Genomic DNA, 72,089 nt, shown 5'->3' with positions numbered 1-72,089 from the left:
TATATCTGTTGATTACTTGTACATCTTCTTCTGTGAAGTGTCTGTTCATGTCCTTAGACCATTTGTTGATTGGATTATTTGTATTCTTCGTGTAGAGTTTTTTGAGTTCTTTATAGATTCTGGAAATTAGCGCTCTATCTGAGGTATGGTTGGCAAAGATATTCTCCCACTCCGTAGGCTCTCTCTTCACATTTCTGATAGTTTCCTTTGCTGAGAGAAAGCTTTTTAGTTTGAATCTATCCCAGTTGTTGATTCTTGCTTTTATTTCTTGTACTATGGGAGTCCTGTTAAGGAAGTCTGATCCTAAGCCAACAAGTTGAAGATTTGGACCTACTTTTTCTTCTATAAGATGCAGGGTCTCTGGTCTGATTCCGAGGTCCTTGATCCATTTTGAGTTGAGTTTTGTGTAGGGTGAGAGATATGGGTTTAGTTTCATTCTGTTGCATATGGTTTTCCAGTTTTCCCAGCACCATTTGTTGAAGAGGCTATCTTTCCTCCATTGCATATTTTTGGAACCTTTGTCTAGTATGAGGGTTTGTGTCCATGTCCTCTATTTTGTACCATTGATCTACTTGTCTATTTTGGTACCAATACCATGCCGTTTTTGTTACTATTGCTTTGCAGTAGAGTTGAAGATCTGGTATTGCAATACCCCCTGCTTCGCTCTTGCTACTGAGGATTGCTTTAGCTATTCTAGGCTTTTATTCTTCCAGATGAATTTCATAATTGCTTGCTCTATTTCTGCAAGGTACATCATTGGGATTTTAATTGGAATTGCATTGAATCTGTATAGCACTTTAGGTAGTATAGCCATTTTGACAATATTAATACTGCCTATCCAGGAACATGGGACATCTTTCCATTTTCTAAGGTTTTCTTGAATTTCTTTCTTTAGTGTTCTGTAGTTCTCATTGCAGAGGTATTTCACCTCTTTTGTGAGATTGATTCCCAAGTATTTTATTTTTTTTGAGGTTATTGTGAATGGGGTAGTTTTCCTAATTTCTCTTTCTGAAGATTCATCACTTATGTATAAAAATGCATTGGATTTATGAGCATTGATCTTGTAACCTGCTACTTTACTGAATTCACTTATGAGTTATAAAAGTTTTCTGGTGGAATTTCCAGGTTCCTCTAAATATATAATCATGTCATCAGCGAACAGGGATAGTTTGAGTTCTTCTTTTCCTATTCATATCCCTTTAATTTCTTTGGTTTGTCTGATTGCTTTGGCTAGAGTCTCAAGGACGATGTTGAATAGAAGCGGTGAAACAGGGCATACTTGCCTTGTTCCAGTTTTTAGGGGGAACGCTTTCAATTTTTCACCATTTAGAATGATATTAGCCATGGGCTTAGCGTAGATTGCCTTTATAATGTTAAGGAATGTTCCCACTACCCCAATTATTTCTGGTGTTTTGAGCATGAAGGGATGCTGTATTTTATCAAATGCTTTTTCTGCATCTATTGAAATAATCATGTGATTCTTAACTTTAAGTCTGTTGATATGGTGAATGACATTTATTGATTTCCAAATGTTGAACCAACCTTGCATCCCTGGGATAAAACCCACTTGATCGTGGTGCACTATCTTTTTAATATATATTTGTATGCGATTTGCTAAAATTTTGTTGAGAATTTTTGCGTTGATGTTCATTAAAGATATTGGTCTGAAATTTTCTTTCCTCGATGTTTCTCTGTCTGGTTTAGGTATCAGGGTGATATTGACTTCATAGAACGAGTTTGGGAGGGTTCCCTCCTCTTGTATTTCATGGAATAGTTTGAGGAGTATTGGAATGAGCTCTTCTTTAAAGGTTTTGTAGAACTTGGCTGAGAACCCATCTGGTCCTGGACTTTTCTTTGTTGGTAGGCTTTTGATGACCTCTTCTATTTCATTGCTGGAAATTGGTTTATTTAATTTCTCTATGTCCTCCTCGTTCAGTTTAGGTAATTCATATGTCTCTAGAAATTTGTTGATGTCTTCGAGGTTTTCTGTTTTGTTGGAGTATAGATTTTCGAAATAGCTTCTAATTATGTTTTGTATTTCACTCGTGTCTGTTGTGATGTTTCCTTGTTCATTCCGAATTTTAGTAATTTGAGTTTTCTCCCTCTTTCTCTTTGTTAGTGTGGCTAAGGGTTTATCAATTTTATTTATTTTTTCAAAGAAGCAACTATTTATTTTGTTAATTTTTCCAATTGTTTCTTTTGTTTCAATTTCCTTGATTTCGGCTCTGATTTTAACTATTTCCTGGCTTCTACTACTTTTGGTATTGGTCTGCTCTTCTTTTTCTAGCACTTTGAGCTGTAGTGTTAGGTCGTTTATTTGTTGATTTCTACTTCTTTTTTTGAATGCACCCCATGAAATAAATCTTCCTCTAAGTACTGCTTTCATAGTGTCCCAGAGATTTTGATATGATGTGTCTTTATTCTCGTTTACTTCTAAGAATTTTTTTATTTCTCTCCTGATGTCTTCTGTTATCCATTCATCATATAATAGTGTATTATTTAATCTCCAGGTATTGGAGAAGTTTCTGTTTTTTATTCTGTCATTTATTTCTAATTTCAATCCATTATGATCTGATAGAGTACAAGGTAGTATCTCTATCTTCTTGTATTTGCTAACAGTAGCTTTGTGGCATAAAATATGGTCTATTTTAGAGAAGGATCCATGTGCTGCTGAGAAGAAAGTGTATTCGTTCTTTGTTGGATGGTATATTCTATATATGTCCATTAAGTCTAAATTGCTGATTGTGTTGTTGAGATCTATAGTTTCTTTATTCAATTTTTGTTTGGACGATCTATCCAGTGGTGAGAGAGGTGTGTTAAAATCGCCTAGTATTATTGTGTTGTGGTCTATTTGATTTCTGGAATTGAGAAGGATTTGTTTGACGTACGTGGATGAGCCAATGTTCGGGGCATAGATATTTATGATTGTTAAGTCTTGCTGATTTATGCTTCCCTTAAGCAGCATGTAATGTCCTTCTTTATCCCTTCTGACTAGTTTTGGTTTGAAGTCCACATTATCTGAAATGAGGATGGATACTCCAGCTTTTTTGCTGTGTCCGTGTGCATGGCATGTTTTTCCCCATCCTTTCACATTTAGTCTATGGGTGTCTCTTTCTATGAGATGAGTCTCTTGCAGGCAGCATATTGTTGGATTTTTCTTTTTAATCCAATCTGCCAGTCTGTGTCTTTTGATTGATGAATTCAAGCCATTGACATTCAGGGTTATTATTGTGATATAATTTGTATTCCCAGTCAATTGACTCTTATTTGTTTTTGACATGATTTGGTTTCTCCTTTATATGGCTATTCCTTTAGGCTAGCGCCTCCTGTTGTTGATTTGCATTGCTGTTTTTCATCTCTTCCTCATGGAATATTTTGCTGAGAATGTTGTGTAATGCTGGCTTTCTTTTTGTAAATTCCTTTAACTTTTGTTTATCATGGAAGGATCTTATTTCATCGTCAAATTTGAAGGTAAGTTTTGCTGGGTATAAGATTCTTGGTTGGCATCCGTTTTCTTTCAGGGCTTGGTATATGTTGTTCCAGGCCCTTCTAGCTTTTAGGGTCTGGATTGAAAAATCTGCTGATATTCTTATTGGCTTCCCTCTGAATGTAATTTGATTCTTTTCTCTCGCGGCCTTTAAAATTCTGTGTTTATTTTGTATGTTAGGTATTTTCATAATAATGTGCCTTGGTGTGGGTCTGTTGTAATTTTGTGTATTTGGAGTTCTATAAGCCTCTTGTACTTGGTTTTCCATTTCATTCTTCAGATTTGGGAAATTTTCTGTTATTATTTCATTGAATAGATTGTTCATTCCTTTGGTTTGTTTCTCTAAGCCTTCCTCAATCCCAATAATTCTTAAATTTGGCCTTTTCATGATATCCCATAATTCTTGTAGATTCTGTTCATGATTTCTTACCATCTTTTCTGTTTGGCCAACTTTGCTTTCAAGTTTAATAATTTGTCTTCAATGTCTGAGGTTCTGTCTTCCAGGTGTTCTATACTATTGGTTATGCTTTCTATGGAGTTTTTAACTTGGTTTATTTTTTCCTTCATTTCAAGTATTTCAGTTTTTTTTTTTTTTCAGTATCTCTAACTCTTTATTGAAATGATCTCTTGCTTCCCGTATTTGGTCTTTTAACTGTTGATTGGTGCGATCATTTAATGCCTGCATTTGCTCTTTCATCTCTTCCTTCAATGCCTGCATTTGCTCTTTCATCTCCTCATTAGCTTCCCTGATCATTTTAATTACGTACATTCTGAATTCCCTTTCTGACATTTCTTCTGCTGTGCTGTCATTGGGTTTTATTGATGTAGTATCTAGGTTTGTTTGGGACATTTTCTTCCCTTGTTTTCTCATATTGGTCAGCTGTCAGTGGGACCCTGAGATATTGCAGTTTTCCGCTATTGGCTTATAGTGTCCCGGTAGATTTCCAGTGTATCACCTCCCAGCCTTCAGTAGCCTGATGTCTTGGAGGAATCTGATAAACAGCACATCCGAAGAAACCTGCCCCTAGCCCCCTACTGTTTCCATGGTTTGGAACTGGTTCTGTGCGGAAATGCTCTCACTGTGGGCCTGCACCATGCAGCTGACCGTGTGGGAGGAGCCCACTGCTGGAGTGTGGAAGGCTACCTTGGGAAGACTCTAGCTGCCCTGCCTGGCTCCGATAAGCCACCTCTATCTTGGCCTGCCACCTGGGCCGAACTTTACCCAGTGGGCAGACTCACCTGTGGCTCTATTTCAGTCCGAGTCTCTCAATGCCTCCCCTTCTTAACTCCTGGGTTCTGGAGTGACTGGGGGTGCAGTCACCCTCTAGGCCGCCATCTGGGATCGCCCTGTGAAGACAGCCTGTGACTGGAGTGGGCAGAGCTGCCTGAAGAGTTCTCTGGCTGCCCTGCCCTGATCCCAGAGGCTGCTTGCGGATCGAAGCTCTCCGTTGGTTCGGGGACTTGTGGCTGGTTCTATGTAGAAAACCTCTCACTGGGCGGTCTGTTCTGAGAAGCTAGACTTGAAAGGCACCTCCCACCGCAGGGGTCCAGGCTACTTGGGGAGGTCTCTGGCTGCCCTATCCTGGTCCCTGAAGCTGCTTGTGTGCTGGAGTACGTTGCACTGCACTAGCTCCGGGACTCGGAGCTTGTTCTGGTCAGAAAGGCTCTCACTAGCGGGCCCGTTCCGTTCCGAGAACCTGCAGAAGCTGGCTGTGTGGGCGGGGCCCACCGCCGGAGTGCGCAGGGCTGTCTATGGATGACTCTAGCTGCCCTGCCCGGCTCCGATAAGCCACCTCTATCCGGGCCTGCCACCCGGGCCGAGCTTTACCCAGTGGGCAGACTCACCTGTGGCTCTATTTCAGTCCGAGTCTCTCAATGCCTCCCCTTCTTAACTCCTGGGTTCTGGAGTGACTGGAGGTGCAGTCTCCCTCTAGGCCGCCATCTTGGATCACCCCCGGCTTTCCTTGATACATTTTGAGTTGAGTTTCATGCAGGGTGAGAGATAGGGTTTTAGTTTCATTCTGCTGCATATGGATTTCCAGTTTTTCCAGCACCATTTGTTGAAGAGGCCATCTTTTCTCCATTGCATATTTTTGTCACCTTTGACTACTATGAGTAAACTGTATTTATTTGGGTTTGTGTCCATGTCCTCTATTCTGTACCATTGATCTACCTGTCTATTTTGGTACCAAACCATGCCATTTATGTTACTATTGCTTTGTAGTACAGTTTAAGTTCTGGTATAGCAATAACCCCTGCTTCACTCTTCCTGCTAAGAATTGCTTTAGCAATTCTGGGTTTCTTATTCTTCCAGAAGAATTTAATGATTGCTTCCTCTATTTCTGTAAGGTACATCATTGGGATTTTAATTGGAATTGCATTGAATCTGTATAGCACTTTTGGTAGTATTGCCATTTTCGCAATATTAATTCTGTCTATCGAAGAACATGGGAGATCTTTCCATCTTCTGAGGTTTTCTTTAATTCCTTTCTTTAGTGTTCTGTAGTTCTCATTGCAGAGGTATTTCACCTCTTTGGTGAGTTTGATTCTCAAGTATTTTATTTTTTTCGATGCTATAGTGAATGGGGTAGTTTCCTAATTTCTCTTTCTGAAGATTCATCACTTATGTATAAAAATGCAATGGATTTATGAGCATTGATCTTGTAACCTGCTACTTTACTGAATTCACTTATGAGTTATAAAAGTTTTCTGGTGGAATTTCCGGGTTCCTCTAAATATATAATCATGTCATCAGGGAACAGGGATAGTTTGAGTTCTTCTTTTCCTATTCGTATCCCTTTAATTCTTTGGTTTGTCTGATTGCTCTGGCTAGAGTCTCAAGGACGATGTTGAATAGAAGTGGTGAAAGAGGGCATCCCTGCCTTGTTCCAGTTTTTAGGGGAAATGCTTTCAGGTTTTCACCATTTAGAATGATATTGGCCATGGGCTTAGCATAGATGGCCTTTATAATGTTAAGGAATCTTCCCACTACCCCAATTTTTTCTAGTTTTTTGAGCATGAAGGGATGCTGTATTTTATCGAATGCTTTTTCTGCATCTATTGAAATAATCATGTGATTCTGAACTTTAAGTCTGTTGATATGGTGAATTAGATTTATTGATTTCCTGATGTTGAACCAACCGTGCATCCCTGGGATAAAACCCACTTGATCCTGGTGCACCATCTTTTTAATATATATTTGTATGTGATTTGCTAAATTTTTGTTGAGAATTTTTGCATCGATGTTCATTAAGGATATTGGTCTGAAATTTTCTTTCCTCGATGTGTCTCTGTCTGGTTTAGGTATCAGGGTGATATTGGTTTCATAGAACGAGTTTGGGAGAGTTCCCTCCTCTTCTATTTCATGGAATATTTTGAGGAGTATTGGAATGAGCTCTTCTTTAAAGGTTTTGTAGAACTCGGCTGAGAATGCATCTGGTCCCAGACTTTTCTTTGTTGGTAGGCTTTTGATGACCTCTTCTATTTCATTGTTTGAAATTGATTTATTTAAGTTGTGTATGTCCTCCTCGTTCAGTTTAGGGAATTCATATGTCTCTAGAAATTTGTTGATATGTTCAAGGTTTTCTGTTTTGTTGGAGTGTAGATTTTCAAAATAGCTTCTAATTATGTTTTGTGTTTCACTCGTGTCTGTTGTGATGTTTCCTTGTTCATTCCAAATTTTAGTAATTTGAACTTTCTCCCTCTTTCTCTTTGCTAGTGTGGCTAAGGGTTTATCAATTTTGTTTATTTTTTCGAAGAACCAACTATTTATTTTGTTAATTTTTCCAATTGTTTCTTTTGTTTCAATTTTGTTGATTTCAGCTCTGATTTTAACTATTTCCTATCTTCTACTACTTTTGGTTTTGGTCTGCTCTTCTTTTTCTAGGGCTTTGAGCTGTAGTGTTAAGTCGTTTATTTGTTGATTTCTACTTCTTTTATTGAATGCGCCCCATGAAATAAATCTTCCTCTAAGTACTTTTTTCATAGTGTCCCAGAGATTTTGATATGATGTGTCTTTTTTCTTGTTTACTTCTAAGAATTTTTTTATTTCCCTCCTGATGTCTTCTGTTATCCATTCATCATATAGTAGTGTATTACTTAATCTCCAGGTACTGAAGAAGTTTCTGTTTTTTATTCTGTCATTTATTTCTAATTTCAATCCATTATGATCTGATAGAGTACAAGGTAGCATCTCTATCTTCTTGTATTTGCTAACAGTAGCTTTGTGGCATAAAATATGGTCTATTTTAGAGAAGGATCTATGTGCTTCTGAGAAGAAAGTGTATTTTTTCTTTGTTGGATGGTATATTCTACATATGTTGGTTAAGTCTAAATTTTTGATTGTGTTATTGAGATCTATGGCTTCTTTATTCAATTTTTGTTTGGAAGATCTATCCAGTGGTGAGAGAGGTGTGTTAAAATCGCCTAGTATTATTGTGTTGTGGTCTATTTGATTTCTGGAATTGAGAAGGATTTGTTTGACGTACGTGGATGAGCCAATGTTCGGGGCATAGATATTTATGATTGTTATGCCTTCCTGATTCATGCATCCCTTAAGCAGTATGCAATGTCCTTTTTAATCCCTTCTGAATAGTTTTGGCTTGAAGTCCATATTATCTGAAATGAGGATGGATACTCCAGCTTTTTTGCTGTGTCCATGTGCATGGTATGTTTTTCCCCATCCTTTCACCTTTAGTCTATGGGTATCTCTTTCTATAAGTTGAGTCTCTTCCAGGCAGCATATTGTTGGATTTTTCTTTTTAATCCAATCTGCCAGTCTATGTCTTTTGATTGATGAGTTCAGGACATTAACATTCAGGGTTATTATTGTGATATGATTTGTATTCCCAGTCATTTGACTCATATTTGTTTTTTTTTATTTATTTACTTATTTTATTATTGTACACAAATGGGATACATGTTGTTTCTCTATTTGGACATGGAGTAAAGGCATACCATTTGTGTAATCATAAATTTACATAGGGTAATGTTTGATTCATTCTGTTATTTCTTTCCCTTCCCCCCACCCCTCCCACCCCTCTTTTCCCTCTATACAGTCCTTCCTTCCTCCATTCATGCCCCCTCCCTAAACCTAACTCTAACCCTAACACTCTTCCCACCCCCCATTATGTGTCATCATCCACTTATTAGAGAGATCATTCTTCCTTTGGTTTTTTGAGATTGGCTTATCTCACTTAGCATGATATTCTCCAGTTTCATCCATTTGCCTGCAAATGCCATAATTTTATCATTCTTTATGGCAGAGTAATATTCCATTGTATATATATACCACATTTTCTTTATCCATTCATCAATTGAAGGGAATCTAGGTTGGTTACACAATCTGGCTATTGTGAACTGAGCAGCTATGAACATTGATGTGGCTGTATCTCTGTAATATGCTGATTTTAAATCTTTTGGGTATAGGCCAAGGAGTGGGATAGCTGAGTCAAATGGTGTTTCCATTCCAAGTTTTCTAAGGAGTCTACACACTGCTTTCCAGAGTGGCTGCACTAATTTGCAGCCCCACCAGCAATGTATGAGTGTACCTTTCTCCCCACATCCTCGCCAACACCTGTTGTTGCTTGTATTCTTGATAATCGCCATTCTAATTGGGGTGAGATGGAATCTTAGGGTGGTTTTGATTTGCATTTCTCTTGTTACTAGAGATGTTGAACATTTTTCCATATGTTTGTTGATTGCTTGTAGATCTTCTTCTGTGAAGTGTCTATTCATTTCCTTAGCCCATTTGTAGATTGGATTACTTGCATTCTTGGTGTAGAGTTTTTTGAGTTCTTTATGATTCTGGAGATTAGTGCTTTATCTGAAGTAAGATTGGCAAAGATTTTCTCCCACTCTGTAGGCTCTTTCTTCACATTGCTGATAGTTTCCTTTGCTGAGAGAAAGCTTTTTAGTTTGAATCTATCCCAGTTATTAATTCTTGCTTTTATTTCTTATGCTATGGGAGTCCTGTTGAGGAACTCTGGTCCTAAGCCGACATGTTGAAGCTCTGGACCTACTTTTTCTTCTATAAAATGCAAGGTCCCTGGTCTGATTCTGAGATCCTTAATCCATTTTGAGTTTAGTTTCATGCATGGTGAGAGATATGGGTTTAGTTTCATTCTGTTGCATATGGATTTCCAATTCTCCCAGCACCATTTGTTGAAGAGGCTATCTTTTCTCCATTGCATATTTTTGGCCCCTTTGTCTAGTATGAGAAAATTGTATTTATTTGGGTTTGTGTCCATGTCCTCTATTCTGTACCACTGATCCACCTTTCTATTTTGGTACTAACACCATGCCGTTTTTGTTACTACTGCTTTGTAGTAGAGTTGAAGATCTGGTATTGCGATACCCCCTGCTTCAATCTTTCTGCCACGGATTGCTTTAGCTATTCTGGGTTTTTTATTCTTCCAGATGAATTTCATAATTTCTTGCTCTATTTCTGTAAGGTACATCATTGGGATTTTAATTGGAATTGCATTGAATCTGTATAGCACTTTTGGTAGTATGGCCATTTTGACAATATTAACTCTTCCTATCCAAGAACATGGGAGATCTTTCCATCTTCTGAGGTTTTCTTTGATTTCTTTCTTTAGTGTTCTGTAGTTCTCATTGTAGAGGTCTTTCACCTCTTTTGTGAGATTGATTCCCAAGCATTTTATTTTTTTCGAAGCTATTGTGAATGGGGTAGTTTTCCTAATTTCTCTTTCTGAAGATTCATTGCTTATGTATAGAAATGCCTTAGATTTATGTGCAATGATCTTATATCCCGCTACTTTACTGAATTCACTTATGAGATCTAAAAGTTTTCTGGTGGAATTTCCTGGTTCCTCTAAGTATGCAATCATATAATCAGCAAATAGGGATAGTTTGAGTTCTTCTTTTCCTATTCGTATCCCTTTAATTTCTTTGGTCTGTCTAATTGCTCTGGCTAGAGTTTCAAGGACGATATTGAATAGAAGTGGTGAAAGAGGGCATCCCTGCCTTGTTCCAGTTTTTAGAGGGAATGCTTTCAGTTTTTCACCATTTAGAATAATATTAGCCATGGGCTTAGCGTAGATGGCCTTTACAATGTTAAGGAATGTTCCCACTATCCCTATTTTTTCTAGTGTTTTGAGCATGAAGGGATGCTGTATTTTATCAAATGCTTTTTCTGCATCTATCAAAATAATCATGTGATTCTTGACTTTAAGTCTATTGATATGGTGAATTACATTTATTGCTTTCCTGATGTTGAACCAACCTTGCATCCCTGGGATGAAACCCACTTGATCATGGTGCACTATCTTTTTAATATGTTTTTGTATGCGATTTGCTAAAGTTTTGTTGAGAATTTTTGCATTGATGTTCATTAAGGATATTGGTCTGAAATTTTCTTTCCTCGATGTGTCTCTATCAGGTTTAGGTATCAGGGTAATATTGGCTTCATAGAATGAGTTTGGGAGGGTTCCCTCCTCTTCTATTTTATGGAATACTTTGAAAAGTATTGGAATGAGCTCTTCTTTAAAAGTTTTGTAGAACTCGGCTGAGATCCCATCTGGTCCTGGACTTTTCTTTGTTGGTAGGCTTTTGATGACTTCTTGTATTCATTACTTGAAATTGGTCTATTTAAATTGTGTATGTCCTCCTCGTTCAGTTTAGGCAGTTCGTATGTCTCTAGAAACCTCTTGATGTCTTCAAATTTTTCTATTTTTTTGGAGTATAGATTTTCAAAATAGCTTCTAATTATGTTTTGTATTTCAGTTGTGTCTGTTGTGATATTTCCTTGTTCATTCCGAATTTTAGTGATTTGGGTTTTCTCTCATCTTCTCTTTGTTAGTGTGGCTAAAGGTTTATCAATTTTGTTTATTTTTTCGAAGAACCAACTATTTATTTTGTCAATTTTTTGTATTGTTTCTTTTGTTTCAATTTCGTTGATTTCAGCTCTGCTTTTGACTATTTCCTGTCTTCTACTACTTTTGGTGTTGGTCTGTTCTTCTTTTTCTAGGGCTTTGAGCTGTAGTGTCAGGTCGTTTATTTTTTGAGTTTTACTTCTTTTATTAAATGTGCTCCATGAAATAAATCTTCCTCTAAGTACTGTTTTCATAGTGTCCCAGAGATTTTGATATGATGTTTCTTTGTTCTAGTTTACCTCCAAGAATTTTTAAATTTCCTTCCTAATATCTTTTGTTTTCCATTCATCATATAATAGCATATTGTTTAATCTCCAGGTTTGGAGTAGTTTCTGTTTTTTACTCTTTCATTTATTTCTAACTTCAATACATTATGATCTGATAGAATACAAGGTAGTGTCTCTATCTTCTTGTATTTGCTGACATTAGCTTTGTGGCATAATATATGGTCTATTTTAGAGAAGGATCCATGTGCTGCTGAGAAGAAAGTGTATTCGCTCTTGGTTGGATGGTATATTCTATAAATGTCTGTTATGTCTAAATTATTGATTGTGTTATTGAGATCTATGGTTTCTTTGTTCAATTTTTGTTTGGAAGATCTGTCCAGTGGTGAGAGAGGCATGTTAAAGTCACCTAGTATTTTGTGTTATGGTCTATTTGGTTTCTAAAATTGAGAAGGATTTGTTTAACATACATGGATGAGCCACTGTTTGGGGCATAGATGTTTATGATTGTTATACCTTGCTGATTTATGCTTCCCTCAAGCAGTATGAAATGTCCTTCCTTATCCCTTCTGACTAACATTGGCTTGAAGTCCACATTATCTGAAATGAGGATGGATACTCCAGCTTTTTTGATGACTCCATGTGCATGGTATGTTTTTCCCCATCCTTTCACCTTTAGTCTATGGGTATCTCTTTCTATGAGGTGTGTCTCTTGCAGGTAACATATTGTTGGATGTTTCTTTTTAATCCCATCCGCCAGTCTATGTCTTTTGATTGATGAATTCAGGCCATTAACATTCAGGGTTATTATTGAGATATGATTTGTATTTCCAGTCATTTGGTTCATATTTAAAATTTTATTTATTTATTTCTTTTTTGACACATCTTGGTTCCTTCTTTATTTGACAGTTCCTTTAGGATAATTCCTCCCTTTGCTGATTTGCTTCTTTGTTTTTTATTTCTTCCTCATGAAATATTTTGCCGAGAATGTTGTGTAATGCTGGCTTTCTTTTTGTAAATTCTTTTAGCTTTTGTTTATCATTTAAAGATTTTATTTCATCATCAAATTTGAAGGTAAGCTTTGCTGGGTATAAGATTCTTGGTTGGCATCCATTGTCTTTCAGAGCTTGAAAAATGTTGTTCCAGGCCCTTCTAGCTTTTAGGGTCTGGATTGAAAAATCTGCTGATATCCGTATTGGTTTCCCCCTGAATGTAATTTGGTTCTTTTCTCTCACAGCCTTTAAAATTCTGTCCTTATTTTGTATGTTAGGTATTTTCATTATAATATGCCTTGGTGTGGGTCTGTTGTAATTTTGTGTATTTGGAGTACTATAAGCCTCTTGAACTTGATTTTCCATTTCATTCTTCAGATTTGGGAAATTTTCTGGTATTATTTCATTGAATAGATTGTTCATTCCTTTGGTTTGTTTCTCTAAGCCTTCCTCAATCCCAATAATTCTCAAATTTGGCCTTTTCATGATATCCCATAGTTCTTGCAGATTCTGTTCATGATTTCTTACCATCTTCTCTGTTTTTTCAACTTTGTTTTCGAGGTTACATATTTTGTCTTCAATATCTGAAGTTCTGTCTTCCAGGTGTTCTATCTTATGGGTTATGCTTTCTATGGAGTTCTTAATTTGGTTTATTGTTTCCTTCATTTCAAGGATTTCTGTTTGGTTTTTTTTTCAGTATCTCTAACTCTTTATTGAAATGATCTTTTGCTTCCTGAATTTGCTCTGTTAACTGTCGATTGGTGTGATCTTTCAATGCCTGCATTTGCTCTTTCATCTCATTGTTCAATGCCTGCATTTGCTCTTTCATCTCATCATTTGCTTCCCTAATCATTTTAATTATGTACATTCTGAACTCCCTTTCTGTCATTTCTTCTGCCATGCTGTCGTTGGATTCTATTGATGTAACATCTAGATTTGTTTGGGGCATTTTCTTCCCTTGTTTTCTCATATTGTTCAGGAATCAGTGGGTCATTAAGATATTGCAGATTTCCTCTATTGGCTTATAATATCCCTGAAGATTGCTAGTATATCCCCTCTTATCCTTCAATAGCCTGAAGTCTTGGAAGATGTTGATAATGCGGAGCTCCACGAAGAAGCTGCCTCTCTAGGCTGGTGACCCTCAGGTGGTGTATATTCCCTGCTAGTGGTCAGAGGTGTCTCCACTTGTTGACCAATGGTCATCCAATGGGGAACTAGGCTGCGGGCTGAGGCAAGTCCTGTTTGTGCCTGTGTCTCTGGTTTTACCGTCCTTGTGGGAAAACCTCTCCCGGCAGGGAAGACTCACTCGGTGGGAACGTCTCGCTGGTCAGTTCCCCTCCTAGAGGTTCCCCTCAATCTACAACTACCACCTGGGCTGGGCTGTCTTCCTCTGCAACATTCCCAGAGGCCCTGACCTACCTCCTGGGCCTGGGAGCCTCACCCTCTGCAGACGAGTCTCCTTAGGCTGCCTCTCCCAGATAATCTGCCTGCAGTCCTGGAAACTTCACTCCGCCCCTAGGCGTGTCTCTGTGTGGTTCTTCCAGCAAGAAGCCACCTAGCTCCTGGGACTCTACTCTGCACCTAATCACCTGGCTATGCGGCCCCTCCTCTGAGCCACCACATGGAGCCCTGTACAATAGCTCCGATACCCAGAGACCCGCCACACACCTCCTCCACCGCACAGCAGCCCGGTTTCCGACGCAGTCACTAGGAGTCCAAGTAACTCACTTCGCGTCTTCTCCTCCTGCCAACCTCCCATAGCCCTAGGCAGTCACTCCAAGTCCATGTGACCCGCCCTGTTCCTCCTCCAGGCAGGCCACCGGTGTTCAGGAGCGGTCGCTTTGAGTGCAATCAACTCACCACTCGACTCCTCCTCTGGCAACTGCCTGTGGCTCTGATGCAGTCACTCCTAGACCAAGCGGCCCACCATGCTTCTCCTCTTCCTCCGGGCAACCCCCTGGTGTTCAGGAGTGCTCGCTCTGAGTTCAAACATCTCACGATGCAGCTCCTCCTCTGGCAACCGCCTGTGGCTCTGATGCAGTCACTCCTAGGTCAAGCGACCCGCCGTGCTCCTCCTCTTCCTCCGGGCAACCCCCGGTGTTCAGAAGCGGTTGTTCTGGGTCTAAACAGCTCGCCACGCAGCTCCTCCTCAGGCAGCCGCCCGGAGCCCCAGTGGTTGCTCCGAGTCCAAGCGCTGTGCTGAGCTGCCTCCTCTACAATGATCCCAGTTGTCCGTGTTTACCGCTCCAGCGGGGGGAGGGGTGTCTCGCCAAGCAACTCCACTTCACAAATTCCCTGCGTTCCGGGGCTATCGCCCCATCCGGGATGCCTCCCCAATGGGAGAGACTCACCTGGCGGCTTTGAGTTGGTCCCAAGTCTCTCACTATCTCCTCTTTTGAATCCTGCGTCCTGGAGCAACGTGAAATGCAGCCGCCCTCTAGGCCGCCATCTTGAAAACCATCTCATATTAGTTTTTTGACATGATTTGGTTTCTCCTTTATTTGGCTATTCCTTTAGGGTAGCACCTCCTGTTGCTGATTTGCATTGTTGTTTTTCATCTGTTCCTCATGGAATATTTTGCTGAGAATGTTCTGTAATGCTGGCTTTCTTTTTGTAAATTCCTTCAGCTTTTGTTTATCATGGAAGGATCTTATTTCATCGTCAAATTTGAATGTAAGTTTTGCTGAGCATAAGATTCTTGGTTGGCATCCGTTTTCTTTCAGGGCTTGGTAAATGTTGTTCCAGGCCCTTCTAGCTTTTAGAGTCTGGATTGAAAAATCTGCTGATATTCTTATTGGTTTCCCTCTGAATATAATTTGATTCTTTTCTCTCGCATCCTTTAAAATTCTGTCTTTATTTTGTATGTTAGGTATTTTCATAATAATGTGTGGGTCTGTTGTAATTTTGTATATTTGGAGTCCTATAATCCTCTTGTTCTTTGTTTTTCATTTCATTTTTCAGATTTTGGAAATTTTCTGATATTATTTTATTGAATAGATTGCTCATTCTTTGGTTTATTTCTCTAAGCCTTCCTCAATCCCAATAATTCTTAAATTTGACCTTTTCATGATATCCCATAATTCTTGTAGATTCTGTTCATGATTTCTTACCATCTTCTCTGTTTGTTCAATTTTGTTTTCGAGGTTAAATATTTTGTCTTCAATATCTGAAGTTCTGTCTTCCAGGTGTTCTATCCTATTGATTATGCTTTCTATAGAATTTTTAACTTGGTTTATTGTTTCCTTCATTTCAAGGATTTCAGTTGTTTTTTTTTTTTCAGTATCTCTAACTCTTTATTGAAATGATCTCTTTCTTCCCATATTTGGTCTTTTAACTGTTGATTGGTGCGATCATTTAATGCCTGCATTTGCTCTTTCATCTCCTCCTTCAATGCCTGCATTTGCTCTTTCATCTCCTCATTTGCTTCCCTGATTGTTTTAATTATGTACATTCTGAACTCCCTTTCTGACATTTCTTCTGCTGTGCTGTCATTGGGTTTTATTGATGTAGTATCTAGATTTGTTTGGGACATTTTCTTCCCTTGTTTTCTCATATTGGTCAGCTGTCAGTGGGACCCTGAGATATTGCAAATTTCCTCTATTGACTTATAGTGTCCTGGTAGATTTCCAGTGTATCACCTCCCAGCCTTCAGTAGTCAGAAGTCTTGGAGGAACTTGATAATGCAGTGCTTCTGAAGAAAGCTGCTCCTAGCCCCCTACTGTTTCCAGGGAGCTGGCAGTGTACGGAAAGGCTCTCACTGGGGGCCTGCACCATGCAGCTGGCTGTGTGGGAGGAGCCCATCACCAGAGTGCGGAAGGCTACCTAGGGAAGACTCTAGCTGCCCTGCCCTGCTCTGATATGCCACCCCTATCTGTGCCTGTCCCCCAAGCCAAGTTTCGCCCAATGGGAGAGACTCACCCCATGACTCTATTTTTGTCCAATTCTCTCAATACATCCCTTATTGAGTCCTGGGTTCTGGAGTGACTGGAGATGCAGTCACCCTCTAGTACACCATCTTGGATCGACTGGTGGAAAGAACCTGCAGTTGGAGTGGGCAGAGATGCTTGGAGAAGTCTCTGGCTGCCCTGCCCTGATCCCAGAGGCTGCTTGCAGATCGAAGCTGTCCATTGGCTTGGGGACTTGTGGCTGGCTCTGTGTAGAAAGGCTCTCACTGGGTGGTCTGCTCTGAGAAGCTAGCCTTGAAAGGTGCCTCCCACCACAGGGACTGGGCTGCTTGGGGAAGTTTATGGCTACCTTGTCCTGGTCTCTGAAGCTGCTTGTGGGCCATAGCACACTGTGCTGGCTCCAGGACTTGGAGCTTGTTTTGATCAGAAAGGCTCACACTAGGGGGCCTGACCGAGAACCTGGAGAAGCTGACTGTGTGAGAGGGGCCCACCACTGGAGTGTTTGGTGCTGCCTGTGGAAGACTCTAGCTGTCCTGCCCTGCTCCAATAATCCACCTCTATCTGGGCCGGCCACCCGGGCCAAGCTTTAACCAGTGGGCAGACTCACCCGTGGCTCTATTTTAGTCCGAGTCTCTCAATGCCTCCCCTTCTTGACTCCTGGTTTCTGCAGTGACTGTGGATGCAGTCACCCTCTAGTACACCATCTTGGATCGCCCTGTGGAAAGAACCTGCAGCTGGAGGGGGCTGGCTGCCTGGAAAAGTCTCTGGCTGCCCTGCCCTGATCTCAGAGGCTGCTGGCAGATCGAAGCTCTCTGTTGGCTCAGGGGCTTGTGGCTGGCTCTGTGTAGAAAGGCTCTCACTGGGTGGTCTGCTCTGAGAAGCTAGCCTTGAAAGGCACCTCCCACCTCAGGGGTCCGGGCTGCTTGGGGAAGTCTCTGGCTGCCCTGTCCTTGTACAATTCTACATTTAAAAGACCCAAAAACTCCATCAGAAAATTTCTACACCTAATAAAGAAATTCAGAAAAATAGCAGGGTATAAAAACCAATACCATAAATCAAATGCATTTCTATACATCAGTGATGAATCAACTGGAGGAGAAATTATTAAAACTAGTCCATTCATAATAACTTCAAAAAAATGGGGATCAACCTAATGAAAGAGGGGATAGACCTCTACCATGGAAACTACAGAATCCTACATAATAAAATGGAGGACATCCTTAGAAGATGGAAAGATCTCCTATGCTCTTGAGTAGGCAGAATTAATATTTTAAAGGTGATCATACTACCAAGACTGTTACAGATTTAATGTGATTCCTACTAAAATATCAATGGCATTCTTCATAGAACTGAAAAAAGTAATTGTGAAATTTATTCGCAAAACAAGAGACCCAGAATAGCCACAGTGATACATACTAAGAAGAGTAAAGAAGGAGGGATCACAATACAGACCTAGAGAGTAATGTTAACAAAAATGGCATGGAATTGTACCAAAATACACATGTAGTACAATGGTACAAAACACACAGAGACAAAATCAAATAAATAGAGTTTTCTCATACTAAATTAAGGCACCAAAAACATACATTGAAAAAAAAGATAGCCTATTGAACAAATGGTGCTGGAAAAAATGGAAATTTATATGTAGCAAAATGAAATCATAACTCTATCTCAAACCCTGTGGAAAAATCAACAGAAAGGTGATTAAAGATAGGTACTAAAACAGAGATCCTGCTAATAATAGAAGAAAAAGTAGGACCAAATCTCCACCTAGTCAACATAGAAACTGACCTCCTTAACAAGTCTCCAAAAGCACAAGAAGTAGATTCAAGTAATCATAAAAGGCATGGACTCAAAATAAAAATCTTCTCAGCAAAGAAAACAATCTGTAACATGAAGAGAGTGCCTATGGAATGGAAGAAAATCTACCATATACACCTTAGATAAAGTGATAATCTACAGAATATATAAAGAACTCAAAAAACTTAACACCAAAAATAACCAGATCAGGGCTGGGTATGTAGCCCAGATGGTAGAGTGCTTGCCTTGCAAACTCAGGACTCTGGGTTCAATCCCCACCACCACCAAAAAAAAAAAAAACAAAAACAAAAAAAAAAAAAACAACAACAAAAAAAAACCCAATCATTAAATGGAGTAAAGAACTGAACCAACACTTCACAGAAGAAAAACTGCAAATAACCAACTAAGATGAAAAATTACTCATCATCTCTAGCAATTAGAGATATGCAGGTCAAAACCACTTTATGATTTTATCCCACTCCTATTACAATGATAATTTTTTAAAAATAAAACATAAAATTATGTTTTGCTGAGGATATATGGAAAAAGGTACACTCATACATTGTGCTTGGTCTACAAATTGATTTAACCTTTCTGGAAATTTTATTGAGATTTCAGAGAAAACACAGGATGAAACTACCATTTGACTCAGTCATCCCACTCCTTGATATAAACACACAAAGGATTTAAAACCAGCATACTACAGTGACTTAGCCACATCATTTTTTATAGCAGCTCAGTTCACAATAACTAAATGAGGGAACCAACCTAGAAGGCCTTCAACATATGTATGGATAAAGAAAATGTAGTATATGCAGACAATGGAATGCTATTCTCAATTAAAGAAAAAGAAAGTTATGGCATTTTCTAGTAAATTCATGGATCTACAGATTACCACAATAAGTGAAATGAGTGAAACCCAAAAAACTAAAGGCCACATATTTTCTCTGACAGGCAAATGGTGATTCATAATGGGGGGGTTGATGGAATGAAGAGTCTGGATTGTGTAGAAAGTAGTGAGGGGAAAGGAATCAAAGTAAGGAGGGGACTGACAGTAAAATGATCTGGACAACATTATCCTGAATAAATGTGTGATTACACTACCTTTGGGTCTGCAACACATGTAGCCTGTAGAATTTGTACTCCTTTTGTGTACAATTTTTCTGAATGCATTCTACTGTGATATATAACTAATTGGAAACAATTAAAAATAATGTTTGACAAATAAATGTTTGTCACATTCTTTTTATTTATAGAATTTCTTTTCAGTATGATTTCTGTGCTAGTGAGAAATGTATACTTTTCCATTAAAAGCTTCATTATATTCTTTGCTTTTGTATGATTTACTTGGTGGTTAATTAGTCACATTTTTTTATTAAAAATTTTGAAACAATCTGAACATTCCTAAGGCTTCTCAACAGTATGAATTCCTTGATGTCAAATAAGGTTTGATTTTACGTTAAAAGCTTTGTCACATTCTTTACATTTGTAGGGCTTCTCTCCAGTGTGAATTCTATAGTGTTGAGGAAGATGTGCTCTTTGACAGAAAGCTTTGCCACATTCTTTACATTTGTGGGGTTTCTCTCCATTATGAATTCTCTGGTGGTGACTAAGGTATGATTTTTCATTAAAGGCTTTGTTGCATGCTGTACATTTGTAAGGCTTCTCTCCTGTATGAATTCTTTGATGGCCAATAAGGTTTGATTTTACAATAAAAGCTTTCCCACATTCTTTACATTTGTAGGGTTTCTCTCCAGTATGAATTCTCTGGTGGTTACTAAGGTGTGATTTTTCATTAAAGGTTTTGTTGCATGCTGTACATTTGTAAGGCTTCTCACCTGTATGAATTCTTTGATGGCATATAAGGTTTGATTTTTTAATGAAAGCTTTGCCACATTCTTTACATTGGTAGGGCTTGTCTCCAGTATGAATTCTCTGATGACAAATAAGGTATGATTTGTCATTAAAAGCTTTTTTGCATGTTGTTCATTTGAAGGGCTTCTCTCCTGTATGATTTATCTGGTGTTTAGTAAGTTGTGATCTTTGACAGAAAGATTTGCCACATTCTTTACATTGGTAGGGCTTCTCTCCAGTATGAACTATCTGGTATTGAGTAAGGTATGATCTTTGATAGAAAGCTTTGCCACATTCTTCACATTGATAGGGCTTCTCTCCAGTGTGAATTCTCTGGTGTTGAGTAAGATATGATCTTCGATATAATGCTTTGCCACATTCTGTAAATTGGTCAGGATTTGTTCCATTATCATTTCTCTGATGGTGAATAAGGTCTGATTTTGCATTAAAAGTTTTGCCACATTTTTTACATTTGCACAACTCCTCTCCAGTATAAATTCTCTGCTGGCAAATGAGGCATGGTTTTTGATAACATAATTTCTGTTGTTCACTCTCACTTAATTTTTTCCATATTGTCCTGTGTTGTAAATAGTCAAGGTCACACTTTCCATATTTTCCATTAATCACTTTTTGAAATATATGTCTTATGCCCTGGTCTGGTGAAAATTTGTTGGTATTATGAGACATCATTGCTGTAATAAATGAAAGTTTAAGAAAATTACTTAGTAGACTGGGATGAATGTATTTTGTATATATAACAGGAAATTATAGCAGAGTTAGCAAAGGCAGGACAGTGTAGCAAACTAGTAATGCAAGGTAATCTTTACTTCAGAAACATGTTACATAAAAATGTAGAGTCACAAATATGTTATAAAATTACACAAATTATTGTAGAGAGCACAATATCAAAGATGACTATATTTCTAAGGAGAGCAATATAGTATAGGGAAGGAATATATCTTACTTTTATCAACCAAAGTCTTTCCTCCTTTCTTATATAGCATTGTGCAATTAGGAAAAAAAAATCTATAAACTGCTTTCACTCTCAGTAGAATAAGGGAAATATAAAACATATACCAATATTTCTGGCTTCTTTGAAGATTGTGTGAAAACTGGTTTCTGTCTCCAAAGACACAGAGATCTGGAAATAATGGGTAGATTTTGGATGATAATATGATAGATATTCAAGAAGTTTTAAGAGGGTAGGGTATCTTAAGAAGAAATATAGACAAATTTTTAAAGAGAAAAAAATATATATATGTGTCTAGGAGATTTTACATGAAAACAAATTTGAGAGACAATAAAACCCTTGCACAGCCTATGACAATATTACTTAGATGATGCCAATTATTTTCTGATCATCAGAGAATAATGTTAGAAATCAAAAGTGGAAAAGATGTTCAAAAATCCACACATATGTGGCAATTGATTGAACAGTCTTGAACATAATCTTTTTCCACAATGGAAAAATGAAATTAAAAGATCTTTGTATTTCTCAAAGTTATCTTGAATCTCCATGTAATTATCCCTCAAACTCACAATGATATTGTTTGCAAAGACAGAAAAAACTTATTCTGAAATTTTATGCAATATCAAAATTTTATGGATATATCAAAAATATTCAAAATAAAAACAAAATTGGGAGAATGTTGTTTCATGATTGAGAACAATAAAAGCTGTAAAATTTAATTGGTAATAGTGACCTAAATTAAGACTGATGGACATAGTGAATTCTGAGTGTAATAAGGCCTCACATATACAACAAATTAAGACATTTGAACACAAAATTTTATTACAACATTAATCAACAGAGCTACTATGAGGGAGCAAACCAAATATCACTTGAAATGAATGGGTGGAGCAATTTGGAATATATAAACCACAGAATATTTTTCAAGTTAAAAAGTAATAAATTTTTGCAAAATCTATAATCAGGATAAATCTACAGTATATTGCGTTAACAGAAATATGTCACTACCACAAAGAAAAACATGGGAGAACTCTACATATATAAGACAACTAAAAACAAAAAAAAGCAAACATGCAAAAAACCTTCTGAACAGAAATGAGAATGCCATTAATGATAGAAGACAGAAATAAGCACTTGTTTACATGGAAATATATTTATTGATTTTTGAAGTGTAAGCATTCTATAGATGTATTTTGTGACAATTTGAAATAATATTGCTGAACACTATGCATAATATAGTGGGAGAGAAAGTATTGTTTTGTGGTTTTGATCACAATCAAAATTTCAAACAACATATAAAAAATTGTAAAATGTTTGAAAGGTATCTTTAAAATACTATGGTCTTCATCCTATAAATAAGAACAAATTCATGAATTATATATAGAGGGCATGCATATAATCCAGAATTACTATTGTAATTCTGAGGCAGGGAGGTAATAATTTCAATGCCATTTTCAATAACTTTGTGAGAACCTCTCTCCAAATATAAATAGATAGAGGCTGGGGATATAGCCCATTATTAGAGTACCCTTGGATCCTATCCCTATAACATTCACATATAAAAAAATACATTACTATGTACATACACAGGATAAAAAATCAATCTGGATAAAATATAAAATTTATTTAAAATGGTGTACTATTTATACAAACAAGTAAAAGCATATAAAATTTTATTGGCAATAGAAGCAAGAATCATGCATATTTTAATTCCAACAATTTCCTAGTTTGTGAAGTAATGGAAATTGTCATACATTCATAAAATATGGACAAAAATAAAACAGTGTTATGTGAAGTGAGGAAACCTCTTTTACAAAATGAAATGGTAATCTATAAATTGAAAGAATAAAGGAAAGAAAAATTTAACCAACCATAACCAACCATATTATTTACAAACACTTTCATATAACTACAATCTGCAACTCTTACTATATACCAAAAAAGACCATTTATTGTGAAACTTGACTTTCATTTCACAGAAAATCCACAACAAGTATTTATTTATAAAGAGCACATGTAAGTGAATTTTAATGAATAAATATATGAATAATATTAAACTGCTTTAGGATATTAATTTATTAAAATGGCTTGACCTAGAATTCTCCAAAAATGTGCACATTTTCACCTGGAGACCCACAAATATTAGAAAATATTTTAGATCATGTTTTCACTCACAAGCAAAGGGGAGTTGGGTGGTTAATTTAAATGAACTGGGACATCACTGTAGACACACAGAAGATTTTAAAGAATTTTAAAACATGATAAATTTAGGGCAGTACATATTCAATGATAATGGGAGAAATAAACCTAAGCTGAAATTTTTTTCTGCTAGATAACTTCTCCATAACTATTTTAAAGTTTGCTTCTTCCTTAAATTTTGGGCCTCTCAACTGTGTCTTCTTATAAATGTAGGCCACAATATTTTATATCATTGAATCAATATTCTAAAGTGAAAGATAAATAACATACCAAGAAAAAGAGAGATTAAAGACTAACAGGAGTGTCATTAATATTTTATTTATACCAAAAGTGCCCTGTTTTTCTTGAAAACACAAATCTGAAAAACATTCTTATAGAGAAGTTCCCAGAAGATATTCATCAAGGGAAGAAAATTAAATAATCATAATTAATTAAAAATTGTGAAGGGAAGTTATGCATACCCAGGAAGACCAAGTTGCTGTAATTCTCTAACATCACATCTCTATATAAATTTTGTTGAGCTGGCTGAAGGCATTTCCACTCCTCTTCTGTGAAATCAATGGCCACATCCCTGAATGACAAAGGTTCCTGAAATAAGAATAGGTAAATAAATAGTACAGAGGAGAAGGAAGAAGCCTTAATTTCATCTGACAGTGGCTGCAGACCATGGATCAACTGGAGGAGGCTTTCAAATCACCAGACCTTGGATTGCCCAGAGAATCTCTGTTGAAGAGGTGATTGTCTACTGTTAGCCTGCAGACCAACTGCAGACCACCAAGGGAACACCAGTTGCCTGCTGTTGCCTGAAATTTCACTGCCACAGTACCTACAGGATTCATTACACATGGCTGCCACAATTTTGAGACAATAGCCAGGACCTGTAGGACCTGTGGATGGACTGAAAAAGCCCCATCTCCAACATGACTCAGCCCAATTGAATGCACCCTGCCACCAGGACACCCAGACCAACTGACCACATCCCACCACCAGGACTCCTGAACTACACAGACCATGCTGTGCTCCAGGACCCCTTCCCAACCAACCACACCCATGCCCTGAGTGGCAGCTCCCCATTTGTCAACATACTTGCAAGCCAGTGTGTCCATCTTGGATTATCTCAGAAGTGGAAGCTTCCATCTTTAAGTTGGACAAATCCCATCCGGAGAAGCCTGCTGGAAACTGGAAACTCACTGTCATGTACCTCTAATTCAGAAAGCAACCAAATTATGGGAAGTTTGAATAATACTTTTTTCTTTTTTGAAAAATTGTAAGTTTTTGTTTCTTTACTTGTTCTATTTTCCTTTTGTTTACCTGTTTCCTCAGAGTCTTTCTCTCACTTTTGTCATGCTAACAACCAACTTCTTTTGATTACACTTTCACACTTTATACAATCTAGAACTTCTATATACTCTTTTCTTGTCCCATTAACAGTTACATCCAACACCACTTTCCTTCCTCTTTATCCTCCATTAGAAACTGCAGGTGTTATTGCAAATCTATCTGTTATACTGTACATAATAATTGAACTCATCCTCTCTGTTCATTATGACAATATTGTTAATAACTTCAAAGGGTCTATTTGGTTTAGGGCTGCATACTATGTATACTGGGTGCTGCTAATATTGATCTCCCCCTTAAAGAAGAGGTTTTGGAAACCTATCAGGTTACTATAAACCTATAGGGGGGGGAAACTGCAACACCAAAGATCTGTACTGCTAGAGGGGAAGATACATGAAAAACATGAAAAAACAAGGGAAGAAAATGTTCCAAACAAACCTAGATTCTACATTCAGAGAACCCAGTGACAGCATGGTAGAAGAGGATTTCATAATATACATAATTAAAATGATTTATAAAGAAAAGGATGAAACAAAAGAGCAAACGTAGGCAATGGAATGATCACTGCAATAAACAGTTGAAAGAGCAACTGCAGGAAGGAAAAGATCACTTCAACAAAGATATAGAGATTCTCAAAAAAATGGAAATCCTTGAAATGAAGGAAACAATAAACTAAATAAAAACTCAATGGAAAGCATCACTAACAGACTAGATCACTTGGAATAGAAAACTTCAGATAATGAAGATAAAATATTTAATCTTGAATATAAAGTTGACCAAACAGAGAAGATGGTAAGAAATCAAGAGCAAAACCTCCAAGAACTCTGGGAAATCATGAAAAGACCAAATTTAAGAATTATTGGGAATGAGAAAGGCACAAACATACAAACCAAAGGAATGAACAACCTATTCAATGACTTGATATTAAAAAATTCCCCAAACCTGATGAATGAAATGGAAAATCAAATGCAAGAGGGTTATAGAACACCAAATGCACAAAATTGCAACAGATCCACACCAAGGTACATTATAATAAATATGCCTCATATATAAAATAAAGATAGGATTTTGAAGGTTACAAGAGAAAAGCATCAGATTACATATAGGGGGAAACCAATATGGATATCAGCAGATTTCTCAGCCCACATTCTAATAGTTAGAAGGACCTGAAACAGCATGTGTCAAGCTCTAAAAGAAAGTGATTGCAAACAAAGAATCTTATACCCAGAAAAAGTAACCTTAGATTTGAAGATGAAAAAAATCATTCCATGATAAACAAAAGTTAAAAAAAATTACAAATAGAAAGCCCGTGCTACAGAACATTCTCAACAAAATATTCCATTTGGAGGAAATGGAAAACAGCAAGGTAGATCAGCAAAGGGAGGAACTACCTTAAAGGAAAGACCAATCAAAGGAGATACCAACTCAAGTTAAAAACAAACCCAAATGACTGGGAATACAAATCATATCTGAATAAATTAGTAAACCATAAAATGACTAGGAATTTATTAGCAAATCATCCATCTCAATAGTTTGAAACAAATAAATTTTATAAAAGTAAGAGTAGAGAAAAGAAAATCCTAAGCAAAAGAGTAAACTTAGAAGATATTAAAAATAAACATAACAAAGAATCACCAAAGTCAACGATGGTGCTTTTAAAAAGCAAATGAGCCAGATGTAGTGCAGTAAGCATGTATTCCAAACAACTCAGGAGGATTAAGCAGGAGGATCAAGAGTTCAAAGACAGTCTCAGGAACTTAGTGAATCACTTAGTAACTCAGAGAGAACCTGGTAAATTCAATAATTCAATAAGTAAAAATTATATCAATTATATACTATGTTATTGCATATATATGTATATATATATAATGATGTCTCATTTGAAGTGAATATATTCTGTGAAATTTATTGTAAGATGATTCTGCGATTTTCCAAGTACCTGAGTATAATGACAAGTATATAGTTGGGACAGATTAATACAAAGTGAGACCCTTTGATATATCCATTCCACTGTTGTACATCGAGTCTACCACTGACCAAAACACCATAATGCCACAATAGACTAATGTTAAAAAGTTAAAGCAATCAGTGTAGACCACAAGATAAAATTAATACATGGTGGAACTCAAGACAAAACTCTTAATAAGTCTTTTGCTATTTAGACCCTTTCAAATCATAGAGATTGTAGTGTAGGAAAGAGGAAAAATAGCATTCTTTCCAAAGAAAAATGATAGGATATGGGGATATTTGTATGATAGTGAAAATGCTATTGTATTCTTTACTCATACCACATAACCCATTTTCACATACTAAAAATAAATATAAGAATTATGAAAAGTGAACTATAAAACTAACAGAATAATAATTCTGGATGCACTTCCAAAGTATTTGAAATCAGCATATTAAATAAATGGTTGCATTCTCATCTTCGCTGTAACAGTATTCACAGTAGCCAAGGTCAGGAAACAACTGAAGTACATTTTGAATGAAGGGTACCCCAGGATATTTCTTCCATCTTTAGGGCACTCAGCTACTTCCCTGAAAATCTATACTCCATAAATTAAGTCTGCTATCAAACAAGATAAGGCCCAAGTACTGATATTCACTGGACTCTCAAGAGATATTACATGTGCCAGCTGTGGGATCCTCATATCAGATAGTTCTGAAACACAGTACCAGGAAAATATCAGAAAGAAAAGGAGAACTTTCTCACATAATTTCCATCAGGGGAACTTTCAACACAAATATATTTTGACAAGGTATCTGGCCTTGGAGAGACAAAAGAAGAATACAAGCACATAGTTTTACAAAGGTCAAGTGATTTTTGTCTACTTTTCTGTTATGCAAATTTCTCATAAATAATAACAACAACAAAAGCCTTTGCTTTTGTCTTTTTTCTATGGTACTGGGGATTTAACACAGGGTCATGGTAAATATGAGCTACATACCCAGTCTGTGTTTTAAAAATTTGAGACAGGTGTTTCTAAGTTGCCTCTGCTCAACCTAAATTTCTGATGTTGATCTTGGAATTACAATCTTAGCCACCTGAGTCTCTGGAATTTTACACATTTGTCATTGCACCCAGCCAGAAAACAAATCCTATAGAAAGTTCTATCCAGTTCTTGATAAAAAAAATAATAATAATTAAAAAATTAATGTGCTCATTTGAAATATAATAGGGAAAAACAATTGATAATATTGAGAATAGGGGAAGTTGTCATTGAAAATATGAACAGGGAGCTGAAATTTTAGGATATTATTGACATATATATATCTATAACTATATATATATATATATAAAGGTTTAAGTTGTGAGACAGGGTTTTGGATTTCACATTTGCTTCCCATACATTTAGAACATTCAGGAGGATACAACCGGTTTGGTGCACACCTGTAATCCTAGCAACTTTATGAGTCTGGTTACAAGTTTAAGGCCAGACTCAGCATCTGTTTCAAATTAAAAATAAGAAGTTCCATGGGGGTAGCTCAGTGGTAAAGGACCTCTGGGTTCAAAGCACAGTATCATCATCCCACCAAAACAGAAGAGTGAGCTCAGGAAGAAGGAAGAACTGAAGGAACTACTCTTCTCATGCAGGAAAACAATATATGGAGTTGTGATTCTAATGATCTTCTCTATCCACAATCCACCACACAATCTGGGAATGTGTTGGAATGCTGGCATATATGTGCTCAGTTAGAAATTCAGATAGTGGCTGAAAATATTCTGCAGAAACATGACAGCCTACTGCTGACATGCCCAACTTGAGTGGCAAGTGAGGATTCACGATTAAAGATCAACTCCTTATTTTGCAATTTGGCCTTAGACCTAACTGCCAGTCTATGATATTTTTCTTCCTATGGTGAAAGCCATAAATGAGCAAGTGAACTTGGAATCAAGATAATTTTTTTGCCAGACATGGTGACACACACCTATAATCCCAGCAGCTTGGAAGGCTCAGGTAGGTAGATTTCAAGTTCAAAACCAACCTCAGCAACTTAGCAAGAACCTGTAACTAAATAAAATTTTAAAAGTTCTCAGAATGTGGCTCAGTGATTAAGTGCCCCTGGGTTCAATTCCCAGTACAAAAAAAAAATGTGTCTAATTTAAAAGCCCAAACACCTCCACTACATCACGTGACTCATACAGCTTTTCTTATTATTTTAGAATTTGGTTAGTGGCACTTATTAAATAAGCAGGATTTCTAAATGTGTGTGTGTGTGTGTGTGTGTGTGTGTGTGTGTTGTGTAATTTTAATATATTTTGCTTGCTTTCTTGTATCTGGGTTGGAATGGACCACGGTCAGCATTTGGAGGGAGAAAACCTACCTCTGGTAGCTTTCTGCTTAAAGCTCCCTGCTTTCATTCAGGGCAGTGTCTCTCCAGATTTTTGAAACTGAGAAAAAATATAGATAAGGAATTGTATTACTCACCTGAAAGAAAAGCAGGTAAGAGAATTGCCTGAACCTTTGTGCATATATAGAATAAGCACATACATTCCATATAAACAAAACCTTTTTTTTATACCTGATTGTTTATTGGGCTTCCTTTCTAGGACCGGGAAATCCTGGTTCAGTTTATAACAAGGAATGACACCAGCCAGAAGTAATCTGAACCCTCCTGTACAAATCAGCAAAAAAAAAAAAAAAAAAAAAAAAAGGTCTCTATGTCATTTCCTAAACATAGCTGATAGAGGCATGGAGCAGACAACCCTTTTATTGGGGACATGAAGTAAAAGCAGTGCAAGAAAACACAATTAGTTGTACCACCTTGAACTACCAGTGAATTGGAATTTGGAATTCAGACAAGGAAGATTCAACCTTTTATGTTGGGAATATAAATGACATTGATGCCTACAGTGAAAGTGTTATTCATACTTTGAAAAGAAAATTCATGTGAGTGGCAGATAATGATTAAACAATTAATTTCTGCAGTGTTTTCCAGGTGGTTTGTCAGCCATGGCCATAGCACATACATGTATTACTGGCCTCCATGAAAAACATTTTCCACCTGTGTTCTCTAAAATTATTTCCCATTATATATACAAGTAAACACAGGTTTCTGAATATTAAGTGGCAACTCAGTTGCACAGAGAACTACCCAGAGACAGAACCATATAAAATATCTCCAAGCTCCTCAAAGACTGATTTGCTCCGGTTGTAGAGGATGTGTCTGAGGAAATATTTTCACTCCATTTTGAAGAGAGAACCTAGAGAAGACATTCCAGGAACAACACAAATTTTTTTTCCTACTTTCATGTTAAGTAACTCTTTAAAAACTGAACTATCAACCTAGATTCCTTATGAAGTAAGTGTGTGGAGATTAAAGGGTGCAAAAAAGCACATCACATGTCCAGAGTCTGAGTATGACTAAGAAGAGAAATAAATCTGAAAAGCTCATAAAGTTTAAAGAAAATATATGGAATTATTTCTAGAAATAAATGTCCATTTGTTGCTATCTCTACAACATATCATTTAGAAAACAAAAGATTATAATGCATATTTCTTGGAATTTCAAATCTTATCCTATATGATTTTGTATTAAAGCCCAAAATCCAGAAAAGACAATGCATGATTCACTGTCAAAAACATTAAAAAAAAATCTTCAAGGAAGGAATGGATGTTTTCGTGAATGTGTCATTCAACAATTTACTTAACAATGATGTTGAGGAAATATATTCTTTTTCCTGCAGCCATAGATAACTGAGATTTTTCTTACTTATATATCTTGTTAGAATTTCAAAAGATAAGCCCTAGAATTTCTGTTGAAATAAGCTCCAAATACAAAATATACAAGATATTCACAATTCAGGGGAAAAAAATTTAACTTTTTTACTAATTAAATGCAAAACCTTTCATTTTCTTGAAATCCAAATCTATCTTCCTTTTTGGATATATTTTCTTAACTTTGAAGACAGAAACCACAAAAGAAATGCAGGAAAATGCCTTGAACTGCCAATTAATATGGGGATATCTATATCTAAATCTTCAATAATCATAAAAAATTCAAAATCTAAAGGAATATTCAAAATATTCAGAGAAATATAAAATTCTATCACAGACAAAATAATATTGATGATGATATAAAACACATGAATATTTATAACCTCAAGGAGTTTATTATTATTTGTGGAGACTTTTGTTATTGAAGATATATGTTGCTCACTCTCACAGAGACTTCCTAAAATTGAAGCATATGTGACCATGATAACAGGTAAGAACACAACAGTACTCATCCAAGCACCAACCATACAATCCCAGGGGCATGATTCAACTGAATGTAAATTTTGGAAGAGATAAATAATTATCTTGGAAAAATGGTTACTAGGATCCAAATTTTTAGTTATAGTATATTCACTTTAAGAAATAGTATAAAACACCATGATTAAGTTTTATATGTGTGCAATATGCATGTGATATTTCACATGTACACATGTTTAGAAAAAATATGTAGAACTTATGAGAAAATAAATATTATCAGAAGCACATGAAACACTCTCTTACATATCCCATGTGTAGATGATAAAACTCATCATTAAAAGCAAGATAATTTTCCCCAAATTTACCAATAATATACCCAGTAAAGTTGCTATGTGCCTATATGAATATATCACAGTAAATTCTACTTTTATGTATATATATAAAGCAGTGATGTATAAAACTATAAATAAATAGAAGAGAGAAGATAGGAGGAGAGGGAAAGAGAAACTACTGGGTAATGAAGTGGAGCAAACTATATTCCATGCTTATATGATTATGTCAAAATGAACCCAAATATTATGTATAACTATAGTGCAATAATAAAAAAATCAACATGTTTTACTTTTAATTAAATAAGAAACCATAAACTTCTAAAATTCATCCACAAAACTATATATAATTTTAGCCAGGAAATTTTTCAATTATAAGAGCAAAAGGAGTACTTCTCATTACCTGATATTCATGTACATTGTGAAACTACACTATTACAATAATCAACAAGGGATCATAATATAAACTTAAATTCACATATGAATCCATGTGTATGTAAAAATCATATACTTAATTGCAATAGAAAAGTCTACACAAATCAAACCATATCAAGACAATCTCAGCAAATAAGCTAGACCCTGTCTCAAAATAAAAAATAAAAATTAGTAGAGCTGTATCTCTGTAGTAAAGTATCTAAGGATCAACTTCCAGCAACACACACACACACACAAAAAAAAAAAGATAAAGGAAAAGTAAAAAGAAAGGAAAAATGAAAATTCACTGGCTCAGGAGGAAACGTGGTCCTTACAGACCACAGTTGCTCTCCTGCAGGAAAATGGCATGTGGAGATTTGATTACAATAATGGGCTCCCCTGTCAATCACCAACATCTGAGCAAATGCTGGGCCACAGACACACACCTGTGTTATAGTATTTGAGAATGTCTTGCAAGGATAAGGAAGGCAGTAAGGGGTCTCTGCCACTGACATGTTCTCCATCTGGATGGCCAGTAAGACAGAGAGTGCACTGCCCCCAAAGGAGGACTCAGGCCTGCAGATTCCAGAGACTGTGGAGAGTCCCAGTTTGCTAGGTCTGGTTTCTGCCACAGCCAGTACCACCATTCCAACAGTCTCCCTCCCCAGGCTTGTCATGCCACTGCCCACTCACCACTTCCAGGTGTTCAGGAGCCAGTCCTTCTCCATAAGGACCCCCAGCACCTGCACAGCAGAGCAACCTGAGGATCCTAAGCAGGAGAGTGAAGCCTAGAGCTAAATGGCCAATATGGTGGACTCAGGAGAAATGGAGAAGGCAGCAGAAGTCCATTCCCAGTTCCCTGTCAGCACACAGGATTGGACAGTTCTAACTGCTCCTGATTGAACAGAACTTCTCACCATGCCTCTGGGGTATGAGACCAGGGAGCCTTCCCTGTGAATGACAGTGAAAAATAGTCAATGCACATGAATAAGAATAGAATGATAGATCCTTGGTTGCAGTTTTTTTTTTTTTTTCTTTTGAGGTCTGGGAATTGCACCCCACAGCCTCAGGCTGCTGCTATTTTAAGATAATATTTTCTTCCAGAAGTGGGATCTAGTCCAACCAGAAGAACTTTTGAATTTAACCTGGTACATGTTTCCATTTCAGTTTATGGATTATATACACCAGAATATTATTCAGAAATGAAAATAATATAATGGTAATTAATATAAAATGTTATTTAACTATTCTGCTCTCTGTTCTTGTTAGGAGACAGATTAAATTTTAAATGAAACAACCCCTTAAGGCAACAATATCCAATGAAAACAACACCAAAGGTACAAGGATAATTTAAATATTTCTAATACTCATATTGATAACCTGAAAAGAAAGAGTTGGAATTGATATAAATAGCATAATGAAGCCTTTTGAGAATATTACCTTCATGTGATTTATAAAATACTACCAATAAAGAACATGTGCTTTTGGAACTACACCCTCAAGTTTGACTCTTTCCAGCTAACTTTATTTTACCATAGTCACATGCAAGTTTTGAGGGATATGGGTCCCCTGATGTCAGGGACATAAAGGGCCTGGTCTCTCACTTTAAATGCTAGCATTGAGGGATGGAGTTCCCTAATAATATTGCTCCTCAGACCCAGAATTATAAGAAGCAATACTCTGAGTGGGAGCAGGAAGTTCCAACCAGGAAGTGTCCAAAAGTAGATCATTCTTTCTCACTTCATTCTGACCACAGGTTTTTCATATTGCAGACATCATACAGAAGAAAAATGAAGATGCCTAGGGGTTAGGGACACTTAGCCTGCAATCTTCCACAGTCCTGAATCTGTTTTTAAAATACATGAAATACAAATTTATTTGGCAATTTAAGGTTAGACCTATTGGCCAAGATTTAATATATGTTTCCTCCTGTTAATTTATTCCCACAATTAATAAGTAGGTGCACTGGGACTCAGGATAAGCTGTATCTGATTCCAAAACCAAAATAGTTACACCAATCACAAAACTCTTGCAATATTTCTTATTATCATCAGATTTTAAAAGTGACAATAATTCAAAAAAGCAGGATATATGATATATGTATATAAAATCCACTCCTGTGTATTACATAGCACAACACAAAGAGGACATTCTCATATAACTGTATCATCTTGGGGTTCTCATTCCAGAGTCCAGGGAATCCTGATTCAGTTTACCTCAAAGGCAAACACCAGCTAAAATTTATCTCAACATACCTTTATATATCAAAATATAGGTGTATATTAAATATGCGGGAAGTTAAATCAAGGTTTATTAATTATAAAACAGGCTGGTCTAGAGGAATGTAAAGGACCACCAAGCCCTATGTTTTCAATACAAAGTGGGACATGCACTGTAGAATCATACAGCAGAATATTTTTTTATTGAGGGCATAGAGCAAATGGAGGCCAAGTAGAAACATACAATTATTGGAAGTACCATAAAATATCAAAGAAATTGAATCTGGATTTCAGACAAATAAGAGTTGGCTTATTGTGTCTGGGCATGTGGATGATATGAGGACCCTGATGAAAAGGTTATAAGATTTTGAAAAAAAGAAATGGTGATATGTCAGAAAATGGTTAAGCACTATCTACACAGTAACTAAAGAAGTGGTGATACGTCAGAAAATGGTTAAGCACTATTCAAGGTGTTTTGACAATTGTGGGAGAAACTAATATTAATTATTCCATGAAGCCTTGATCCAAATGAGTCCTCTAAAATCATCCAATTGTAGAGATAAGAAAACACAGGCTTCTAGATATCAAATGGTTTCTCAGCATCATATGTCAGACTAACAACTGCCCAGGACATAACTGTATGAAATTCCTTCTAAGATTCTCCAAGTCTGGTTTACTCCTGATATAGAAAACATTAATCTAGAAAAATAATGTTTCTTCTCCATTTTAAAGAGGGATCCTAGCAAAAACATCCCAGGAGGTCCGTTTGAATTGAGACACTATTGTTTGCCCTTTTTTTATGTTAAGGAAAGTCTTCAGTAACAGGTCAAACCTTCCTTGGTTCAACTTCCAATAAGAAAAAGAAAGAAAATAGGAAGTGAAGAAAAAGAAAGTAAAAATGAACAATAAGTGAGCTCAGGAGAAAGCAAGGTTCCTGTAGACCACAGCTCTTCTCCTGCAGGAAAATAATATAGGGATTTGATTATGATAATCATCTCACCAGTCAATCACCAGCATCTGGGTAGACCTGGCTGCAGGCACACACCTGCCAGATAGTATTTGAGGCAGGGCCTGAGGACGCCCTGCGAAGATAAGAATGGTGGCAAAGGATCTCTTCCCCTGACCTGCTCCCCACTTGAATGGCCAGTAGGACTGAGGGATACTTCCCCAGAAGAGGGCTCAGGCCTGCAGCCTCCAGACACTGCCCAGAGTCCCCATCTTCTAGTTCCTGTTCCTGTCACAGCCAGTCCCATGATTCCAACAGTCTCCCTCCCCCAGTCGCCCTCCCCAGGTTCCTGATGCCACTGCATACTCACCATTTCCTGGTGCCTAGGACACAGGCCTGTCCCTAGGGATCTTCAGCACCTGCACAGTAGAGTAAGCCAAGACGCCAAGGGATGAGGGTGAAGCCTGTAGCCAAATGGCAAAATTGGTGGATGCAGGAGAAAAGAACCCCAGGCCAGATTGTGGAAGCCATCCCCTCCTCCCTGGTTGCACACAGCATTGGATAGCTCTCACTACCTGCTCCTGATTGGACAGGGCTTCAGACTGCACCCCCTGAGTCTAAGTCCAGTGAGTCTTTTTTTTTTTTTTTTTGAGTGACAGGCATTAATCCAGGCATTAATAAAGCCAGTATGACAGGTTTGTTGGTTGCAGCTTTTTTCTTTTTTTCTTTTGAGGTCAGGGAATTGCACCTCAGAGCCTCAGGCTGCTTCTGTTTTAAGGCAAGATTTTCTTCCCGAAGTGGGATCTAGCCCAGTCAGCAGAACATTTGCTTTTAACATTGCACATAAGATCATTTCATTTTATGGGTTATATCATGTTTATCAATCATGAATGAAAATAATATAATGACAATTACCATAAAATTCCATTTGACTTTTCTGCTTTCTGTTCTTGTTCAGGAGACAGACTGAACTTTGAACTGGGAAGTAACCCCCTAAAGCAACAATGTCCAAAGCAAACAACACGGAAGGCACAAGGATAATTAAAATATTTCTAGTATTCACATTAATAACAGAAAAAGAAACAGTTAGAATTAATATAAATAATATAACCTGGCATATCCAGAATATTATCTGTGACTAATAAAGTATTTGTGTTTTTAGAACTACACCCTCAACTTTGACTCTATCATAACTCAGTTCACAGAAGCTATATTCCAGATTTGAGAGCTATGAGTCCCCTGATGTCAGGGACTTAAAGGGCCTCTTCTATCTCTTTATATGCAAGAGTTGATGGATACAGTTTTCTATTAATATTTCTCTTCAGACATCATAAGTAGGAGAAACAGTGTTCTGAGTGGGAGCAGGAACCTCCAACCAGGAAGTATCCAAAAGTAGATCATTATTTCCCATTTCATACTGGTCATATGTTCTTTCCCATTGCAGATATCAGACAGCAGAAAAATGAACATGGGGAATCCCAGGAGGTTAAAGTCACATAGCCTGCAATCTTCCACAGTCTTGACTCTATTGTTTAAATACATTAAGTGCAAACTTATTTGGCAATTTGGACTTAGACCTGAAGGCCTGGCTGTAATATCTGTTTCTTCTGGTGGACAAACTTCCACAATAAGCAAGTGGGTTGGGACTTATGGTGAACTGTGTGACTCCAAAGTCAAAATACTTCCATCATATCACAAGGCTTTTTCAATGTCTTATTATCATCAAAAAAGCAGGATTTTCCTGGTTACGCTCTGGGCATCTTCTTTTAGCATCTCAAGCTCTTTTAGAAATATCTCTTTTATAATACATTTTAGCATATTGCTTTTGGTCTGTGATATCTGCTGATGGCATGAGAGATCTAATATATTTATTAATTTGACATTGGTTTAAGGTATTTTGGTAGATTTTAAAATGTATGAAATATAAAATGATAATATGATCATATCTATTTGTGTTATATGTACAGTGAACCCAGTTTTGATTTTTAATAATGAAGTGTTTTAATTTAATTGCAAAATATATACTTTTTTCCTTATGACATGTGTAAAATGTATGGATAGACTTGTGACAAATAAGATATCTGTTAGGGCAAAAAGTTGTATACTTGTTATTGTAAAGAAATTTTAGTGTAAAATTGCCTTGGTGTTAACTACCTTTGGGTTAATATATGTAAAGTGCATATATCAGAGTCGTGAATGTAATGAGTCAATAAATGTTAAAAAGTTAAGTGAAACAAAAAGCAGGATTTTGGGGGGCTGGGGATAGAGCTCAGTAGGTAGAGCACAAGTCCATGTGTTCAATCCCCCACACTGCAAAAAAAAAAAAAGCAGGATTTGTGATATATGTATATAAAATTCAGTCCTATGTAGTATATAACTCAGCAGAACATTCTCATATATCTGTGTCATCTTGGGCCTTCCATTCCAGGATCCAGGGAATCTTGCTTCAGTTTATATCTAGGGCAAACACCAGCTAGAATTTAACTCAACACCTCTTTACAAATCAAAATATAGGTTGATATTATTAATCAGGGTTTATTAATTACAAAACTGGTTGATCTAGAGAGATGTAAAGGAACACAAAGCCCTATGAGTTCAAAACAAAGAAGGATATGGGCTATAGAGGCATGCAGCAGAATATTTTTTTTTATTGACAGTGTACAGCAAAAGGGAGGCCAAGGTGGAGGAGATACATAACTATTAGCAGTACCATAAAACATTAGAGAATTGGAATCAGGATTTCAGGCCACAAGGAGTTGACATTGTATTTGGGCATGCGGATGACATGAGTGCTGATGATGAAAAGATTTTATTTCTGAAAGAAAATTAATATGGTGTCACGTAATGGTTAAGCAGTATCTACACAGTAACTTCAAAGTGTTTTTTCAGCTGTGGAAGCACAGCACCTACTTAAATCAAAAACCCCCATGAAGACATTATCCAGCTGAGTCCTCTGAAAACATACAATAGTAGAAATGAGAAAACACAGCTTTCTAGGTATGAAATGGCTTCTCAGCAGCATGTGTCTATACTGAGAACTGCACAGGGCAGAACTGTATCAAATTCATTCTAAGCAACTCAAAGTCTGGTTTGCTCCTGATATAGAGAATTTCCATCTACAGAAATACTATTTTTCTCCATTTTAAAGAGAGAGCCTAGAGAAGACATCCCAGGAGGTCCCTTTGACTTGAGAGACTAATGTTTATCCTCTTTTCACCTTAAGGAAACTCTTTAGAAACAGAGCTATGTCAGCCCAGGTTCCTCATTGGGGCAAATGCTTGGAGACTAGAGGGTGCAAGAAACTGTAACACAGGGCCCAAAATCTGAGTATGACTTAGGGAAGAAAAATATCTAAAAGGCAGATAAATCAACTAACAGATAACTCAAACTTATCAGTTGGGAAACTCTAAGAAATGGAACACAGTGATTTTGTTTGCCACATGGACAAGAGATTAACCAAGAAAAATAATTTTTAAATGCCAACACCCAGATAATTCTGGATGCAGAGAAGTAACTAAAACCAGATATTCTGTGGCAATGTAACTTCAGCAACCCTTCTGTGATGTAATCTGACTGTAGCTATTAAAATGTTACATGTACATATCCCTTCACTCAGTATTCTGTTTCCCAGGAGTCTGTCTTCACCAGAAGACTAGTTTGTTATTAACAGAATTGTGCCCCTCCCCAAATCTCATATATTGATATTCCAAATCCCTAGTGCCTGAGACTGTGATTCTCTTTAAATATATGTTTCCTAAAGGCGTGATTAATTCAATCCAGCTAATTGGTGTAAAGTCTAATCCAATTCACCTTTTCTCCTTTAAAAAGCAGCAATAAACACAAATAGCATAGAAAAAATGTCAGGCAAACACAGAGACAGAAAATGGCAATATAGATGTCAAAGAGTTGGACCTCAAAGAAAATCATTCCAGCAAGCACTTTGATATATAGACTCTGAAATTAGAACAAATAAATGTCTGTTTAATCCCATTTGTGGCATTCTTGTAACAGTTCAATGATACTGATGCAGTTTATTAGGACACATATACACAGTTCCAGCATCATGGCAGAATGAAGGAACAATTGAATTGCATCACATTCCACAAGCATTGAAAGATTGAACTACTGCAAGAAATGACATTACTTACTAGATATTATAAAGCCATGTGAGAACACTCTCCTTACCTAATAGGACTACAGAGATTTTTTTGTGGTATGGTAGTAATGTAAAACATGTAGACTGCTTTTACCTCATTTGTTTGTGTAACCCTCACTCATGTTTAGGCCAATACTTTCCTGATATAGGTGTTTGTGTTAAGTCTTGTAAAAGAACTAGAAGTACAGTGGAGATGACTGGTATATGGGTTACCTGGGGCAGGTAGCATCAGAAAAGAAATATTCAATACCCAGTAATCAATAAAAACAATGTGGAAATATTTTCTCTGTTACTTCTACAAGTATGTAATCTGGAGATTTACACATACTAGGTTGCCAGGGGGAGTAATACAGTCTAGATTTCTTTAGGGATGGGAATATAGGTCATTCAAGTGGTAAATTCCTGGAAAGTGTTTATGGGAGTCTCCATACTTGAGTATTTTTCCTGGACCTATCTTGGACATCTCCAATTTTTATGCCTATGGAGAACCTTCTCCAGAAGTCTCATCTAACCTAAGACCAGAGATATCATTGTTGGTTGTGTGGTTCACAAAATTAAGAAGTAGCTCCACAATGATCTACATGGGACTCTGAAAAGAGATTGTCTGTTATGTTGGACATTAATTAACTGGCCATCCTGGATGACTCCACAGGGGACCATCCCATTGAAAATATTTAAACCCAGATTAGGTATAGATGAATATATGCATAGGCTTCCATATATTGGTGACACTTGGTTATAGAATAAATTCTTTGGATAAATATGTGAGAAGAAAAATCTAGTATCCAATACTTAAATATCCACCCTACCCATCATTTTCAGTGGTACAAACATGAAAGTTCTGCCACAGTTTCAACATGGAATAAGCTATGTCTATTATTATATGTCCTCTAATCCTCCCCCCACACACAGACAGGGAAAGTCATAGGACATCTCAGATATAATCCCAGATGAGAACATGCCTTGATTGTTCATCTCTAGGCTCCTCTCTTTTACCTTTGTGTGCCTCCTGATAAGTGGTCATAAAGGTCTGTTGTGAGTACTAAGTCAACATCTGAAAATACTCCCACTCTGGACCTTTTTTGCCTACAACCTTGGAAGGTTTGGATACCTTAGGAAAACATCTTGCTCTGTTGCACATTTGCCATCACATGAGCTAAACAAGGGACTGTTCCTAGAATGTGGGTGCCTGGTTACCAGAGTTCTAAGTTCTGTTGGGTTGTAATGCTAAGAAATTGTCACTTCTTCAACATTTAAATACCTGGACCTCTTTCTATAATAAAACCTTACCAAGTGTCCTTTGGAGTGCTGACTTGTTTTCTTCTTATCAATCCAAAATTATACATACAGGAATAGCCTTTCAGCCCCTTAGGCATTTATCATTATATGGCTCCACTTTGGTGGAGGCTCACAGTAGGCCTAGAGTAGACATGGACTTGAGTGTCTACATTAGAACCTTATTTTCCTCAAACTGAAATCAAGCTATATCTTTAGCTTGTATTCTTGTTGAGGGCCATCTTGGACAAGATGGTGCCTGGCAGTGAGCCAAAGGGCACTGGATACCTTATGACGTGTTAATGCCAGGCTCTAGGATTGGCTATCTAATATCATGCCGTGCATGGACAGCTCATGATCCATATAGTGCTATGCTGACATTCCTCTGCATGCTCTCCTGCATGAGAAAAAGCTTTGCTATAATTGACTGATAAGCTAGGAGCCTGGGGGAGGAGAGAGGGAGAGGGTAGAAGAGGGGAGATAGTGGGAGAAGAAAGGAGGCAGAAAAAGAGGGAGGATGCAATAAATCTCATCAACTAAAGGTTGGTGGTGTCTCCTTTCTCCACACCGGTTCTGCTGGATGGAACAAATTCTGGCTGGAGGTAGAAAACCCTGGTCATTACAGAAGGGGTCTTTTAAGAGAGCTCAGAACAGTGCACAACCAAACTGTGTGCCTGGGCTTGCTAAGTTTGCTGGTGAGAAATATCTGCAGTGGCCATATGATGGCAGTCTTGCACAAACCGAGGTCAACCTGGGTGCTTTATCTGGATCCCAGGCTGTGGGCACACACTTGCTTTCCTGAAAAACTACACTCACTTGCCTTCCTCAAAAACTGCCAAAGGCCCTGCACAAGTGTGTATCCTTAATTGCAGCAGAACACTCTGTGTTTCTCAAGGGAAAAGCAGTAGAATCACAAACTGCTCATCCCAGTCTCCTTGTCTTCATGCAAACAGAGCTGATCTATTTCAAAAGGAAGCTATGTGTGCTATCTTGCTCCCTAAGCTTCAATGATGCAAAAGGTCACATAATACAGAGACTTATTGTTAAGAGGGTCTCAAGGGTCTCTTTAAGACAAAAAAAAAAAAATTTGGCTTTCATTGTGAGTCCAGGAAAGCTGATTGCAGATTTTCCAAATTTTGTAAATAACTGGATAGACATTCCAATAAATAAATAAAAACTCTTCCTAATCCACTAAAATGTGTACTGCTTCTCTTTGCCCTAGATAAATGTGAGAAGCCTTGAAATTCCTTGCTCAATAGGGTCACTCCCTTGGATGAATGGAGATGGGAATAGAGTTCTCTCTGCTTCTCTGTGTATCACCCTGAATATCTACCTTCCTCTCAGTCTCTGACACCTTTAGCATATCTCTATTGGGGTAGAAATTCAGATATATTGGAATGTACCTGAACACATTTCATTATCAGGTTGTGATTATAGCAATTTGGTTCCACATTTTTTTTCAGTAATTTTGAATTTTGCTAGTCAATAACAGCATCCAAAGTATTTTGGTGATCAGTTTTGCTCCATTTACAAAATGGGAAAAATATTTCTCTTGAAGGATTGACTGAAAAACTTCAGGCACATTCCCAGAACTCCATGGATGCAAGTAACAGTTGTTTAAAATGGATGTGGGATGAGAAGGGGGAAGGTAGTTAAGGGAAGGACAGAAAATGCAACATATTGGGACTGAAAGCCCCACCTTCCCCCATGGAGTGTAGCCTAACAGGATCTAGGCATGGTCCTCAGGTTTTGGTGAGAGGGATAGGCCATTTCCCTAGCTAAGGTCATTTTCCTAAAGGCACTTTACCTAGTGAAGTTAAGCTTAGACTGGTAACAAATATTCCCAAGATCCTCACAGCCATGGCATACCACAGGCCTCTGGTAGTCACAACTTGAGGTCAGTACACACTTGTCTTATGCAGTCATCCCTTTCAGACACATTGGGCCAGGTGCTGTGATGAAGGCTGGCACAGACTCTCAGCCAAGGAAGACAGGACCCAATCTCTCCTAGGATTTTTTGGCCAGTGCAAGTAGCAGCACCAACAAGAAGCAATGACAGTAGGAGAACAGGGCTCTAATTTTATTCTAGTGTTAACAAACAGTACATCAACATGTGGGTCCTGCTGAGTGGGGTGGGGCAGTCCGGAAGGAGAAAGACAGAAAGGGAAGTATAGTAGTGGCTGGCAGCATGGTCTGGTGACCTTGAGTTCCATTACAATGCTAGAGAAGCCAGAAGCAAAGGGTTCACTTGTGAATATTCAACCTGTATTGTAAATTTAATGAGGTCAGGGCCAGGGCTCAATGCCCAAGCAGCATTGACACATTCAGTTCCATTTGAATGTCAATTTCAAGTCTAAATATTTACTAAAAAAACCCCTCACGATGACTTGAATTCTGCAAAATTCAGTGCCATTCTTCTTGCGTGGTACCTCCCATGAGTCTCTGAGTGGAGACAGGGAATATAATTGGATCATATCTTTCTATATTTCTACACACTGTCCCACAAGCTCACTAGTGATACAGCTGTTTACCGGTGACAAGTCCCGCTTCCTCAGGTGTTGAAGTATAATGCCGGAGAAGCACGCTGAGGCAAATGTAGAGTGGAAATGCAGCTTTATTAAAGAAAAGTAAAAGCAGACTTCTCCCGGGTGGAAGAAGAGGACCCAAAGATGTAATCCATGGGATAAACAAATCTTGTCCTTTTTATGGGTTTTATTCTCCCATTCTCTCCCCCTTATCTCTTTCCTTCCTCCCTATGGGATTAGGCCTGGTTTTGCATGTAAGATGTAAAAAGTGAAAAGCGGATGGGGCAGGGGGATGGTCAAAGTGATTCAGGCAGATAAGGGTCAAGTTGTGACTGTGCTTAGTCTAGAACTGCATGGCTTCCTGGGGACACTGTGAAAACCTGGTTTCTTCTTCAGAGAGCATGTAAACAGTAATAATCACAGAAGAGGTAAATTAGAAGTTATGATATGACTGAATTGTTAGGCAAAATGGTGCTAGAAGGCACCACAGCCTCTGCATATCATGTCTGCAAGGGTATGTGGTCAGAAATTAAGGATGCAGTGGTCAGAACTAGAAGCCTGGCAATGAGTCCATGTTTGGGGTAGAAAATCCTGACCACCTCATTGTGAGGAGCTGTGACTTCCCTCACCTTGTCTTAGAGTGCAAGGGACACTGCAGGCATGCCTGGAAAGTTATTTTTTCACAGAGGAGCATAGAGTCATGTGTTTTCTGGTGTGACTTGCTAGATGTTCTCCAAACTGAGCCTGAAGATCCTGCCTCAGATATGGGATAATTTTAAATGGTTAACAGTTGGTGAGCTTTTTATTTAGTATTTCTATGAAATTTTGAAGTGAATTTTTATTTGAGGTAAGTAGTACTCATTTTGACTGACAATTGCCATTGTCAGTTGTGATTTTAAATATATTTTTGTAAGTATAACAGGTAAGGTGAATTAAGAAAAATAAGTAAAGAAAAATAATATAAGTGCAAAATTGAAAAGTTGACATGGAAATAAATATGTATGGAAACCTCCAGAAGACATGAGTAGGCAGGAATCTTCCCAAACTCAGCAACAAACTGATTGGTGCAGGGTCTCTGTGAGGTGCTATCAGGGACTCTTCATCCTTCCTGCTTTCCCTCTTCCTCCTCTAGATCTACAATAATCTTCTTGTACCTGAGGGAGACTAGCAATGATCTGGGAGGCCAAGATTGATTCAAAATACACTTCGGAGACTGGATTTGACTTCATACTCTGGCTCTACCACTTTGAAGGTGAGTGGCCTTGGGAAGGAAGATTTACTTTCTCTGAGCCCTGGTCTCCTCATCAATGAAGTGGGGATGTTCTGGTCTCCGGGTTCTTGAACAGTGCCATGAGCTGACAAAGACAGAGACTTCACAACTTTATGAATTAGACAGTTGTTCCCCTGCAAATCAGAGGGAAGTCTGGCCAGAGGGTGTTATCTTTCTGCAGTATTTGTTTTCTCTTCTTCCAGAAGTAGTTCCTGATTTTAACTGGGCTCTCCCCCTGCATTTCACCCCATGTGGGGTGAGTGGGGTAGGTGAAGAAGCCTAAGAAGTCACAGCCTGGATGGCCCCTGAACAAGGAGACACTTATCCTGCCAAATTGACTGGAGTTGGCCCAGACAGATTAAGAGGCCTACAAATGACTGGTAGGAAGTAAGCATGGAAAGTTTATTGTCATCTATTGTCTACAGGGGAGGCCATAAAATGGAAGGGGAACTGAGAGAGGAAAAGACATTGGATCACTGAAACCTACTGTGCCTGCATTCAGAACTACCCATAGAGTTTTTACTTGTAAAAGATCACAACCCCCTCGTACACAAACACACTACCTTTGCCTATGTTAGAGTTGGTTTTATGTCACTTGAAACCAAGTATTGGCAGACCTATTATTTTTCTCAATTCCCTTTTGTAGTAATGGAGGGAAAAGAAAATGATAGCAGGGAACAATGGAAGATTAAATCTCCCCAAAAAATAACCCAATTAATAAATGTGCAAATAAACTAAACAGACATTTCTCAAAAGAAGAAATACAAATATATGACCAAGAAATATATGAAAAATTGTTAAACATCTTCACCAATTAGGGAAAGGAAAATCAAAACTATATTGAGATTTTACCTCACACAAGACAGAATGGCAGTCATCAAGAATAAAAAAAATAAATACTTCAGAGAATGTGGAGAAAAAGAAAAACTTTCATACAGTTGGGAGGAAAGTAAGTTAATGCAACCACTATGGAAATAAAATGGATGCTCCTCAAAAGACTGGGTGTGAAACCACCATATGCTCCAGCAGTACTCCTCCTCACTATTTAACTTGAAGAATTGAAGTCATCATGCTACAGTGGAACAAACACACATACCCATGTTTATAGCAACACAGTTCACAATAGTCAAAATATAAAACCAGTCTATTGTCCATCAATAGATGAATGGATACAGAAAATGTGATATATATATATATATATATATATATATATATATATATATACACACACACACACAATGTAGTTTTACACATCCATAAAGAAAACTGAACTTAAGTCTTTGCAAGAAAATAGATGGAACTAGAGACCATGTTAATGGAAATAAGTCAAACCCAGAAGGTTAAGGGTTATATGCTATATATGTAAGCTAGAGAGTAAACAAGAAAGCAAAGCAGATGGTAAATCTTCTAAAAATCAAAGGAATATCAGTAGAGAAAAGTGACAAAGGGGTGGGATGTAGGGAAGGAAGAGGGAAGTGCTGGGGATTGATATTAGCCAAATAATATTGCTATATTTTGTGCATGTACAAATATGTAACAACAAATTCTAGCATTATGTACAACTGAAAACAGTCTTAAAAATCAGGATTGGGTTCTTTTTCCTCCTGCATTGAAGTTTAAACATCCAAGAAGTGCCAAGGCAAGAAAAAAGTTTCATTTAATGAATAGAATGGAGAGAGAGAGAGTTCTCTGGAAAGAGGGAGTCCAGTGCTGATGCCCAAAGGAGTGGGGATGAACTTTCCCTTTATAAATTCTAGGTTTCCTTTTTTCTCATGTCCCCTCCTCCTATCTTGCCTCTGTGGCCAAGGATGACCAAAAGGGCAGGAAGAGAGCCAACTAGGTGGTGATTGCTTTTGTTGGAAGATATGATCCTTCCTCTCCCCCAGGGGTTATCAGCAATCAATTGAAGGTGAGTGATATCTACCCACTTACCTTTCTTTGGTAATCAGCTATTTGCTCTTTGCCCTGTTCTCACAAGTATAATGCACCAATAAAAAATGTGACAAAAAATTTTAAGTCCATAAAAGCTTTGAGAATGACCTAATACTGACCACATGTTGAAGCATGACTTTAGACTGTCCCAGAGACATGTGTCTGCCTTCATGGATCACTCCCTATTCAAAGAAGGTTAAAAGTTACATTTTGCTACTGGGCTGGTATGTAGATGAATATAATCCAGAACAGAATGTATTTATATATTTTTCTTAGGATTTCAAAATAAAACAATTCCATTCAGTGTAGGCACATTGCCTACTGTCAACTCTGAAAGTGCTTGTTTTTTTTTTTCTGTATTACAAATAACATTTTTGTCAGTGAGCATACATTTGAAAACAAAAATTTCTTTCTATTTTAAGGAAATTATTTTTCACTAGATCTACAGTACATATTAAGAACCACATCAACTGAGTCATCTTTCTTGAGTAAATAGAACATGTATATCCCTGTGGAATCCTGTTGGTGGGGTGTCAGAGCAACAAACACTTCTGATTGGTCAAATGTATTTGCTGTTTGATTGGACCAAACAGGAAGGAAGGGAGGAGCTCAGAGCACTGCTCACCTTTAACTGGCTAAATGCAGTTTTCTTATTGGACCCAGCATTGGTCAGAACCCATGTGCTGGAGACTGCAGGCAGGAAATGATCATCATATGAAATCATGCTTGCTGTACAGTGCAGAGGCTTCCCCTTTGTACTGGTAAATCTCTAGCATGAAATTTATCACATGTAAATCTTTGCAAAATTAATGAAAAATTATGTATATCTTGTAGAGTCACCTAAAACCTGTCCTCAGGAAATATGAATGATGAAAATCCTGGCATCATTGACCATTTGCATGTTGCAGTGGGAAACAAGGGCACTTGATGCTCAGAAGTGGGTCCAAATTTATCTCCTGGTAAACCTATCTGCTAGAGTGTGAGAAGGGCAAAGAAACTCCTAGTGTTTACCTCTATTCTTACACTTTCTGCCTTTGACTCTTCCTGGAAGAGCTGTAGACTGAGGTCCCTGAAATCTTGACAGTGTATCTGGAGCAAGATCCATGAAGATCATGAGAATTTTCAAATGTTTAATGTTACAGAACTGGTGACTTCTGGGAAATTGAGACAGTGAAAAGACTCCTCTTCAAACCCCAATTCTTGTGACCAAGTCAAAAAGACTTCAGAACTGTCACTCAGAGTAATAGAAATGGGTTTATTGAAGGGATAGGACAAGGGAAAAGGACACTCTGGAGGAAGAGAGTGAGTCCTCTCAGAAATGAGAGAGACTGTGTGACTCTTCTGCACTCTAGTTTCATAAGAGAGTCCTAGAGAAGTTTCCCAATAGTCTGAACAATGTCCACATCTTGATTTTTGACTGACAGCTTAATGATTTCAGACTGTTAAGTCCTCACTGCCGCAACAACCCTAGGTGAATTTCACCCATGCTGACGGTTTCTCACTGAATTCTTAACCAAAAATTCTTACAGATTATATGATTAGAAGGAATTTTCTTTATTGCATTGAGTTTTGGCATCTGGCCTATGGAAAGGGTCACTAAAATCTCCCTTCCTTATCAACATTATATCAGGACTTTATTTCTCCTGCAGAAAACTGGTAGTTTCCTGAGGAAGAATTTCCTGATGGAAGCATTAGCTAAACTGTTGCTTAAGATGCTCTAAAAACCGTGTCACTGTACCATGATCATGATTGGGAGGACTACAATTGAGAGGACCACGTTTTTCCTGTATGGGAGATCCTGGGTCATGGTGTGCAGATCCCTGCATATCCTGTCTACTTAGGCCTGGCAGGGTTGCAGGTAAATTGCTTCTTGAAAAAGAAAGCAAGTGGGAATCAGCACAGTGGGCCCACTTTATAAAATTATTCTCTAAAATTCATGTGCTCACATCTGTCTGTCCCCTATCATTTAAGAAGAAATAGTTCTGTCTAAGTTATACTATGGTTGAATCGGTTTCTAAGAGTGGGTCCCAGACCAACTGAGTTTCACCAGAGAACTTGATAGCAATGCAGATTCTCAAGCCACACCCCATACCTACAGTATCAGATGCAGGGATCCTAAGTTTCATGATCTCTCCAGGTACACAGTTACAGTTGACCACCTGTTTTGGTCTTTCCTCCAAGAACACGATCTTTTTCACCATTTTGAAAAAAACCCTTTTCATGATGATCTCACTGACTGACACTGCAGGCAGACAGGCTTCCAGTGTTAGTCAGTTTCAGCCAAGGTAGACAGACCCTGAGATACAAAAGGCTGCATAAGCTGTTCCCTAGCACCCAGGAGTCCAGAGAATCCTGTTGCAGTGTCCCCTTTAAAATCCACAACCACACCCAAGATTAATAGTCAAAACCCTGTAAATGTTTTGATGTTTATTTCTCTTCCAGAGATGGAAGCATTAGCTAAACCGTTGCTTAAGATGCTCTAAAAACCATGTCACTGCGCCATGATCATGATTGGGAGGACTACAATTGAGAGGACCACGTTTTTCCTGTATGGAAGATCCTGGGTCATGGTGTGCAGATCGCTGCAGTTTCCCCTTGAGACCACTAGGTGGTGAGAGTGCACTTTCCTGCAAAAATCGAAGGACACTCTGCAGTCAGACTTCTGGCCCATCAGAGTCCCTAAAGTGTATGCTGAGGTCGATTTTACTGTGGTGTCCAGGAAGTGATATGTAGCCAGGGGCATTGACTGGAGGGAGCAATGACCTTGGTACTGCAGCAGGAAAATCCTTTAGAATTTTACAGGTTCTAGTCCCCATGCACATTAGGCTGACCATGTTCCCATAGTTCTTAGTCCTGGGGGTGGCAGAGCTCTGGTCACAGGCACTGATAATACCAATGAGTAGGAGGAGAGGTCATAAAGTCATGACAGGCCATTTTCTTCTCATTGGGAAGTCTAATCTGATTGTAAGAACACCCAGGAAAGAAAATGACCTGCCCTTTATGATGCTTTAAAGTGTTCATTGGGAAGGTAACTGAGGAAATGGGAAGAAAACTAGTATTTGAAATACCAGTCCAAGTCTAGCTCTACTACAGACTATTGTGGGCTCTTGTCCCTCTTCTGTGACCCAAGTTTGCAGCCATGATCAAAGAAATTATGTGCAATAGAAATAGTGCTTGCACAATTCCCACTTTCCAGATGTAGAGACCTTTCTCCCCTCCCATCTCTTGCAGTCATTCCTATTCCTCAGCACAAAGATGGGGAAGGCCTAACAGAATACAGAGGACTGGTTGGGCTCCCATGACCCAGGCCCAGAGACTTGGGTTATGGATGCAATTGTTCTGGCTCTTTTGAGAAGTTTTGCAAGTTTGGCATTATTGTAAGGGTACCTTAGGTTTGTTTTAATCTGGTATGGTAAGACTCACAGAAACAGATTTGACTCTCAAAGGCTTCTACAGTTTTCATAAAAAGTTGTGCCAGGCAATATGGGAAGCACAAGAGTTGGTCAGGATGCAGAGAGTGTGGAAGGTGAGGGAGAACTTGGGAGAAAGACTTTATTTGTTCAGAAAGAAAAGAGGAGGCAGCATAAGCAGGTTTAGGATTAGTTTTGATTATGCTTCAATAATTTCAGTGGGCTCTAGTAGACAAGGACCATCCATTGTTCTCTGGGACCTGGGCTTGGTATGATTAAGGCAATCAAATAGTGGCACAAGAGGTTGGAAGACCAATAGGGAGATAATTGGTGGTGTGGGAACTGGATCGGTTTGTGTAAGGTAAACATGCTGGAGAGATGGCTGACTCTCTAGGTATTAGGTATCTCCAGGAAGGCACGTCCTGGGTGCAGTGGCATATGTCTGTGATACAAGTGACTCAAGGAACTGAGGCAGAAGGCCAGTCTGGGCCATTTTGTGAGACTCTGCCTTAAAATAAAATTTAAAAATGGTCTAGGGATCTAGTTCAGTTGTGGGTGAGTTGTAGAATGCTCCTCAGTTCAATCTGAATAACCACCCCCAATGCACATGCACACACACACACACACACACACACACACACACACATACTCACACACACAAAACAGCATAGGAGGGCATGCCCTTTAGGGTCAGAAAAGCACCAATGTCAAAGATATAGTGTACCAACAATAAATGGAATGGTTAACGTAAGTAGTTTCCATTCCCAGAAAGGAAGAAAGTGTAACTCTGCAGGTGCTTCTAGCAAGCCTGCTATCTGGTGCCTCTAATCCAGGACCTGTGTTTATGGTCTTTCAGATCACATGCTTCAGACTCCAGACTCCTGAGTGACTGCAGAGCATGAGGAATCGTTCTTTTTAATGGAGAACCTTCCAGTTTGAAATAAAGCTTGGCCAGCAGAGCAGAGAATGCAGATACTCATCAATAATCTGTCCTTTTATCCTCAATCTGGAATGAGCTCAGGATACTTGGGACAAGGACAGACTTCTCAGAGAGAAGAGGGCAGCAAATAGGATTTGCAAGATGTTGTTTCTCACTGGATTTTATACTTTCTCTAATTGCTACTTTGAAGAGGAAGTGAAGCACCTTGTTGACCACTCTGAATGTATGGGATCAGAAGAAGTCAATGGGTTTTCTTTGCAGTTGACATGAGAACTTCCCAGATCACCAGCTCCAGTATGGGACAGTGGATTCCAGTGGCTCTGCATGTTAATTTGTGTGTGTGTGTGTGTGTGTGTGTGTGTGTGTGTGTGTGCATGCAGGTGAAGTGCTCGATGGCTCATTGTGCATGCTTGGGATAAAGGAGGAAATACTACTTTCTCAATGGGGGTTACTACTTACAAGGAATCTTGCCTGATATTCAAGGAAAGGCATATGACTTCACATCAACAACTGGACTTGGACTAGAAAACTTTTGGTAGTCTGGCCAAACTCATTGACAGAGAGACTGTAACACAAGAATCAGGTCCAAATTATTAATTCCCTTGCCCCCAGGTTTTAATATGTCATGTGTCTTCCTTTCCCCCTCCTTTTTTTATTTTTTTCCCTTCCTCACCTACTATAAAGCAATCCTCTGTTCTTGAAGCACTGGGGAAAAAATACTGAACAAGAAAAGACCCGGTGCCTTCATGATTAGCATTGATGATCTATACCAGGATTCCTGATCTTCAGCATGATTAATGAGAGAGAACAGACACTTCTTTGTGTTGAGGGACTTCCCTGATTATGATGTTGTGTTTAGTAGCATCCAAGGTCCCTGATAACCTAGCACACACACCTGCAATTTTTGATAGTTGAAAATGTCCATAGAAAGGCCCAATGTCCCCTTGATATGACCACTGCCCTGACTGACAACTGAGGCAGACAGCTAAGTTCACACCTGCAGCGGAGTTTGCACAGATGTCTCTGTGACTACATGAGTTCTTCTGAGGAGTCTGCTACTGGTCACAGAGTCTGGATTAGCAGGACATGCAGGGGGTTTTAGTATATGTCTGTTGTGAGACAGTTATTGACCAAAGGCTACCAAACAAAACCCTGGTCAAGAAAGGCTCCATCTTAATATGGTGGATTATCATGGAGACATTTCAGTGACAGCAAAAACCAGAAGTCAGTAGAGGTATATGAGAATAATTTAAAGACTAAAATGGTCTTCCCTGTTGTCACAAGCATGTGGAGACACTTGCGGCCTGTGCTGGATCGGGAACCGGGTAGGAATAAAGTAACACTCACGTAGTCAGTCATTGGTCCTCAGGTGAGGTTTTATTGATGCTCAGTTCACAGCAAACAGCAATCAGCAATTGAAGTAACAGCATGCAGTGACCAGGAGCCTCGAGCTGGGGAGCACTATCATGTCACTAGTCATCCGGACATAGTGACAGACTCTGTCGATGGAGTAGTGCCCGCTCACTCCGGATCAGTCTGCAGTTTATATAGTCACATCAAAACAAGTTCACGCATTAAAAAATTTGTTTTTCAAATCCTAGATTCTGCAAATTCATCTAGTAAATATTTTTACCATTAAAACTAATGTAAATTTGGTGTAAACAAACTGCCAAATGTTTTTCTCAGTGACTGCATAGTCACTATGTACGTCACCACAGGTCACTCTACTTATCTTAACACTACATACACATTTTGTTGTGATCTAGCACAGCAAGCAACATGTTTTTTATAAGTTTCACAAAATGGAGTCAGAAAGCAAAATGGAAGTTGTTTGGTTCACTTCAATAATGTTCCATATACCTGCTATTCCCTTTCAGCCTGTCCTTCACATTGAAATAACTCCACGGTGAGAGGATGAGCCTATTGGTGACAGGCCAGCATCCTAAAGTTTTTTTTTTTTTTACATAAAAATCCAAGTCTTCCTGTGTCTCCATAGCCCCTAAATAGGAGGCAAAGAATGTAAATGACTTTATTTGTGACTGAAGCAGGAGTGAGCCTCAGCTTTTGACAAATTTATCCTAACATTTGTTAAAGGCATATGTGTCTGCTTCCCATAACATCTCACAGAATGGTACCATCTGATTCTGGAATCCAGTACAGAAGTTACTGTCAACACCCCTGCTTGTCCATCCCCCTGTTGAGCTGAGGTTCTTTCTCTGTTCCTCTGTACAGTATTGATAGGTAAATTAATAAAACTGTTATGATTCAGAAATGAAGTGTCTCCCAAAAGCTCATGTGGGAGCCAATGCAAGAGGTGAAATGATTGGGATATGTGAATCTTACCCTAATGAGTTAATCCTCTTGAATAAAATAGCTGGGTTTTGTTTATGAACTTTTCTTTCCTATTCTCTCATAATGTAGGGAGCATTCAAAAATGTGGGATAGGGAGCTCTACCAGCAATCTCCCTGTGCATGCATATAGACATTTCATTCTTTGCTATCAGACTGAGGTTTTGTGACTCTTTTTCCTCCATGGCAATTGTCAAGGAGCTAACTGCTTCTCTGGTGTTCTCTCACTGCTCTCTGCACATAAACTTTATAGCACTAATTATCCTGTTGTGTAGATGTCATTCTCAGTTTGCTTATATACTCTGCAAGGCTGTGGCTTCCTAGGGAGGATAGAATAAGTCATTCTTCTGTATGAGTTCATTGCTGAGTGAAATATTTAATGCTGTCTGTTTAGCTAAATATTTCCCAAGGAAAAGATAAAAAATGTTAGATTGGGACCACAGTGCTGGACAGTAGAATAATGAGTTTCAGATATTATCAGATTCAGTTGTACCAAAACTATAAAATGTTCAAGTATTCCTCATAAATTAGAAGAGGGAGAAAAATAATGACAGAAATAGAAAAGCCTGCGTTTTAGCTAGTCTACAAGGAAGTAACTTTGATAGTTGCCATTATATTATTTTTTACATAAAATACTTTTATTTTTGACATGCAATAAAGCTATTTCAGGATCTGCTAATTTACAGCAAGCAACTGTATACAGATAACAGAAGTAACAACTTACTACCGATCAGCATACAGCATTCCAAGCAAACAGACCTGAGAAAATGCATATTTGTGCAGCATTGAAACCATATGAACAACATATTGCGGGGCAGGAGGAGGGATGGAGGGAAAAACTGTATATGAAACATCAGAGTTCCCCAATGCTTTAAATGTAGTGTATTACAGCAAGAATAGTAAGAATAGAAATAACAGATCTATATACCTACCTAATACAAAGTTTGTTGGTAGGTATTTCAGTGGTAAATCAGTTGAGTATCTTCTGTAATTATTGTGTAATGACAACTTACTGAACTCAGCCTTAAAACTCCCTAGATATAAATAATGAATAATCTGGTACTTTTCCTTTTATAGTAAGTTATGCTTATTAGGGGCAGTTTTGTTTTGTCGATAACTCCCAGAAAAACCCTCCACAGACACAGATCTCACACAAGGAACTTTTATTTTATGCGAACAATTCACATCCGCTTGGGGAAAAGGGAAAAAGGAAAAGGAGAACATGGCGCATGGTTTCTCCTCAGATATCGGAATTTCACAGGCTGAGAGGAACCAATCGCAGAGAAGAATTATTACAGACTGACTGATGGACCAATGACATATTAGAACATAATGCGGGAGGCAGGAAGATTACGGCAACATAAGCCAGAAATTCCTGTAATGGAAGAGGTGGGCGTAACACAGATTGACAGGTGGTTGGGAGGCCAGATTCCTTACAATGTTTACAAGTTTTATTACAAGCATATACAGTACTGATCAATGTAAAAAATTTTTGCACGTAGAAACATAAAACTATAGTTAATGAAGTATTAAATTATTACATAAGCACAACATATTAGGAAACCTTTAACTAGGAAAATACAAACATTTAAGGGATCTCACTTTGGGATATTCTCTCTTGGGGCCTGATGGCTTTCTGCACATGATATGACCCACTGGGTGCAGGTTGGGTGGGACAGTGCCTGGGTGACTCACTGTCCCCCAGCATAGCTGGTACAGGGCTTGGGCTGACTGCACCAGGAAGCTCAGGACCTTTGAGCATGTATTCAACCAACCATAGGAAAAAATTATAACAGCTGCAATGCAGAAATATCCAAATCCTATGAATTTCAATGTAGTTGGAGTTGATATGCTGGACAGACATATAGATCCCTCTGGAAAGCTGTGCAATCACAGGTTTCTCAGAATACAGTGGGGAATTTCTTCCTTCCCTGAAGTCTCTTATTGGTGCAGCAAGAATCAAAACAACTGGAAGAATATTCTGTAGTTGATCATGTACAGAAAACAATGGAGCTTAAAACTACTAATATTCCTTTACAAATATTTCAGGGGATGAGAGACTTACATAAAAATTACATCCTTTTTTTAATTTTTTTACATTTACATAGGGTAATGATGTTTATTTTATTTTTCCCCTCCCCCCACCCCTACCACCCCTCTTTTCCCTCTACACAGTCCTTCTTTCCTTCATTCTTGCCGCTGTCCTTAGCCTAACTCTAAACCTAACCCTAAACCTAATGCTAGCCCCTCCCACCCCCCATTATATGTCCTCATCCGCTTATCAGCGAGATCATTCGTCCTTTAGTTTTTTGAGATTGGCTTATCTCACTTAGCATGATATTCTCCAATTTCGACCATTTGCCTACAAATGTCATAATTTTATCATTCTTCATTGCGGAGTAATATTCCATTGTATAAATATGCCACAGTTTCTTTATCCATTCATCAACTGAAGGGCATCTAGGTTGGTTCCACAATCTGGCTATGGTGAATTGAGCAGCAATGAACATTGATGTGGCTGTATCTCTGTAGTATGCCTGATTTTAAGTCCTTTGGGTATAGGCCAAGGAGTAGTATACCTGGGTCAAATGGTGTTTCCATTCCAAGCTTTCTGAGGAATCTCCACACTGCTTTCCAGAGTGGCTGCACTAATTTGCAACCCCACCAGCAATGTATGAGTGTTCCTTTTTCACCACATCCTCGCCAACACCTATTGTTGCTTGTACTCTTGATAATCGCCATTCTAATTGGGGTGAGATGAAATCTTAGGGTAGGTTTGATTTGCATTTCCCTTATTACTAGGGATGTTGAACAGTTTGTCATATATCTGTTGATTACTTGTACATCTTCTTCTGTGAAGTGTCTGTTCATTTCCTTAGCCCATTTGTTGATTGGATTATTTGTATTCTTCGTGTAGAGTTTTTGAGTTCTTTATAGATTCTGGAAATTAGCGCTCTATCTGAGGTATGGTTGGCAAAGATATTCTCCCACTCTGTAGGCTCTCTCTTCACATTTCTGATAGTTTCCTTTGCTGAGAGAAAGCTTTTAAGTTTGAATCTATCCCAGTTGTTGATTCTTGCTTTTATTTCTTGTGGTATGGGTGTCCTGTTAAGGAAATCTGATCCTGAGCCAACAAGTTGAAGATTTGGACCTACTTTTTCTTCTATAAGATGCAGGGTCTCTGGTCTGATTCCGAGGTCCTTGATCCATTTTGAGTTGAGTTTTGTGTAGGGTGAGAGATAGGGGTTTAATTTCATTCTATTGCATATGGTTTTCCAGTTTTCCCAGCACCATTTGTTGAAGAGGCTATCTTTTCTCCATTGCATATTGTTGGGACCTTTGTCTAGTATGAGAAAATTGTATTTATTTGGGTTTGTGTCCATGTCCTCTATTCTGTACCATTGATCTACCTGTCTATTTTGGTACCAATACCATGCCGTTTTTGTTACTATTGCTTTGTAGTAGAGTTGAAGATCTGGTATTGCAATACCCCCTGCTTTCGCTCTTGCTACTGAGGATTGCTTTAGCTATTCTAGGTTTTTTATTCTTCCAGATGATTTCATAATTGCTTGCTCTATTTCTGCAAGGTACATCATTGGGATTTTAATTGGAATTGCATTGAATCTGTATAGCACTTTAGGTAGTATAGCCATTTTGACAATATTAATTCTGCCTATCCAGGAACATGGGAGATCTTTCCATCTTCTAAGGTTTTCTTGAATTTCTTTCTTTAGTGTTCTGTAGTTCTCATTGTAGAGGTCTTTCACCTCTTTTGTGAGATTGATTCCCAAGTATTTTATTTTTTTCGATGCTATTGTGAATGGGGTAGTTTTCCTAATTTCTCTTTCTGAAGATTCATCACTTATGTATAAAAATGCATTGGATTTATGAGCATTGATCTTGTAACCTGCTACTTTACTGAATTCACTTATGAGTTCTAAAAGTTTTCTGGTGGAATTTCCAGGTTCCTCTAAATATATAATCATGTCATCAGCGAACAGGAATAGTTTGAGTTCTTCTTTTCCTATTCGTATCCCTTTAATTTCTTTGGTTTGTCTGATTGCTTTGGCTAGAGTCTCAAGGACGATGTTGAATAGAAGCAGTGAAAGAGGGCATCCCTGCCTTGTTCCAGTTTTTAGGGGGAACACTTTCAGTTTTTCACCATTTAGAATGATATTAGCCATGGGCTTAGTGTAGATTGCCTTTATAATGTTTAGGAATGTTCCCACTACCCCAATTTTTTCTAGTGTTTTGAGCATGAAGGGATGCTGTATTTTATCAAATGCTTTTTCTGCATCTATTGAAATAATCATGTGATTCTTAACTTTAAGTCTGTTGATATGGTGAATGACATTTATTGATTTCTGAATGTTGAACCAACCTTGCATCCCTGGGATAAAACCCACTTGATCGTGGTGCACTATCTTTTTAATATATATGTATGTGATTTGCTAAAAGTTTGTTGAGAATTTTTGCATCGATATTCATTAAGGATATTGGTCTGAAATTTTCTTTCCTCGATGTGTCTCTGTCTAGTTTAGGTATCAGGGTGATATTGGCTTCATAGAACGAGTTTGGGAGGGTTCCCTCCTCTTCTATTTCATGGAATAGTTTGAGAAGTATTGGAATGAGCTCTTCTTTAAAGGTTTTGTAGAACTTGGCTGAGAACCCATCTGGTCCTGGACTTTTCTTTGTTGGTAGGCTGTTGATGACCTCTTCTATTTCATTGCTTGAAATTGGTTTAAGTTGTGTATGTCCTCCTCATTCAGTTTAGGTAATTCATATGTCTCTAGAAATTTGTTGATGTCTTCGAGGTTTTCTGTTTTGTTGGAGTATAGATTTTCAAAATAGCTTCTAATTATGTTTTGTATTTCACTCGTGTCTGTTGTGATGTTTCCTTGTTCATTCTGAATTTTAGTAATTTGAGTTTTCTCCCTCTTTCTCTTTGTTAGTGTGGCTAAGGGTTTATCAATTTTATTTATTTTTTCAAAGAAGCAACTATTTATTTTGTTAATTTTTCCAATTGTTTCTTTTGTTTCGATTTCGTTGATTTCAGCTCTGATTTTAACTATTTCCTGTCTTCTACTACTTTTGGTATTGGTCTGCTCTTCTTTTTCTAGCGCTTTGAGCTGTAGTGTTAAGTCGTTTATTTGTTGATTTCTACTTCTTTTTTTGAATGCACCCCATGAAATAAATCTTCCTCTAAGTACTGCTTTCATAGTGTCCCAGAGATTTTGATATGATGTGTCTTTGTTCTCAGTTTACTTCTAAGAATTTTTTTATTTCCCTCCTGATGTCTTCTGTTATCCATTCATCATATAATAGTGTATTATTTAGTCTCCAGGTATTGGAGAAGTTTCTGTTTTTTATTCTGTCATTTATTTCTAATTTCAATCCATTATGATCTGATAGAGTACAAGGTAGTATCTCTATCTTCTTGTATTTGCTAACAGTAGCTTTGTGGCATAAAATGTGGTCTATTTTAGAGAAGGATCCATGTGCTGCTGAGAAGAAAGTGTATTCGTTCTTTGTTGGATTGGTATATTCTATATATGTCCGTTAAGTCTAAATTGCTGATTGTGTTGTTGAGATCTATAGTTTCTTTATTCAATTTTTGTTTGGACGATCTATCCAGTGGTGAGAGAGGTGTGTTAAAATCGCCTAGTATTATTGTGTTGTGGTCTATTTGATTCTGTAATTGAGAAGGATTTGTTTGACGTACGTGGATGAGCCAATGTTCGGGGCATAGATATTTATGATTGTTAAGTCTTGCTGATTTATGCTTCCCTTAAGCAGCATGTAATGTCCTTCTTTATCCCTTCTGACTAGTTTTGGTTTGAAGTCCACATTATCTGAGATGAGGATGGATACTCCAGCTTTTTTGCTGTGTCCGTGTGCATGGTATGTTTTTCCCCATCCTTTCACCTTTAGTCTATGGGTGTCTCTTTCTATGAGGTGAGTCTCTTGCAGGCAGCATATTGTTGGATTTTTCTTTTTAATCCAATCTGCCAGTCTGTGTCTTTTGATTGCTGAATTCAGGCCATTAATATTCAGGGTTATTATTGTGATATGATTTGTATTCCCAGTCAATTGACTCATATTTGTTTTTGACATGATTTGGTTTCTCCTTTATTTGGCTATTCCTTTAGGCTTGCGCCTCCTGTTGCTGATTTGCATCGTTGTTTTTCATCTCTTCCTCATGGAATATTTTGCTGAGAATGTTCTGTAATGCTGGCTTTCTTTTTGTAAATTCCTTTAGCTTTTGTTTATCATGGAAGGATCTTATTTCATCGTCAAATTTGAAGGTAAGTTTTGCTGGGTATAAGATTCTTGGTTGGCATCCATTTTCTTTCAGGGCTTGGTATATGTTTTGCCATGCCCTTCTAGCTTTTAGGGTCTGGATTGAAAAATCTGCTGATATTCTTATTGGCTTCCCTCTGAATGTAATTTGATTCTTTTCTCTCGCGGCCTTTAAAATTCTGTCTTTATTTTGTATGTTAGGTATTTTCATAATAATGTGCCTTGGTGTGAGTCTGTTGTAATTTTGTATGTTTGGAGTTCTATAAGCCTCTTGTACTTGGTTTTCCATTTCATTCTTCAGATTTGGGAAATTTTCTGTTATTATTTCATTGAATAGATTGTTCATTCCTTTGGTTTGTTTCTCTAAGCCTTCCTCAATCCCAATAATTCTTAAATTTGGCCTTTTCATGATATCCCATAATTCTTGTAGATTCTGTTCATGATTTCTTACCATCTTTTCTGTTTGGCCAACTTTGCTTTCAAGATTAAATAATTTGTCTTCAATGTCTGAGGTTCTGTCTTCCAGGTGTTCTATCCTATTAGTTATGCTTTCTATGGAGTTTTTAACTTGGTTTATTGTTTCCTTCATTTCAAGTATTTCAGTTTGTTTCTTTTTTTCAGTATCTCTAACTCTTTATTGAAATGATCTCTTGCTTCCCGTATTTGGTCTTTTAACTGTTGATTGGTGCGATCATTTAATGCCTGCATTTGCTCTTTCATCTCCTCCTTCAATGCCTGCATTTGCTCTTTCATGTCCTCATTAGCTTCCCTGATCGTTTTAATTACGTACATTGTGAACTCCCTTTCTGACATTTCTTCTGCTGTGCTGTCATTGGGTTTTATTGATGTAGTATCTAGGTTTGTTTGGGACATTTTCTTCCCTTGTTTTCTCATATTGATCAGTTGTCAGTGGGACCCTGAGATATTGCAGTTTTCCGCTACTGGCTTATAGTGTTCCGGTAGATTTCCAGTGTATCACCTCCCAGCCTTCAGTAGCCTGATGTCTTGGAGGAATCTGATAAAGCAGCTCATCCGAAGAAAACTGCCCCTAGCCCCCTACTGGTTCCACGGTTTGGAACTGGCTCTGTGCGGAAATGCTCTCACTGTGGGCCTGCGCCGTGCAGCTGGCCGTGTGGGAGGAGCCCACTGCCGGAGTGTGGAAGGCTACCTTGGGAAGACTCTAGCTGCCCTGCCCGGCTCCAATAAGCCACCTCTATCTTGGCCTGCCACCCGGGCCAAACTTTACCCAGTGGGCAGACTCACCTGTGGCTCTATTTCAGTCCGAGTCTCTCAATGCCTCCCCTTCTTAACTCCTGGGTTCTGGAGCGACTGGGGGTGCAGTCTCCCTCTAGGCCGCCATCTTGGTTTGCCCCATGAAGAGAGCCTGCAGCCGGAGTGGGCAGAGCTGCCTGAAGAGGTCTCTGGCTTCCCTGCCCTAATCCCAGAGGCTGTTTGCAGATCGCGGCTCTCTGCTGGTTCGTTGCTGGAGTACGCTGCACTGCAGGGGCTCCGGGACTTGGAGCTTGTTCTGGTCAGAAAGGCTCTCACTAGCGGGCCAGTTCCATTCTGAGAACCTGGAGAAGCTGGCTGTGTGGGTGGGGCCCACCGCCGGAGTGCGCAGGGCTGCCTGTGGATGACTCTAGCTGCCCTGCCCGGCTCCGATAAGCCACCTCTATATGGGCCTGCCACTCGGACCGAGCTTTACCCAGTGGGCAGACTCACCCGTGGCTCTATTTCAGTCTGAGTCTCTCAATGCCTCCCCTTCTTAACTCCAGGGTACTGGAGCGACTGGGGGTGCAGTCTCCCTCTAGGCCGCCATCTTGGATCACCCCGTCAAAATTACATCCTTAATACGCAGAAAAGACAGTTCTGATTCAGGAAGCCATCATCTCTGTGCAGGGAGTCAGGCTTAGCAGTTAGCTGGAAGGGTTGATGGCAAGCATGATATCTTCCAATGCTGTTAAAGTCTAAGAAACAATGGAATGGGTAATATATAAATTAAATACTGAGATCAAAGAGTTGAGAACTTTGGCAAGAAGATGCATAAGAATACTGATGGTGGTGGCAGCATTTGTAGAGAAATGAAAAAGTCAGAATATATCAGGTCCCTTGGTCTCTCCAAGCAGACAACGTATTTTTTTGTCATTAAAAACTACAATAATATTTTAGGTAGAATTTTAAAAATAATCTGCAGTAAGGCTGTATGACTTTATATCCAAAGATACAAGGCTTCTAAAATCTAAGGAATCATCTGAGGTTAGTGAGCTTGAAATGACTAATTTCTAAAATTCTAATATTTATGTAAAAATTTAACAATTTTTTAAAAGAGTACTTGGGAAAATTGGTATTGACATTGACTCTCCATAAAATATAATTTTAACACTTTTCAGATTTTGGAACTGTACCTGACTCTGGACCAACCTCAGAACCATGCAAGATCACTTTGGTAATACAGAATAGAACAGCATGCATGAGGGAACTCACTCTACAAGGAGAAATCATATAGTTTAAAATACATTAAACTGTATAAAATAACCTGCTATCCTAGAAACAATTGTTTTGATATGGTTTGATACTTAATGATAATTTTGGAGTGAAAATTATTACTAAGTCTAAAATATGACTCCAACATAAATAATATGTTATTGTTTTAAAGAGTACTGAATTGCTTTGTCAAAGTTTTGTAACTTAATAAAGTATTACCTTCCTTGAATTTGATTTAGCATGCAGTACTCTGGGCTGGTTATGTTAACTAAAAAAAAAAAATTTGACTAACTGAGTTCTGCAGCACTCTTAGACCACTGAAACAGAACAGCTTTTCAGCTCTTTTAGCATTTTACATTTGCCTAACTTATAAACGGCCATTGTCAAAATAATGGTTTTGAAATTGCTAAGGCATGATATATCAGGTTATTTGAATATAAATACTTATTGAGGTGATTGTGACTACAAAACATATTTTTTACATGAAGAGTCTTACATCATTTAAAATTGCTCAGATAATGTCTTCATGTGAACCATAAATCCCAAGTACTTAAAGTTTTACATTATATGGTTTCATTGTGAAGTTCTGGGGCATTTTGGGAGAAAAAATGAATACTGGAGGGTGTGGAGTGGCCCAAATTAACCACTGACTGAAGTTCACTGCAGGTTTTTTTTTTTTTTTTGGATTCATTATAAACAAATGGGGTAAAACTTATTTCTCTGGTTGTACATGAAGTGGACTCCTACCATTTGTGTAATCATACATGTACATAAGGTAATGATGTTTGTCTCAATCTGTCCACTGCAGGTTTTAATTATGAGATATCCTTATTTATTTTTCCAGAGTGGTTGGGATGTGAAAAACAATCCAAAAAATGTATTTTATTTAAAAATATAGGGCTGGGGATATAGCTCAGTTTGTAGAGTACTTGCCTGTGAAGCACAAGGCCCTGGGTTCAGTCCCTAGCATGGCAAAAAAAAATATGCATATATATATATATATATATATATATATAATATATATATACCCACACACACACATATAAACATTTAGGTATTGAAATAGTCTTGGAAATTTTGAACTATACAAATAAGATCAGTATTGATATATGGAAAGGGGTATCACTGAGCAATATATAGTGCAGAAGAAACATTTCTGACACAGCTTTCTGATAGTTCTTAAAGATATTGATCAATATCATTATTTGGTACAAATGTGATTCAATAATTGTGGCTCTACAAAATTTCTTAACTGAATGTTTTAACCTTAAATATTATATGCAGGTACATATTAATTTTACTTTCTTATATTATCTCCACATACCCTTTTATGAGATACATTAAAACATTCTAACTAGTTCTGGAAGACAATCCCACTATAGTTTTGCTTTTCTTTTTTATTCCCCTTCAACAGTTGAAGACTGAACCACATGAAATATTATGGCATTATTTATTTTAACAGAGTACTGTAGTCAAAGTCTCTTTGGTAAACAATAATGAATGCTATATTTTCTCTTATAAAATAATTATAGATGCTTCATTAATTGTAACATGCATGTGTTAAAGATGAACTATTATTCAAAACATTCACATGTCATACCCTGTCAAAGGAATTTAAATCATTTGTGAACAAGTTATATCAAGATCATATATAAAATGATATAATACAAGAAAGAGAAATTCAAAAAAGAAAAACATACAATTGTAATGATATTAGTTCTGAAATAGTCTAATATTATTTAAGAAGATAGTCACCAAGCTGAGGATATTTTCTTTCATAAGTATATCAGCTCTCTATTTTCTCTGAGAAATTCTGCATATTTGATGAGTAGTCATTTAGGGCACAAGAACATTAAAATATTCATGCTCTGTCTCTTATAGTAGATCAGCCTGCTCCACTGCTTTAAGAACACTTTTTTGGATATTTCTCAAAGTTTCCCTACCAAAAGAAACTCATCCAAAATAATATAGGCTTTCTCAAAATGAAAGATATCAAATTCACACACACACACACACTGCCAAAATACTTGACATGTAATTACACAAAACAATGGATTATTTCCAGGGAAATTACTTCATTGTTCTGATCTTCAGTAGCACAGAATAAAAGAGACTAGCATATTGTTTGTAAACCACTGAAGGAACCTGATGATTTTAGGTTTCCTTGATAATTGGACTGGACAAATTCTTATAATTTTCTTCCTTCTCTTTGTCTGACAGTGGGACATATCATTTCTGCTGTCTAAACTTTCCCTGATAACTGGAAAACAACATACACTCTATGGCAACTGCTGCCCACAGACATGGAGGAGCTCAGCAAGGGTAACTGAGGGGAAGCCCTTTTTGCCTTCCCAAGGAAGAGAAGATGTGTTCCTGGGGGGAGGCAGATTTCAAGAGATGGAACATCTGGCAAAGTGAATTGCAATAAAAATGAGAATGGGTTTATGTGGGAAATATATCTAATTAGAAAAACAGGAAGAATAAGAAAGAAGGACAGGGCATTAGGGTTTTGTAGCATAACACCAAGAAGTTTGGGGTATCATATGGGTTTAATTTCCACAAGAAGTTTCATGGATTTCTATACCATTTGAATATAAAAAGAGAGCTCTTTAAGCTTATTTCTTAGTGTGGCTGACCCTCTTCTTTCCTATCCCTAGCACATAAGCAGAAACAACAATTGTGAACTCTGGATAAAGGAACAAAAGAAATCCTACCCAAAGGAATTAAAGAATGACTAAATCAGGTCATAGAACTGGACTGGACTGGGCACAGGTTTTCTTTCATCATTTTTTATGAAGGCAGGTCCCAGGGTGGAGGAGTAAAAATATCTTAACAAAAACCTGTGGTCTGGCTGCATGCAGATGTACAAAACAGGTAGATTTCCTAGGTAATGCAAAGTGAGGAGTAATGAAGAAAGGAGAAAACCTGAGAGTGGGGAACCCAAGTTTTGTGGATACCTTCTCTGGCTAACATCTGATTGTAAACAAATTAAAGCTAACAGAACTGAGATCTGAAGATTAATGAAGATGGAGTTTCTGATGATTGATCTAATGACAATTTAAAGAATTTATAATGTTTGAGGCTAGACCATGAAAAGAACATAGAAAAGTTGTCTGTGCATGTGTGGGGGATGTGTATAAGGCAGGTGATCCATGGAACTGGACATTGCCTTATAAAAACAAACACTGCCCAGTCAATGTGAAGTTACCATTTGAGTTTTGTCATTAATAATTCCAAACTGCCCTCTTTTTGTATGATTTTCTCTAGACGTGCTCAAAGTTCACCAAAAGGAGGAATGTTATCAGCATAAAGTAATAAGGATCAAGAAAGCTGAGGTTAAGAAAAACCCAATAGCTAAAGGATTCTCAGTCAAGCTCCATCAGACCTTTAAAGAATAACTAATGCCAATTCTTCTCCAATGATTTCATGAAACAAATCATCAGAAAACACTGTCAAATTTATTCTATGAAGCAAGTACCACCCTGATACCAAAACAAAGGTATATCAAGGGATTTGTTTTATTCTGAAACAAAATTTCAGAACAATATTCCTGACAAACATAGATGTAAAGATGTTTGATAAATTATTGTTGAATGACATTGCAAAATATTAAGAAGATAATGCACCATGATCAAGTGAGTTTCATCCAAGGTATGCAGGGTTTCTAAATATATGCCAGTCAGTAAATGTTATTTTTTCTGGCTGATACACAGGTACTGGATGGTAGGTTGTGGTGGTGAGGCCTGAGGCAGAACAATATTCTTTAAGAGGCCATCTTCTTCAACATGACTAACCTGTGTTGACTTTCTGTTAATTACACCATTGGAAGTCATTGGGTGTTAATGTGGTTCAGCACAGACTGAAAAATCAAGATTCTTGCAGAAAACATCAAAAGTTTATGAAACTTAGATAACTTTTTAAGAATTATTGTTAGAAGGTGGTGTAATGGTGCAGACCTTTAATTCCAGCAACTAAGGAAGTTGAAGCAGGAGGATTTCAAGTTCAAAGTTAGACTTGGCAATTTACCAAAATTAGGTCTCAAAATAAAATGTGAAAGGGGAGGCACAAGTTGGTGGATTAGAGTAAGGCAGCATTTCTCCTAGTTCAGTTATTCAGAACTCAAGCAGTGGTAATACTCTTTCTACCTGAGGCTTAAAGTGAAAAATCCTGAGAGTGGAGGGACAGTCAGTCCTAGCTGAATCAGAGACTCTTTGACTCATTAAATGCATCTAAAAACAAAAGGACCCAAATATACAAAATTACAAGAGACCCACACAAAGACAAATTGTTATGAAAATGGTTAACATACAGAATAAGAATAGAATTGTAAAGGCTTTCAGATAAAATTACAGGTAACATTTAGAGGGAAACAAATCTGATCTCAGTTTATTTCTCAACTCAGACCCTCAATGATAGGAGGTCTTGAAATACTATGTACCAAGCTCTGAAAGAAAATTGATGCCAACCAAAGATTCTATTTTCAGAATAATTAATATTCAGAATTTACAATGAAATAAAAACCATCCATATTAAACAAAAGTTAAAACCACTGACAACTAGAAAACCTACACTTCAAAACAGACAATAAGATATTTCATGAAGAAGTGGAAACCAGTGAAGGGAAGAACAACACTAGAAGAATAGTTAATCAAAGTAGAAACTAATTCAGATTAAAAAAAAAACAGAAATAACTCAAATAATAGAAAATAAAATCATATCTGAATAATAACATTGAATTTAAATGGTATAACTCATCAGTTAAAAGACATAGACTGATTGAGAACACTAAAGAAAAATTAAAGAAAACCTTAGAAGATGGAAAGATCTCCCATGTTCTTGGATAGGAAGAATTAATATTGTCAAAATGGCCATACTACAAAAGTGCTATACAGATTCAATGCAATTCCAATTAAAATCCCAATGATGTACCTTACAGAAATAGAGCAAGAAATTATGAAATTCATCTGGAAGAATAAAAAACCCAGAATAGCTAAAGCAATCTTTGGCAGAAAGAGTGAAGCAGGGGGTATCGCAATACCAGATCTTCAACTCTACTACAAAGCAATAGTAACAAAAACAGCATGGTATTGGTACCAAAATAGAAAGGTGGATCAATGGTACAGAAGAGAGGACATGGACACAAACCCAAATAAATACAATTTTCTCATACTAGACAAAGGGGCAAAAATATGCAATGGAGAAAAGATAGCCTCTTCAACAAATGGTGCTGGGAGAATTGGAAATCCATATGCAACAGAATGAAACTAAACACATATCTCTCACCATGCATGAAACTAAACTCAAAATGAATTAAAGATCTAGGAATCAGACCAGGGACCTTGCATCTTATAGAAGAAAAAGTAGGTCCAGAGCTTCAACATGTCGGCTTAGGAACCAGACTTCCACAACAGGACTCCCATAGCACAAGAAATAAAAGCAAGAATTAATAACTGGGATAGATTCAAACTAAAAAGCTTTCTCTCAGCAAAGGAAACTATCAGCAATGCAAAGAAAGAGACTACAGAGTGGGAGAAAATCTTTGCCAATCATACTTCAGATAGAGCACTAATTTCCAGAATCTATAAAGAACTCAAAAAACTCTACACCAAGAATGCAAATAATCCAATCGATAAATGGGCTAAGGAAATGAACAGACACTTCACAGAAGAAGATCTACAAGCAATCAACAAACATATGGAAAAATGTTCAACATCTCTAGTAATAAGAGAAATGCAAATCAAAACCACCCTAAGATGCCATCTCACCCCAATTAGAATGGCGATTATCAAAAATACAAGCAACAACAGGTGTTGGCGAGGATGTGGGGAGAAAGGTACACTCATACATTGCTGGTGGGGCTGTAAATTAATGCAGCCACTCTGGAAAGCAGTATGGAGACTCCTTAGAAAACTTGGAATGGAAACACCATTTGACCCAGCTATCCCACTCCTTGACCTATACCCAAAGGACTTAAAATCAGCATATTACAGAGATACAGCCACATCAATGTTCATAGCTGCTCAGTTCACAATAGCCAGATTGTGGAAACAACCTAGATGTTCTTCAATTGATGAATGGATAAAAGAAACTGTGGTATATATATACAATGGAATATTACTCAGTCATAAAGAATGATAAAATTATGGCATTTGCAGGCAAATGGATGAAACTGGAGAATATCTTGATAAGTGAGAGAAGCCAATCTCAAAAAACCAAAGGAAGAATGATATCGCTAATAGGTGGATGATGACACATAATGGGGGGTGGGAGGGGTTAGTGTTAAGGTTAGAGTTAGGTTTAGGGAGGGAGGTAAGAATGGAGGAAGGAAGGACTGTATAGGGGGAAAAGAGGGGTGGGAGAGGTGGAGGGAAGGGAAAAAATAACAGAATGAATCAAACAACATTACCCTATGTAAATTTATGATTACACAAATGGTATGCCTTTACGCCATGTACAAACAGAGAAACAACGTGTATCCCATTTGTTTATAATAATAAAAAAAATAGACTGATTGGATTAAAAACAAAGACCCTGAAATATGCTGTCTCCAAGAGGCTTACCTCATAGGAAAATATTAAAGGTAAAATGATAGAAAAAATATTATTTACATGGAACTGTTATACAAGGAGGGATGTATATATATATCCTTATATCAGATGAAGTGGACTCAAAGTCAAAGTTAATCAAAATGAATGAAGAAGGTCATTTTATTCTGCTTAAGGGAATTAGATATCACCAGGACATAACAATTACAAATATTTAAACAATGGAGCATCTACATACATCAAACAAATTCTTCACAATTTCAAGAATTAAACAGACCACAACACAATAATACTGGGTAACTTTAATACATGTCTATCACCAATTGATAGATCTTCCAACCAAAACCTAAAGAAGGTTTGGAAATAAAAAATATAATTAATAATCTAGACATAACCAACATATATAGAATATTTCATACATCAATGAGTGAATACACTTTCTTCTCAGAAACACAAGGATCGTTCACTAAAATAGACCATATTTTAGGCCACAAAAAACTCTTTGTAAATACAAAAAATTAGAAATAATATCTTGCATTACATTAGATAATAATAAAATGAAATTAGAAATCAATGATAAAATAAAAAATAGAACCTACCAAACAAGTAGATAATGAATAATAATGAATGGCTAATGGAAAACTGAAGAAATCAGAGATGAAGTTAAAAAAATACTTAGAGGTAAATAAGAATAGTGATACAGCATACCAAAATCTCTGGGACACTCTGAAGGCAGTTCTAAGAGGAAGTATTATCACACTGAGCTCATTCAATAGAAAAATAGAAAATCACCAAGTAATTAACCTAATATTACATCTAAAAGTCCAAGAAAAAGAAGAACAAATCAACTCCCAAAACAATAGAAGACAGGAAATAACTAAAATCAGTGCTGAAATCAATGAAATTGAAACAAATAAAATTCAAAAAGTTGATTCTTTGAACAAATTAATAAATTTGATAAACCCTTAGTCATGCTAATGAAGAAAGAGAGAAAATTCAAATACTAAAATTCATAATGAAAATGAAGTAGCACCAGACACTACTGAAACTCAGATGATAGAAACTATAATGAAAATCTATACTTTAATAAGATAGAAAATCATTAAATCATCAAAAAATTTCTAGAGAAATATGAACTATCCAAATTAATGAAGGAGTTCACAGAAAATATAAACAGAACAATTTCAAGCAATAAAATTGAAGATTCCATCAAAAACTTACCACAAAGAAAATCCCAGGACTGGATAGATTCTTAGCCAAGTTTTTCCAGACCTTCATAGAATGTGTTACTTTATTATTTCTTAAATTATTAAATAAAATAGAAATGGAGAAAACACTTCCAAACTCATTCTATGAAACTAGTATCACCCTGATAACAAAACCAGGTAAAGATACAGCAAGGAAAGAAAGACCAATTATCCTGATGAACATAGATGCAAAAATTGTAAATAAAATACTGGCAAAGAACATACTAAAAACATAGAGCACCATGATCTAGTGAGGTTTGTGCCAGGAATGCAAGAATGGTTTAACATACAGAAATCAATACACATAATTCATCACATCAACAGATTTAAATATAAAAATTACATAATTATCACAATAGATGCAGAAAAGGCATTTGACAAAATTCAGCATCTATTCATGCTTAAAACACCAAAAAATTAGAAATATTCCTCAACATTGTAAATATTACATATGCTAAACCAAAGTCACTATCATTCTAAATGGAAAAATAATTGAAAGTATTCCTGATAGAAACTGGAACAAGACAAGAATGCACTTTTTTACCACTTCTATTCAACATAGTCTTTGAAAGCCTAGACAGAGCAATTAAACAAAAGAAAGAAAATAAAGGGATATGAATAGGAAAACTATCCCTACTTGCCAATGCCATGATTCTAAATTTAGAAGACTCAAAAAACTCCACCAGAGCGCTTCTAGAATCCATTAACAAATACATAAAAGTAGCAGGATATAAAGTTAATGCCATAAATCAATTGTGTTCCAATACACCCTTGATGAATCAACTGAAAGCAAAATTAGGACACCAGTCATTCAAAATAGTCTCAAAAAATACTTGGAAATAAATCTAACAAGAGTCAAAATACCTCTACAATGAAATCTATAGAACAATAAAGAAAGAAAAGAAGACTTAAGAAGATCGAAAGATCTCCCATGGTCTTGGATAGGAAGAATTAATGTCACAATGACACACTACCAAAAGCATTATACAGATTTAATGCAACTGCTATAAAAATTTCAATGATTTTCTTCATAGAAATAGAAAAAGCAATTTTGAAATTTATTTGGAAAAACAAGAGGCCCTAAATTACTAAAGCAAGCCTTAGTTAGAAAACTGAAGCAGGAGGCATCACAACATCAGACATTAAGTTATACTACAAAGCTATAGTAATAATAAACAGCATGGTATTGGCACAAAAACAGACATGAAGACAAATGAATCAGAATAGTAGACACAGAGAAAAACCTATATATATGCAGTTATCTCATAATAGACAAAGGTGACAAAAACATATACTGGATAAAGATAGACTCTTCAACACATTGTGCTGGGATAACTGAAAATCCCTGTGTACTACAATAAAATTTAAGCCCTATTCCTCAACCTGCACAAAACTCAATTCAACATGGGTCAAGGACCTAGACATTAGATCAGAGATTCTTTGCCTACTAGCCAAAGATATAGGCCAAACTGTCCACCATGCTGGCTTAGGAACCAACTTTCTCAACAAGATTTCAAAAGCACAGAAAGTAAAATAAAGAATGAATAAATGGTATGGCATCAAACTAAAAATCTTCATCACAGCAAAGAAAACAAGAATGTGAAAAGAAAGTCTACAGAATGAGACAAATCTTTGCCACCTTTACTACAGACAGAGCATTAATATCTAGAATATATAAAGACTCAAAAAACTTAACACCAAAAAATCAATAAATAGGCAAAGAAACTTAGCAAGCACTTCACAGAAGAAATACAAATGGTCAACAAATATATGAGAAAAGGTTTAAGTCTTTAGCATTTAGATGAATGCAAATTAAAACTACTGAGATTCCATCCCATTCCAGGCAGAATGGCAATTATCAAGAATACAATAATAAATGTTCATGAGAATGTGGGAAAAAATGTTCACTTTTACATTGCTGGTGGGACTGCAAATTGGTGAAACCACTCTGGAAAGCAGTATGGACATTGCTCAGAAAATATGGAATGGAACCACCATTTGATCCAGTTATTCCACTCCTCAGTAGATATAAAAAAAAATTAAAATCAGCATACTAGAGTGATGGAGCTCACTTCACAAGAGCAAAGGTATAGAAACAAACTTGGTGCCCCTCAACAGATAAATGGAGAAAGACACTATGGTATATATACACAATGAAATGTTACTCATCCATAAAGAAGAATGAGATTATGCCATTTGCTGGTAAATGGATGAATCACTATCATGCTAAGTGAAATAAGCCAGTCCCAAAAAATCATAGGCCAAATAATGTCTCTGATATGCGGATGCTAACACACAATAAGGGGTTGGGAGGGAAAAACAGAAGTTCATTGGATTAGACAAAGAGGAAAAAATATAAGGGAGTGGCATGGGAATAGGAAAGACATTAAAATAAATTTTATATAACTGTCCTATTTTCACATATGAATACATGACCATTGAAATTCTACATCATGTATGACCACAAGAATAGGATCCTAATTAGAATAAGCTATATTCCATGCATGTATAATATCTCAGAATACACTAAACTATCATGTATATCTAAAAAGAACAAATAAAAATGAAAGGAACCTGGGGGAGGGAGGGAAAAGAAAAGAGAAACACTGGGAAACAATGTGTATTTTTATATTGAATGCATGTATGAATATGTAACAATAAATATCATCATTATGTAAAACTATAATGTACTAATAAAAATATGGAAATCATTGAAAACTGGTTAGTACTATACATAGCTAATTGGCAAATCATTTCTATGTTCAATCACCAGTACCAAAAAATAATTTATATATATATTCATTTACATATATAAATTTATATGTAAATACATATGCATAAATACATATACATAAACATATACATATAAATTTATATATATATAAGA

The 72,089-nt window shown here is 37.3% G+C and overlaps 1 protein-coding gene and 1 pseudogene across 1 annotated transcript; one reads left to right on the top strand and one right to left on the bottom strand.

Moving 5' to 3' along the window:
• Positions 1 to 19,740: 19,740 nt before the first annotated feature.
• On the bottom strand, positions 19,741 to 32,251 carry LOC124973277 (zinc finger protein 83-like). The gene is made up of 3 exons (XM_047537300.1): positions 32,118 to 32,251; positions 20,303 to 20,428; positions 19,741 to 20,152 (listed from the first exon to the last, which is right to left on the bottom strand). Exons 1-3 carry the CDS (start codon positions 32,249 to 32,251, stop codon positions 19,741 to 19,743), a joined length of 672 nt encoding a protein of 223 aa, XP_047393256.1.
• Positions 32,252 to 43,895: 11,644 nt separating this feature from the next.
• Positions 43,896 to 61,011, top strand: LOC124973276 (PRELI domain containing protein 3B-like; annotated as a pseudogene).
• The last annotated feature ends 11,078 nt before the right edge of the window (positions 61,012 to 72,089 follow it).

The sequence above is a fragment of the Sciurus carolinensis genome, assembly GCF_902686445.1.
Source record: "Sciurus carolinensis chromosome 14 unlocalized genomic scaffold, mSciCar1.2 scaffold_115_arrow_ctg1, whole genome shotgun sequence".
In the NCBI taxonomy this organism is placed as follows: domain Eukaryota; kingdom Metazoa; phylum Chordata; class Mammalia; order Rodentia; family Sciuridae; genus Sciurus; species Sciurus carolinensis.
The sequence above is the reverse complement of the archived record's forward strand: the minus strand, read 5'-3'. Positions and strand labels throughout refer to the sequence as shown.

What these genes read in the sequence shown, in the direction of transcription:
- LOC124973277 (XM_047537300.1), bottom strand. Translation starts at nt 32,251, where the DNA reads ATGGTGGTACTGGCTGTGGCAGAAACCAGACCTAGCAAACTGGGACTC. An exon ending in GCCATCCAGATGGAGAACAT is followed by an intron (nt 20,429 to 32,117) that starts GTCAGTGGCAGA and finishes TTTCTATCAAAG; the next exon opens with ATCATACCTTACTCAATACC. An exon ending in ATAAATCATACAGGAGAGAA is followed by an intron (nt 20,153 to 20,302) that starts GCCCTTCAAATG and finishes ATGCCATCAAAG; the next exon opens with AATTCATACAGGTGAGAAGC.